The sequence below is a fragment of the Cajanus cajan genome, chromosome 4 (assembly GCF_000230855.2).
Source record: "Cajanus cajan strain Asha chromosome 4, NIPB_CcT2T_4, whole genome shotgun sequence".
Taxonomy (NCBI): Eukaryota; Viridiplantae; Streptophyta; class Magnoliopsida; order Fabales; family Fabaceae; genus Cajanus; species Cajanus cajan.
The window spans coordinates 19,612,361-19,681,007 of NC_138520.1; the positions used below are offsets into that span (position 1 = coordinate 19,612,361).

The 68,647-nt window shown below is 38.0% G+C and overlaps 1 protein-coding gene and 1 long non-coding RNA gene across 2 annotated transcripts; both read right to left on the reverse strand.

Moving 5' to 3' along the window:
• Window positions 1-13,715: 13,715 nt before the first annotated feature.
• Window positions 13,716-14,144, reverse strand: LOC145957220 (uncharacterized). Its single transcript, XM_083073440.1, has one exon. The coding sequence runs from the start codon at window positions 14,142-14,144 to the stop codon at window positions 13,716-13,718; it is 429 nt and encodes a 142-aa protein (XP_082929566.1).
• Window positions 14,145-52,406: 38,262 nt separating this feature from the next.
• On the reverse strand, window positions 52,407-60,191 carry LOC145956752 (uncharacterized). Its single transcript, XR_014432986.1, has 3 exons — window positions 59,349-60,191; window positions 53,578-58,386; window positions 52,407-52,615 (listed from the first exon to the last, which is right to left on the reverse strand). It is a non-coding gene; the product is annotated as an uncharacterized LOC145956752 (long non-coding RNA).
• Window positions 60,192-68,647: the final 8,456 nt, after the last annotated feature.

Genomic DNA, 68,647 nt, shown 5'->3' on the forward strand with positions numbered 1-68,647 from the left:
TTATGTTATCCATTGATAAGTCTCTAGAAGTCTTCCACTCTTTTGGCAGTTGTTCACATGTTTCCTTTTTTTTCTCATGTGATTCACTCTCCTTAGATTTTTCATTTGGTTCACTCTCCAATAGGGGTTGATCAAGCAATTCATTTAAATCTTCAATTTCAGTTTTCCTTGTCTCTTGCTTATTTGATTCATCAAATACTACATGAACAGATTCTTCTACAACTAGAGTTCTCTTATTATAAATTCTATAAGACTTACTATTTATAGAGTATCCTAGAAATATTGCTTCATCAGCCTTTGCATCAAACTTCCCAAGTTGATCTTTCCCATTGTTCAGCACATAGCACTTGCACCCAAACACTCTAAAATAGGAAATGTTAGGCTTCTTTCCTTTATAGATTTCATAGGGTGTTTTCTTTAAAATAGGCCGAATCAAAACTTTATTTAACACATGACAAGCTGTGTTAATAGCATCAGCCCAAAAGTATTTTGGTAAGTTTGTTTCATTCAACATTGTTCTTACAAGTTCTTCTAAGGACCTATTCTTTCTCTCAACAACCCCATTTTGTTGAGGTGTCCTAGGTGCTGAGAAATTATGGTTTATACCATGTTCCTCACAGAATTTTTGAAACATGATGTTTTGGAATTCACCTCCATGATCACTTCTTATAGAGGTGATGTTTGAACACTTCTCATTTTGAACAAGCTTAGCAAATTTTCTAAAGGCATTAAAAGCATCATTTTTATTTGCAAGAAACATAACCCATGTATATCTTGAGTAGTCATCAACAATCACTAAGCCATAGTAGTTTCTGCCTAAGCTCATTGTTCTTGATGGACCAAACAAATCCATGTGAATTAATTGCAAAGGTCTAGATGTTGAAATCTGATTTTTGCTTTTAAAGCTAGCCTTCACTTGGTTGCCATTTTGACAAGCATCACATAGTTTGTCTTTTCCAAACTTGAGTTTAGGTAGACCAACCACTAATTCTTTCCTACTCAATTTATTCAAGTGATCCATATGAATGTGTGCAGCTCTCCTATGCCAAAGCCATATGTTTTCTTCTTGAGTTATTAGACACTTAGTGTTTGACATTGTTATAGAGTGTTCTAAGTCAAGCATGTATATATTGTCAATTCTTTTACCAATGAATCTGATTTTTTTACTCTTTTTATCACATATCAAGCAACATGTATTATCAAATTCAATTTTAAAGCCTTTATCACACAATTGACTAATGCTCAGCAAATTATGTTTCAAGCCATCAACAAGCAAAGCATTTTCAATCAATGTTTGAGAGGAGGGATTACCAACATTGCCATGTCCAAGAATTTTTCCCTTATTGTTGTCACCATAGGTAACATACCCTTCATTCTTCAATTTCAGATTTGTGAATTTTGAAGGATCCCCAGTCATATTCCTTGAGCAGCTACTATCAAGGTACCAAAGTAGATTTTTGGCCCTCAAGCATTCCTACAACAAAATTCAGAGAAAAAATTTAGGTACCCATGTGAAGGGTCCTTGTTGGTTAGTTCTCAGCCTTTGACTCTTTTCAACCCAAACCATCTCTCCATTTGGAACTCCATATTTTCTAGAATAGCAGTTCCTAATTGTATGGCCTTTTTTGCAGCAATAAAAACAAGTTGTTTGTCTAGAAAAGTTGCTTTTGAATTTTCTAAAGTTTTGACTTTTCACAAAAGCTACTTTCTTTGACTTAAATGGCATGCTCATACTTTGGTTGAAACCAAGTCCACTCCTATCAAAAGTGTTTCTTTGTTTTCCCAAAAGAATGTTCAAGTTTTCATTTCCATTAGTGAACCTTGCAAGTGTAGATTTTAAATCAGCATTTTCTTTTTCAAAAATTTTGCAATGTTCACAACCATCTTTTGAGGAGTGAGCTTCATTAAAGTTAAACATAGTTTGAAGATTTTCATGCTCATGCTTCAAATCTTCAAGCTCTTGTTTAGCTTCAATTAAAGCATTTTCATACCATTTCAGCTTGTTTTTCAACTTTGAATTTAAGGCACCTAATTTGACAGCTTCTTCATGAATTTGTATAAAAGCTTCTTGAAGCTGATCATAATCCGGATTGGATTCAAGGTCAGAGTCACTTACAATTGTGTCATGGTCAGTTCCAGCCATCAAGCACAGGTTGTTCTCCTCACATTCAGATTCATCACTTGATGTGCTTGAGTCATTATCTTCCCAAGCAATGTAGGCTCTCTTCCCTTTTCCATTTTTCTTAATTTTCTTCTCCTCTTGTTGCTTCTTCAAGAGATTTGGACACTCAGCTTTCATGTGTCCCGGTTTACCACATTCAAAGCAATTAAAGGAGGATGTGCTTGCTTCCTCTTTCTTGTTTGACTTCTTATTGAATTTGTAGGGGGAATTCTTCTTTCTTCTCATGAACTTTCTGAACTTCTTTACCAGCAGATTGAAGTTCTCGGTTTCGGAATCATCGGAGCTTGTTTATTCACACACCTCTTTTCCTTTGGCAGATTTTAAGGCTTTCAATGACACTCCTTTGCCTTTCTTATCTTGCTGCTCATGTTCATCAAATATGTGTAGCTTTTGCTCATGCTCCCTTAATTTCCCAAAGAGAGTAGCTAATGTCAAGGAGTGTCGCCACCCGCCGAAACGGACCTTGGCATTCGCGAAGATGGTCGGACTCTTTTTAAAGTTTTGAAAAATGATGGATTGTTAGAACGACTTATTCTCAAACTGAGACCTCATTGAACTAACAATTTTATTAAATGATTCACCAATCCATGTTAATCCCAAGCGGGACCCTCCATGGATTAGTGGTTTTCGCAAACGAAGGGTTCTTGGAGTCGCCACCAATGTTTTACTCAAAACATTGGAAAAAGAGATAAGGCAATTGATTTCAAAAATCAACTTTGGTCATTACAACCAGAGTCGGGTAAGGGAGTCGGTTACATGCGAGGAAGGTGTTAGCACCCCACAACGCCCCTTTCGGGTTCCCTATGACGGATTATTTTATTAATAATAGTGTAAAATTACTAAATTACCCCTATTTATTATAAACGGCTATGAATAAGATATCTACATGATGAATAAATTAAACATGCGATGCAACAATCAGAAAGTAGTAAAAGGAAGGATTTTGAAGAAGAAACCTTTGAAGCGTGCTTTTATATATTCAAATGTTAGGAGGCTTTTTGGCGCTCCCTCCCACTACACGCTCGCTCACTCCTTCCCTAAAAATTAATCTTTACTATGGAAATCAAAAAGATTTCCCTTCGACTAGTTCGAATTCTCAAGCTAAATGCTCAGAACTCAAGAACTTCGTCGGATCGGCTCTCGGAGAGATTCCTAGGGCAGAACACTGCTCAAAAACCCCAGAATACTCAAGAAGAGAGTCCAAGAAGTGTGGAAAAGTGTGGAATGACGTCCAAATGACGTCCTATATATAGGGGTGAGGCGCAGTACGACCTCTGACATCAATACGGCCCGTACTGAAGTTTTGAACTACAGTACGGCCGTATTGAATTCAGTACGGCCGTATTGGTCTCAGTACGGCCGTACTGAAGTTCAAAAACTTCAGTATGGCCGTATTGGCTTCAGTACGGCCGTATTGTAGTTCAAATTGTTCAGTACGGCCGTACTGAACTTCTAGGAGGTCGTATTGGGCTTCAATCCTTCCACATCTTTATTTTAAGCTACTCTAAGACTTCTAAACCTACGAATAATCATCCTAGGGTCTTCCAGGGTCTTCCAGGAGTCCTTCCGGCTGACTTTCCTTTGGTCTTCGAGAGTCTTCGAGTCTTATTTCCGACCCGGACAATTTTAGGGGTCTACAGCTGCCCCCCCTTTACTTAGTCAAACGGTTTTTTGGTGTACCGGTTGACAAGTAAAGGAGTTGACCCAATTGTCCGGGGAGTAGGCCATCCTTCTGACTTGTAGTGTCTTCCGGTGGAAAATTGTTAAGTAGCCTCTCCAGGTTGAGTATTAGTCGTCGCCTCTCCAGGCTCATGCATACCTCCGTGTTTGTGACGACGGGGTAGCGTGAGTACTGCCTCTCCAGGCTTTGTGATGATTTTGTCTCCACAGTCCACGATGCTGCTTCGACGGTTGTTTTTGATTTTTGATGCCGCTGAGGGGTGGATAACGCAGGGATCCGTCTAGGGGATGTGCAGTTATTTCATAAGTTCTTGTGTCCCAACTTTCCATTGCGTAGTTGGTACCCACTGGGGAATTTCTGATTCCTTGGGGATGCAGACACGAAGATGCTCTTTTTGAGGTGAGCGGTGCCTTATGATTGGCTGACGTCCTTTCGACGGTGGTGGAGTACCCCGGTTATCCTTATTCGGGTGACTCTTTTGATTTTTTTGGTTTTGTTGCCTCTGCGTAGGCTGTCATCCGCTGGGGGATTCTGTCGTTTTGATCTTGATTGGCCTCTTCTGTTAGGCGGATCATCTTGACGTTCAATGATTGGCTCGATGCCGAATTCCGCTTGGGGAATGATTATTGATCTTTTTGATTTTTCCTCCTTTTGAAGGAGTGCCTCTGAGTAGGCAAATGTGGATTGAGGATTTGACGTATCCCAGAGTATTATTTAGGAAGCCTCTGCAGGCTTAGCTTCACTCATCGCTTGAGTTGGAAAGCTACCTTCCACTGAGGAAGTCTGAGTCCTTTGACTCGGATATTTCGTGTTTGGGCGACCATGCTTCCATTGGGGAATTTTACTGGTCTTGCTTTGATAGCTCTTACTGGGGATTTTGATCCACGAGAGTGAGCTGAGAAGTCTCTGGGCTCAATTATTCTGTGTGATGAGGGAGTATTGTTTCGGCAAGCCTCTCCAGGCTCAATTATTCTGTGAGAGTATTATTTCGGCAAGCCTCTCCAGGCTCGGTTATTCTTGTACGTTTTATTGATTTTTTGTTCAGCCCAAGAGTGCAAGCGGAGATGTCTCTTGGGGAGTATTATTTCGACAAGCCTCTCCAGGCTCAGTTATTCTGTATAATGCGGTTGGTTTTCTGAATCTTTGCCTTTTTCTGTCGATTTTTTGACTTTTTCTGTATTTTTGCCTTTTTTGTCGTTTTTTGGCTTTTTCTGTTGACTGCTGTCATACACAAGCAATTTTTCTATTTTTCTATTTTATGCGATTGCCTCATGATAAGGTCTTTGAATGTGCAACTAATGTGTGTGTGATGCACAAATGCAAGTTTAATTATTTTATTAATGATTTTTTTTTTTTAGAAAAAATGAATGGCTCTCGCTATCCTCCACTTCTTGGAGGAATTTCTGTCGTCGACGCGAGGGAATATTTTTGTGAACCTTTTACGCAGGAGATTACGGATTTTATAGGAACCCTTCCAATTTTCTTTATTGACCGATTATTAAAGGAATTTCGTACAATTTTTATGAAATACCAATTTTGAGGCATAATCACATGGTCAAGAGAGAAAAGAAATGAATAGATATTTTATTGATATTCACAAGTGTTTTTACAGAAAGATATACAGAAGGAAATTTCTGAAGAATGGCTGGCCATGGTAGGCTATATACATTGGGCTTAACAATTATATCTGTAATTGTTGCTCTTTACGTTCCCCTAGTTGCTTCGGGTGAGATGCCTGAGCCAGGAGTGTAGATGCTGCAAGACGCTTGCTTCTAGAAGATAATCACTTGAACCGCCTTTCGGTTTTCGATTCAAGTGATCGTTGCTTGCTTTGTTTTTGCATCTTATTCTTTTGCCCCTAATTTTTGCCTAGGACGTATCCTAGCGGGGATAAATTCGCCTTTGTTTTGCCTAGTACCCTTGTACTGGCGGGCTTTTTATGTTGCCCTAAATTTTGCCTAGGACGCCCTTTTCGGGTTTTCATCCTAGCGGGCCTATGCAAGCAACGTCTTCAAGCATAGTACTTCTTTACCACGTCAGCGTTGACTGGGTATCGAAGTTCTTCTCCATCCATGTCTGTGAGGATTAATGCTCCTCCTGATAAGGCTCGTTTTACCACGTATGGTCCTTCGTAATTTGGGGCCCACTTTCCGATTTTGTCCTTTTGGGCGGGTAGCAACTCTTTCATTACCAACTCTCCCTCATGGTAGACTCGAGGATGGACTTTCTTGTCAAAAGCCTTTTTGATCTTCCTCTGATAGGCTTGACCATGGCATATGGCGTTCAGCCGTTTCTCTTTGATAAGGTTCAACTGGTTGTATCGGCTTTGAACCCATTCTGCCTCGGAAAGTTTTGCTTCCATGATTACCCTTAGAGAAGGTATTTCGACCTCGACGGGTAGAACTGCGTACTGAAGTCCTATAACCATGAAGAGCGAAGGGTAACATCTCGTACTAGTCTTTAAATGAGACAACCATCTTTTGCACTATTTTCTTGATGTTCTTATTGGTTGCCTCGACTGCCCCATTTATCTTCGGCCGATATGGGGAAGAGTTGTGGTGTTGGATCTTGAATTCTTGGCACAGTTCTTCCACCATTTTATTATTCAGATTAGATCCATTTTCAGTGATGATTTATTTCTCCATGCTTCCACCAGATTATTCTAAAATCGTTTGGGACAAGAGAGAAAAGAAAGGAAAGATATTTTTGTTCTGAAGTTTGTGTTTTAGAGGGGATTTATTTTTCAAAAATGGTTTTTGTAAGAATGGTTGGCCAAGGTAGGCTTATGTGTTTAGGCTTGTTTGATTAAACACTTATGAAGTTAAGAAAATCTTTGTTTATTGACGTTGTGATTTGACAACTTAGATAGCTTCCCTTGAACCTTTCTTGAATTCGGCTCATGGTACCATCATGGATTTTGTTTTTTTTTCATTTTTGCAACCCTAACTTTTGCCTAGGTCACCCTTTTGTGGGATTCCTAGCGGGTCTTTTGCTCTTATTTTTGCGCAGCCCCTTTTTTGGGTTTCCTGCCGAGCTTCTTTTATTTTAAAGGATTTCTTTTTATCCATGATGGCACTTGTCGAGGCCAAGGGATGGTGCTCCAAGTTGTCACACACATTTCCACATAAAAATGATGCGGGTTTATTATTATTAAGATGATTTTAACCTCATTCATGTTTATTCAAACAGGGTTAAAAATAATGTGGTTTAGAATTTTATTATAAGCAAGAAAAGAAGTAATGAGAAAGAATAAAGAATGATTTTATTATAATCATAGCGGAAACATGTGTCCTTATTTCATCACTGATATAGGTCCCAATGTTGACCTTTTTTATCTCTTGGCCCTGCCCCCAAATTCACAGTCTCCAATTTCTCTTGACATGATTGGAGTAGACGAGCTTCTTGATCTAGCAGTCTTTGCAGATCCGGAGAGATGGCCTCCTCATCACTGTCCAGCTCAACCCATTCATCCTCCACTTCCGGATCCCGGTCAGAGCGAACAATTACAGACATAATTATTTTATTGGTTCTGTTTAGGTTTAGAATTATTAATGTTAATGAGGGAAAAAGAGAAAAGAATAAATGAAAGAATGATGCGTGAAAAATGCCTCTTTATTGATATGTATAAAAACTGTACAAAAAAAACCTTTATTTACATGAAAAGGATCTCATGATCTCGGGTACTGATCATGAGTCCCAAAAGAAAAGAAAAATGTGGAGGGGCCCTATCATGGCTTGTTCTTCTCTCTATTCCTGCTTTGGCCGAGGATTCTTACTTACGTCGGGCGCTGTCGAATCAAAGGTGATCCATCCGGCATCGATAAGGTTTTGGACCTTATATTTGAGAGCTCTACAGTTCTGCGTTGAATGCCCCGGTGCCCCCGAATGGTATAGACATTTGTCTTGCGGATTGTACCAATCGGGGTACGGTGGATCAATTTTCCTTGGTGGAATATAAACTAGAAGATGATCTTGCACTAGCTTCGGTAGGAGGTCGTTATATGTGGTCGGAAGTTTATCAATCTTCTTCACAGGGTTGTACTGCGACTTTCCCGACTTCGAAGCAGAGAAAGATGAGGAAATGGTTATGGCGCTGACTCCTCTCTCCTTCTTCTTCCCAAAGGTCTTCTTAGCTTTAAATGATTGGGAAGGTTTAGCTAGCTTCCCACTTTTCAGCCCTTGTTCCACTCTTCCTCCAACATGCCCCTCCATAGCCCTCATCCAGTCCTCGAGAGCGTGGTCTTGATCTTTTGAAATCTCGGGCTCTCTAATCGTAATCCCCGCCCCAAGGGGTACAGCTCGCGGAGGGTCTTGCTCTTCCTCATGATCCTCCTCATGATGGGACTCATGGTTACTGTGGTGAGTCCCGTTCATGTTTTGGTGACGCATGAGTTCCACCATTTGCGCCATCTGCTCCTTGAGCTGTGAGAGCTCGGCTGTAAGCTTCTTATTTTGTTCCTCCAACGCGTCCATCTTCTTGATTTTTTGCGCGCGCGTGAGGACAGAGAGATGACCAGCCACTTTCTAAAATGAATGTTTAATCTAATTTTATTTATGGAGTGAATACACACTTGACATGAGCTTGGTAACCCTCCATCTTTAAGGCGCTGCCTTTTTTAAGACGAAGTTTTACCACCCTCCTTGACTTATGACCTCTCCCCAACGGAGAAACTCAATAGTCGTGGGTCTCTTTCACTCATGTCAAGGGGTATTGGTGAACCTAAAATGAATGATTACGAGGATGCATGATGTCTTATTGGTAATGGTGCACATGCTCCTTACTTTTATTATATTTTCACACATGGTCTTTTTCCTCTCATGTCATGACATTTTTATGCATGAGGTTTATTCTTAGACCTTATCACGAGGTTTATTTTTAATGCACAAACAATATCACACAAACCTATACACAAACAATTCACTCATCCACGAACAGTCACGAGCGAATCACGAGGTAGGGGTATCCTGCAGAAAAGTGCATATTCAAGGTGGTTCTAACTGTTCTCACTGGTCTGAGGCCCCCAAGGTGCCCCCATTATAGGGACCCAATCCCTCTCGTCGTAAGTCGATGGAAAGTTCCAACGCACTGTCGGACTCGAGTTCATGGTTATCACCTTGAGTGATGCTTTTCGACAACGGTCTACGGGCACCTAGGCCCATTCGACAACCGGCCGTACTAACATCCACTCCCTATGGCTTACCACTCATGCCCCCGGGTATAGAGGGAACTGTTGTGTGCAAAGGTTCGTGTGCAGTTTGTATTTCAAACAATTGTGAGAATTTAAAAATACAACAGTTATTAAAGCCAAATAGATAAAACATATTATCATACAAGCGAGGGGTAATGAAGTAATTTTAAACTATTATTTTAGAAACAATCCATCACTAAATGGGACTGACTCTCAAGGCTTCCCCAGTGGAGTCGCCATCTGTCGCCACCCGCCGAAACGGACCTTGGCATTCGCGAAGATGGTCGGACTCTTTTTAAAGTTTTGAAAAATGATGGATTGTTAGAACGACTTATTCTCAAACTGAGACCTCATCGAACTAACAATTTTATTAAATGATTCACCAATCCATGTTAATCCCAAGCGGGACCCTCCACGGATTAGTGGTTTTCGCAAACGAAGGGTTCTTGGAGTCGCCACCAATGTTTTACTAAAAACATTGGAAAAAGAGATAAGGCAATTGATTTCAAAAATCAACTTTGGTCATTACAACCAGAGTCGGGTAAGGGAGTCGATTACGTGCGAGGAAGGTGTTAGCACCCCACAACGCCCCTTTCGGGTTCCCTATGATGGATTATTTTATTAATAATAGTGTAAAATTACTAAATTACCCCTATTTATTATAAACGGCTATGAATAAGATATCTACATGATGAATAAATTAAACATGCGATGCAACAATCAGAAAGCAGTAAAAGGAAGGATTTTGAAGAAGAAACCTTTGAAGCGTGCTTTTATATATTCAAATGTTAGGAGGCTTTTTGGCGCTCCCTCCCACTACACGCTCGCTCACTCCTTCCCTAAAAATTAATCTTTACTATGGAAATCAAAAAGATTTCCCTTCGACTAGTTCGAATTCTCAAGCTAAATGCTCAGAACTCAAGAACTTCGTCGGATCGGCTCTCGGAGAGATTCCTAGGGCAGAACACTGCTCAAAAACCCCAGAATACTCAAGAAGAGAGTCCAAGAAGTGTGGAAAAGTGTGGAATGACGTCCAAATGATGTCCTATATATAGGGGTGAGGCGCAGTACGGCCTCTGACATCAATACGGCCCGTGCTGAAGTTTTGAACTACAGTACGGCCGTATTGAATTCAGTACGGCCGTATTGGTCTCAGTACGGCCGTACTGAAGTTCAAAAACTTCAGTATGGCCGTATTGGCTTCAGTACGGCCGTATTGTAGTTCAAATTGTTCAGTACGGCCATACTGAACTTCTAGGAGGCCGTATTGGGCTTCAATCCTTCCACATCTTTATTTTAAGCTACTCTAAGACTTCTAAACCTACGAATAATCATCCTAGGGTCTTCCAGGGTCTTCCAGGAGTCCTTCCGGCTGACTTTCCTTTGGTCTTCGAGAGTCTTCGAGTCTTATTTCCGACCCGGACAATTTTAGGGGTCTACAAGGAGGTCAAATCCTTTGATTCTTCAATGGCTGTCACCTTTGCTTGCCATGATCTATCCAAGCATTGCAACACTTTTAGATTCAGCTCTTCCTTTTCAAATTTCCTGCCAAGGTCAACAAGGTGATTTATCAATTCTGTAAATCTTTTTTGAAAATCAGAAATAGATTCACCATTTTGCATTCTAAACAGCCCATATTCTCTAATGAGAGTATGCTTTCTTGATCTCTTTACATCGCTTGTTCCTTCATGAGTGACTTGCAAAGTGTCCCACATTTCTTTAGCAGATAAGCATTGTGAAATTCTGAAAAATTCATCAATAGACAATGCAGATGTTATGATGTTTTTGGCTCTTTTGTCATGTTGGGCTCTTTTCTTTTCCTCATCACTCCACTCACTCCAATGTTTTTCCTCAAGCTCACCATCATCATTCTTTTTCATAGGGATATAGGGTTCATTTTCTATAGCATCCCATACAGCAATATCAATAGCTTCAATGAAAATTCTCATCCTAATCTTCCAATAGACATAATTTTCACCATTGAAAACAGGAGGTCTATGTATAGAGACACCCTCACCATAGGGTAGGTTGTTGTTGGCCATTTTTAAATCTTGAATAACTCTCAAGAACCTTGCTCTAGATACCAATTGTTAGAAAAGAATGGCCCAATCCAAGAGGGAGGGGGGTGAATTGGATTCAATGACCCTTTAAAAATTTATCAGAGTTTTTGGATCTTAAATTCAATCAAAACTTTTCTATGACAGAATTTTCAAATGAAGCACTCTTAAAGACTTGTTACAATGATATGAATGCAATGTGCAACTTGATTACAAGACAATGAGGTTCAAATATAATATCCAATTATAGATTTAAACCATCAAAATTCACATACACATGTTAATCAAGTTTTATCTTCTTTAAAGCACAACCAAGAAATTACAAAATAAGAGATAAGGTTGAAGAAGATTGCACAAGTCTTTTATACTGGTTCAGCCACTCCACATGTGACCTACATCCAGTCCTTAATCACCACCTGATTAAGATTTGATCCACTATCTTTTAGCAAGAAGGTTTACAAGCACACACACATGCATATACTTCACTACAAAAAGATAACCACTTTCTTGACCCCAAGAAAGTAACCCTTGTAGAACCCACTACAAGAAACTTCACCACTTGAGAAACCCTTCTCAAGATTTTTCACAAAGATTCACAAAGAATAAAATGAAACGAATTCACCTGGAATTCTTGAACAAATCTTTGTCTTCCTCTTTCAATAGTATGATGATGATGATGATTTCCTCACAAGCTTTTCACAAACGTTTTTCTCTTGGATTTCACAAAGAAAACTCTCCAAGATGTCACACAGACTCTCTAAAACGTTTTTACCAGTTGATTATCAGTTCTTACTCAATGTTATGAAGTTTCAAAAGAGTTCAAACTATTTATAAAAATTCAAACCCAGATAATCGATTATTTTAAAGAATAATCGATTATTTTGTTCTTCAGATTTCTGGAAATCAATCAAGAACAATTAAATCGATTATTTAGCTGGATAATCAATTATTCCAGATAGTTGTTCCTGAAATAATCGATTATTTTGGCAAATAATCGATTATTACAGCAAGGCATTCCACTTAGCCCACTTGCTGAAATAATCGATTATATTTAACAATAATCGATTATTTTGAGTCAGTTCTTAAAACTTCATTTTAAGTCTCAAAATAATTTTCCAATGTTTAACTCATCATCATCTACTCCCTACTTGATTCTAGACAAGATTTGCTCAATGCACAAAGCACACACAGACACAAATATAACAATTCATTTATAACAATTTGCTTCCTAAGCTCTATTACATAGCTATACTTCAAGGTATTTTTCTTGACTCTTCCTTGACTTTGTTTTTGTGTTCAATGTTGTTGTTGTACACTTGTTGTCTCCAAGTTGTTGTGATCATCAAAACTCTTAACGTCTTCAGCTCCCCTAAGCTCAACAAGAAGCACCTTTGTGACGAGGTGATTCTTAGCGGCAAAGAGGAGGAGGTCGCGACTCTAAAGGTGGACCTCGGTCAGCTGGCTGATGCTAAGGTGGAGCTGGAGAGGAAGCTTGCTGAGGCTTCGTCAAGGCAGCTCGTCAGGCGAGGTTGCTTGCTCTTGGGGTCGACCTCTCTGCTATGCATGTGGAGGAGGAGGTGTGCTTCGGGAGGCTGGTGAAAGAAGACGACCTCCAGGACAACTCAAGTGATAATGCCTCCGCCTAGGCCATCTTTGTAATAGCTTAGTTTATTTTGTTCTTCTTATTTCCTTTTCCCTTTGGATTCATGCGTCGAACTTACGAACATTGTCGTGTATATATAATTTTTTGTGATTTTGTTCTTGCGCTTTTGCTGGTTCTATTTGACCTCTTATTTTTGTGCTTATGTGTTAGGCTTAGATTTCGCCTGTATTTGTGGTTCGAGAACACGCTTAGACGTGGTTTAGTTCAAATTGGTTTGCCCTAAGGTTCGAACTCGACCTCGGGTAGGATAGAGTAATTTATGTTGAGGTTCGAACTCGACCTCAACCTGAGACAGAATAATTCACACCCTAGGTTCGGATTTGACTTTAGGTGTTAGACAATTCGTACCAAGGTTCGAACTCGTCCTAAGGTGAAATTTAAACCTCAAGGTTCGGATTCGACCTTGGCGCAAGATAATTCACGCCGAGGTTCGAACTCGACCTCGGCTTAATATAAGGTAAATCGTACCAAGGTTCGAACTCGACCTTGGCTTAATATAAGGTAAATCGTACCAAGATTTGAACTTGACCTTGGCTTAATATAAGATAAATCGTACCAAGGTTCGAACTCGACCTCGGCTTAATATAAGATAAATCATACCAATGGTTCGAACTCGACCTCGGCTTAATATAAGATAAATCGTACCAAGGTTCGAACTCGACCTCGGCTTAATATAAGATAAATCGTACCAAGGTTCAAACTCGACCTCGGCTTAATATAAGATAAATCGTACCAATGGTTCGAACTCGACCTCAGCTTAATATAAAGCATTGTGTGGTAAAATGATGTATAGTTAAGAGAGTATGAACAGAAAAAGAATGAGTTATTTTATTAATGTTGTGGGTATGCCTCATTAAAAACCCTCTCAGCCAAAACCCATTTTTCTGTTTTTTGGGACAAAAGACTGAGGCAGGAAAAGAGTGCATAGCTCATTCTTACAATTTCAACTGAAGTAGAACTTGAGATGCGTGGCATTCCAAGTTCGTGGGATGGGTTTGCCACTAAGCTCTTCCAGTCGGTAAGCCCCATTTTCTAAGTTTTCAATGATTCTGAATGGGCCATCCCAGTTGGGCGCGAGCTTCCCTTCTGACGGGTCTCTTCGAGCGTCGCCTAGTAGTCGCCTCACCAAGTCGCCAACTCGGAAAGAGCAAGGTCGGACGCGTGTGTTGTACCTTCTAGAGGCTCGGAGCTTACAAGCTTCTTCATGGATCCGAGCTTCTTCTATGAGTTCGTCAATTAGGTCGAGGTCGGTCGCTGTCTCTTGAGTGTTTTGTTCATTGTCAAAAACACGACGCCGATGAGATGCCTTGCCGACTTCCACTGGGATCATTGCGTCGACTCCATAAGTTAGCCTGTAGGGTGTTTCTTGCATCGTTCATTGGGGGGTACAATGGTATGCCCAGAGGATGCTGGGGAGTTCGTCGACCCATTGGCCTTTGGCGCTTCCTAGCCACTTCTTGAGCTCTCGGAGTATCACTTTGTTCGCGGCTTCGGCTTGGCCATTGGTCTGTGGATGTTCCACTGAGGTCGGGACCTGTTTGACTCCGATTTCATGGAGGAAGTCTTCGAAACTCTGCGGAATGAACTGTCTACCATTGTCAGTGACCAAGGAATGTGGAATACCAAACCTGCATATAATGCTCTTCCAGGTGAACTTCTGTACGTTCTCGGTGGTGATCTTGGCGAGTGGGCATGCCTCGATCCACTTGGTGAAGTAATCGATTGCCATGATGAGGAATTTGAGTTGACCCTTTGCGGAGGGGGAATGGTCCGAGGATGTCCATTCTCCATTGGGCAAAGGGCCACAACGACATCATCTGGTGGAGAGCTTCGAGCGGTTGTCGATGTGCGTTACCGAACTGCTGGCACTCCTTGCACTTTTGTACGTAGGCTTGGCAGTCCGACTTCATTGTGGGCCAGTAATACCCAGCTTGGAGTACACTGGTCACCATTGAGCGTGCTCTGGAGTGCATGCCACATATCCCTCGATGTATCTCCTCAACGACGTACGTAGCTTGAGGCTTGGCTAGGCATTTGAGCAATGGGGTGGAGATGCCGCGTTTGAATAGTTCGTCTCTGACAATGAAGAATTTAGCTGACCGTACCCTCATCTTCCAAGCTTCATCTTTGTCCTCAGGTAAAGCTCCCTCCTTTAAATAATTCCAAATGCCTGTCATCCATCCTTGGTCTCCGCTATCACTTGTGTTGACGACCTTGTCGTCCAAACTGGGTGAATGCAAAGTCTCCTGGATGATGGTCCAATGTTGTTCAGGGCATTTGGTACTGGCGAGCTTCGATAGGAGGTCGGCTCTAGCGTTTTGCTCTCGTGGTACATGGTGGATTGTGAACTCTTCGAAGGAGGAGATCTGTTGGGTGGCTAAATGGAAATACCTCTACAGCAAGGTGTCCTTGGTCTAATATGCCCCGCTAAGTTGCTCCACCATGAGCTTCGAGTCACTGTTGCAACTCACTCTCCACGCTCCGAGGTCATGCGCCAGCCTTAGTCTGGCGAGAAGCGCTTCGTATTCTGCTTGGTTATTTGTCACTTTGAAGCCAAACTTCAGAGATTGCTCCAAGGTGACGTGACTTGGCCCTACCAGAATAATACCTACGCCACCACCTTTAGAATTGGAGGACCCATCAACATGTAAAGTCCATACCTGTTGTTCGTCGGCCGAGGTTGGAGTCAATTCGGCCACAAAATCTGCCAGGCATTGGGCTTTTAGAGGGCCATGGCTTTCATACTTGATGCCGAACTCGGACAGTTCTACTAACCAAGCTATCATCTGTCCAGCGAGCTTCGGCTTCCTTAGGATTTGCTTGATCGGGTAGTCGGTTTTAACGACCACCTGGTGACTCTGAAAGTATGGTCGAAGATGCCAAGTTGCGATGACAAGCGCCAGTGCGAGCTTCTCAATCATCTGATAACGTCTTTCCATGTCTTGAAGGACTCGGCTGATGAAGTAGATCAGCGTTTGCACCTTCTGGTTTTCTTGGACTATGACTGCGCTGATTACGCTTTCTGCCACGGCCAGGTAGAGAAGGAGGTCGGTGCGGTGATTCGGCCTCTAGAGGATCGGTGGACTTGTGAGGAAGACTTTGATGCTCTTGAAAGCTTCTTCGCATTGGTCCGTCCACTCGAAGTTCTTTGGCTTACACAGCAGGGTGAAGATGGGCCCTGCTTTCTCCGCCAACCTGGGAATAAAACGAGAGAGGGAAACCAACCTTCCTGCCAGGCGTTGTACTTCTTTCACAGTCTGAGGGCTTTGCATCTGGATTATGGCTTTGCATTTTCCGGGTTGACCTCAATCCCCCTGCTAGTGATCATGAAGCCAAGAAATTTACCTCCCTGGACGCTGAAGACGCACTTCTCTGGGTTGAGGCACATGTTGTGTTTTTTGAGCTGGTTGAACACCTCGGCCAGGTCGGCAGTGTGACCTTCGGCTGAAGTGGTTTTGACCATCATGTAGTCGACGTAAACCTCCATGTTCCGCCTAATCTGTTGGTGGAAAACTTTGTCCATCAGCCGCTGGTAAGTGGCTCCTGCATTTTTTAGACCGAATGGAATCACTCGGTAGCAAAAGTTGGCATGGTCGGTGATGAACAATGTGTGCACCTCGTCTGGGGGGTACATCATGATTTAGTTGTACCCAGAGTAAGCCTCTAGAAAGCTGTGGAGGGCGTGCCTGGATGCTCCATCGACTAGTCTGTCGATGCTCGGTAAGGGGTATGAGTCCTTGGGGCATGCTTTGTTCAGGTCGGTGTAGTCGACACATATGCGCCACTTCCCCGAGTTCTTCTTCACCAGTACCACGTTTGCCAGCCACGTGGTGTATCTGACCTCGCGGATGAAGCCCGCGTTCAGTAGTTTTTGTGTTTCGGTGATGATGGCCTCTCGCCTCTCACCACTGACCTTCCGCTTCCTCTAGGCCACTAGTCTCGCTTCCTTGTGAATTGCCAACCTGTGACAGATGAAGTTAGCATCTATACCTGGCATGTCGGCGCTGGACCATGCAAAGAGGTCAGCATTCTTGGAGATTTTAGCTTCAATCTGTCATCGTAACTCCTGGTTCAGCTGTCGACTGATTTTGGTGCATTGCCCAGGAATCTTTACGATCTGGAGGTCATCAAGCTCATCGATGGGACTCAGCCGTTCATCATGGGAGTCCGACCTTGGATCTAAGTCAATAATGTCCATGTGGGTGATATGAGCCACTGTGGGGGGTCACTTTTGCGACGCTCTTCGAATGGCAAGACTTTCAGACTTTCAGCGTAGCACTATCGAGCTGTCTTTTGGTTTGCACGGACGGAGATAATCTTGCCACCACTCCCTGGGAATTTCATGGTGAGGTGCGGAGTAGACACCACTGCCCCGAGTTGGTTCAATGTTGGCCTTCCAATGATGATGTTGTAAGACGTGTTGGCCTCCACGAGGAGGTATCAGACCATGATTCGCCTCGAGTCACGAGAGGTTCCGACGGTCGTCAAGAGGTCTACATACCCTCGAGTGTGAACTCATTCTCCTGCAAAACTGACTAGGGGTTCTGTGTGAGGTTGGATGAGGGAGTGAGGGATGTCTAACCTGAGAAACGTCAGCCAATATAGGACGTCGGCCGAGCTGCCTTGGTCGATCAGCATCTTGTGGACCTCCCAGTTGGCGACCTCCATAGCGATGACCATGGGGTCATCTTGATTTGGGCAGACGCTAGTGTAGTCATCATCAGTGAAGGTTATCGGCGGTGTGCTTTGGTGCGGGGCTGAGGTAGCGCAGTGGACATTGTTGATACTACGCAAGTGTCATTTTCGCGCTGAGCTGCTAGAGCCTCCCCCTGCAAAACCACCTGAAATTGTGTTGATAACTCCCCGCAAAGGGGCTGACCCTGTTTCTTGGCTTACCTCAGCCTGCACCGCACCACCAACGTTTTGCTGAGAACCAGAGGGTTGGTTCGTGCGAGCTCCCGAACCTCGACCTCTGCCTCGTCCTCGTCCATTGTAGCCCCCTCTATGACCCTGCTTTCATTGGACGTACTGTCCGAGGTGACCCGCTTGGACGAGTTCCTCTATACGGTCTTTGAGTGTGCGACACTCCTCGGTGGTGTGACCATGGTTTCTGTGGTATCTGCAGTGCTTTGACCTATCTGCATTATTGGGACTGTGCCCAGGGGGTGGCAGAGTGAGCAAGTTGTTGTTGTTCGCTTACTCCAGGATGTGTACTCGGGGCGCACTCAAGGGGGTGTAAAAGTCGTACCTTTCCCCTTTGCTCACCTTGGCAGCCTTCTTGAACTGACTGTCGTTGGTAACCTTCATCTTATCCATGTGACCTTGGTCTGAATTTGCTTGCGACATTCCGCGGGCTTGGTCACGAAAAGCAGAGTGCTCTTCCATCTGGATGAGCCTGCAGCTCGGGCACAGAGTTCGTCCATGTCAACGGGGGGTCGCCGACACAGGCTGTCGACAAACGGTCCTGGCTTGAGTGCCATGAGCATGGCATGTAGGGCGACCTCGGGATTCAAATTTTGAATCTTAATCGAGATGCTGGCAAAGTGCTCCATGAACGTCCTTAGTGGTTCGTCATCGCTCTGTCTAAGACTGGCCAGAGCAGTTGACGTAATGTGATGAGGCCAGAGCATATTGTGCCATAAACTGTCTGACCAGAGTGTCAAAGTTGTCAATCGACTCAGCCGATAATTGGGTGTACCAATTGAGGGCGACTCCCTTGAGCGAGGTCGGAAAAAACCTACACAGAACAACATCATTGTTAGTGTATAGGTTTACCTGGGTGACGTATAAGTTGATGTACTCGTATGGATCCGTTGTGTCATCGTAGCGGTCGATGTGGAGGGGCTTCCAGCCAAAGGGCAGAGGCATCTCCATGATGTCATCCAAAAAGGGGGTGGCGACGAATGCTCGCCCGATTTCTAGGGTCCTGGGCAGGAGCATTGCTGACTTCATGGGCTGACTTGTTCATCGGTACGTGAGACCGATGTGTGGCAGGTCTGGGAGTCGGTGCCCTAGGCGCTGTTGGGGGTTGAGAGATCGAGTGCCCCTCCTCTTCGTCTTGACTATTAGGTTAAGGGGGCTGATCAGAAGGGCGCCGAGGAAGCTGGGCGCGAATACGCTCGTTCTAGGCGCGCAGTGCCGCTAGGTCAGCCTCATTCGCGATACGCAGTGCCGCTAGGCCAGTTTCGTGCTTCGCACGGATGTTTTGCAGATCGGTGGTGTGTTGCTGCCGCATCTGCTCGACCTGTTCGATCAGTCTTCTCAATGCTGCTTCGTTGTCCATGCTTGTCGTGCGATCTACATCATCTGTTGCTCGTCTACTATGGCTTCGGGTGAAAACCATAAGCGTGGCCGATAAGAGCTGTCTTGATCGGCCCCACGGTGGGTGCCAAATGTTCTTACTGGAGATCGGTCGTAGGGGACGATCTATTGGGTGAGGTCGGCGAGCCTCTTTTGCTGGGTACAATTGTTGTTCCAAGACGGGGGTGGTACCTGCAAACGAGACTCCGATGCTAAAGTTAGTGTTTGTGGATGTATAAGTCTCGCATAAGTAATGCACGTACCTTTGTGTGAATTAGGGTTTCATTGGGCCTTGGGTCTGAGATCAGTTTATGACATATTTGGATGTCGGGCTGACGTGGCCTAGCGCGTGTCCGAGGTCACTCCGCACTGAGATGCCGAGCTCGAGCTCGGCATAGCGGTACGGATAGTACACATAATAATATATTAATATACAAAATTTATATTTTAGATAATATATGAAAATAACATGCACATATACAATTAATAAAAGAACTGATTTAATGACAATTATTTTTTGTGACACCCTTACTACCCCAACACATATATTGTAATAATAAAACTAATAAATAAATTTTCAATTGTCGGTAAAAGGGTTCACATAAAAACCTTCACAAATGTTCTTCAATATCCAAAATGATTGAAAATAAAACTTGGAAAGTAAAACTTAAGAGTTTACAAATTATTTTCAAAATAATAGATACAACTCCAAATCTATATAAAAAAAAACTCATGTCCTAGAAATCCTCTGCCCTAATGTCACAATATTAGAGCATACCCATAATTCAACTATTGGCATTCTAGATGCCACTCATAGCTGGATCTTCCTCACCTAAAACATCCACAAATTGTACGGTGAGAAAAGAAAACATCTATATGTAAAGCACATAAGAAAAACACAACATAATCCCATATTTACTCATTACTTAATGAAATATTCACAAGCATTTATATATATCATAATTTATCAATCATGCATCATCTTCATGTCATAACTCGCAATCACACCAATTCATCACAAATCTTCAAATTAACCTTATCATTTTCACATCCATAATTCACACAAATCTTACAATTAACACTATGCCAAGGCCACGCCACAACTGACATAAGTGATATGGGTTAATTGCCTCACTCATCCCACACCATGTCAGGGTCACGCCCTGATGGAACCAACTTCTCCATGAGAGTTAGTGGTTGATTCCTTCTCTTCTCCAAGGTTGATATGATGTGAAGGATGATCTCTTCAAGGGTATGGAAGTGGAGGATTTGGTGTTTGGGAAGGTGAAGGGTGACGCACAAAATGAATGAGAGAAATGGATGGTGTTTGGTGGTGTAGCTCCTTTAGGCTATCTCACTTCACTTAGGATGATGAAGGCCAACCAAGGAAGACCCAAGCTCACTCTAGGTAGAGAGGAGAGGATAGGGGGCCATGGAGTTCCTAGGGGACTAAGGAAGGAATGAAGAGGCACAAAGGCTCACTCAAATTCATTAATTTCCAAAATGGCTACAAGGTGGGTTACCTAGAGTACTTATAGGGAAAGAAAGGCATCTAGGGTTTCTTGGGAGCATTTGGCCGAAATTTTGGTGTCCAAATGCACCCTAAATGAACCCTAAATGCATCCCAAATGAAATGGGTCTCATCCCTCCTAAAAGACTAAAGTACCCTTCGGTCAAAAAAAAGAAAGAAATGGACTTTTGACCTTAAAAATAAGGCTTAAGTCCTAAAATAAATCCTAAGACTAATTTTGCCCCATAATACAAAGGCTAAATAAAAATACAAAATAAAATCCTAATATCTAATGTACCCCAAAATACAAGGGCAAAATGGGAAAAGGAAGCAACAAATTAAGGAGATGGCTAAAATTTCACACACATGATGATCATGGCCTTTGGTGTGGTGTGTTCTTCATCTTCCTTTACTCTCCTAGCCATGGACCTTGTGATAGGCCCTATATGATGCTTCAAGGATGGTCCTCCATCACGCCCTCCCTGTAGCATCACTTACCTAGGGTCTGTGCCATCCCTGGTCATTGATGTGAGGAACCACAATCACATCACATCACAATCCACACAAATCTTGCAATTAACCCTATGTCAAGGCTGCCATATTTGACATAAGTGATACGTGTTAATTGTCTTACTCATCCCACACCATGCCAGGGTCACGCCCTCCTTGTAGCATCACTTACCCAGGGGCCGTGCCATCCCTGGTCATTGATGTGAGGAGCCACAATCACAATCAATCCACACATCCATACAACATCTCATCTCATAGCTCAATTCCATATACACAACAGATAAGTTCAACCAAATAAGGGTTTACACACCCCTCAAGCAATTCACCATGAATACACATCTATAACAATAATATAACAATAATATTTATAAATTAATATAAAACCCAATTAATTCACCAATTTAATACAATCTCAACATAAACAGTAAAACCCCCAATTGTTCCAAAATCTAGCTCACAGGCACTTTTCTACAATTTTGTTCTCTCTCCCAGATCATCATTCTTACAAATTATTAGCATATTTCTCATCCTTAATACATATACAGTCTAATGGGATCATCGATTTCTCAAATAGAAATAATTATAAAATTACCCCTAATCCTACGGGATTTCTCCTCTACCCAATTTCCTCATGTAACTCTACACATAAATAATTTCCCTTTCTCCCGTACCTTGATATGTAGAAGCTGAACCTACACAAGATATGGTTGGTCTCTCTCGCTGGGTTCCCCTCAGTCTGAAGCAGAAAGTAGAGGGAAAGAAGAGAGAGCAGAAGAAAAGAAATCAGAAAATGAGAGGTGTGCTTTTTGGGAGTGGCAGAGAGCTCAATTTATAGGCATCAGGCTTCGCCGGAACGGCCCGTTCCAAATCCAGAACGGCCCGTTCTGAACCCTTAAATAACGACTAAAAATCACATCCAGAAAGGCCCGTTCTCAAACCAGAACGGCCCGTTCTAGGGTGCATTTAATACTCACAACGATCATATTTTGGAACGTCCCGTTCTCAACTCTAGAACAGCCCGTTATCAATTAGGTGAAAAGACCATTTCTAAAAATCGGAACGTCCCGTTCCCAACTAAAAATCGTAGGCAAATTTAATGGTTTGGAACGGCCCGTTCCAAATCCGAAATGGCCTGTTCCGAGCCACAAAAAGTAGGTCTATTTAGTAATTTGGAATGGCCCGTTCCAATTTTGGAATGCCCCGTTCCAATTTTGGAACGGCCCATTCCGAGCTACTAAACCACGTTAATTGGGCTCTTGGCCTAGTAAAAATTGGGTTGTTACAATTCTCCCCTCCTTTATGAAATTTCGTCCCCGAAATTTTTGCAATGGTAGACTCCTCGCATCTTGCTTCCTAATTCCTATGCAACCTCACTACCTTATAGATGTACAACTCTATCAATTTCACCAAGGAATGTCTATTATCACAAGGGTAAGACAAGTAAACTTGGTGAGTCTATCCACTATAATCCAAAAGGAATCAATTTCTTAAGAATGTCAGACAAACTTATAACTAAGGTCTATCTACACATCATCTCGCTTCCAAAATGGGATGTCTAAGCGCTACAAAAATTCCTAAAGACTTCTAGCATACTAAACACGAGTATTCAAATTCCTCTACTCCTCTCTTTATCTTAGGCCACCATGTTTCCGCTGCACCACTCTGATACATCCTCCTAAGGTCCCGATACATCTCAGTAGCTCCTAAATGAATGTTAAGAGTACTCTTATGTCCTTCCTCTAAGATCATCTTTCTTAATTCAAGGTTACTAAGCACCCAAGTTTGTTCTTGCACATCAAAAAAACGTCGATTTCTACTCAGAAATGGTTATCTATACTTCTACCAATCTTCTCCACTTGGTTCCCTAAGAAAGGATCTAACTCTTAGGCTTCTCTAATCTCATCCATTAATTCACTAGTCACTTTCAACATAATCAATTCAATGCTCCTAAGGATAATCTCACACACCAAGCATAAGTCTCTAAATTCTTCAATCAAATCCAACCCTTAAATCATCAAAAATGATATATCAGAGGTCATCATAATCAAGGCATCTGCCACAATATTGGTTTTACTTCTATGATCATCTCTATCCAGCACCTAAGCGTAAGTTCACTAGGTATACATATCAGATCTCTAATTTCACCACTTCATCCACACCCAAGTCAAACTCTTATCCATCACCTTATCTTATAACCTCATATTTTGTCACCAAAATGAATCAACTAATTATGCTTCTCCAATTTCCTTTAACAATCTATTTGTTACTCAAGTCATACTTAGTCTCACACTACTAAGGGTAACCTTATAAGCCAAACTTAAATCTCTAATTTGAGCCAAAACGATTCATCTCTCTAATTATAAGAGAAGATAAATGTAGAGGTTTCCTACCCAAAACATCGGTCACCATAATGGCTTTACTCAAATAACAACTAAGTTTGAAATCTTAGTCCTCAAGAAATTTAAACTATCTCTTTTATCTCATAATTAACTCTTCAGTCAAAAGATATTTAAGGCTCTTATGATCACACTAAATACCTCAAGCTTAGAATCATATAGGTAGCGTCTCCAAATCTTAGAATAAATATTACAACCGCTAACTTAAAGTTATGGGTAGGTAATTCCACTAATGAGTTTTCAATTTCCTAGAATCACAAGCTACTACCTTTCTTTCTTGCATCATCATTCCACCCAAACCTATCTTAGAAACATCAACCTATACCACAAAAGGTTTACTAAAATCAGCCAATGCTAACACTAGTGCACTAGTCGATCTTTCCTTAAGAATTTGGGAACTATTCTCACACTTACTATCTCACACAAAAACAACACTCTTCTTAGTTAATCTGCTCAAAGGTAATGCTATCTTAGGAAGTTACTCAATAAATATCCAACAACAATGAGCTAATCTAAGAAAACTCTTAACCTCACTAACTGACTAAGGTATCTCTCACTTAAGTACAACTTCTACCTTAAATAGATCTACGTTATACCCCCGCTAGAAATTACAAGACCTAGAAAACTCGCCTCATACAATCAAAAAGCATACTTAGATAAATTAGCGTAAAGTTGTCTTGGATACATCTTCATCCTCATCTCCAGTATGATCATATACACCCTAAGGTCAATCTTACTAAACACATAAACACTCGCTAATTAATCCATAAGGTCATTTATCCTCATATTAACATACATACATATCAAATCATATTAGAATACCTACTTTAAACCTTCATATATACCATCCTTAAGCATGTACGAATCAATCATCGTTTACACCATATAGCATCATACCATCTTAAACAACCTCTCAATGACAACACCTCAGAACATAATATCCAAATCAGTTTTTATCCTTGCTATGCCTAACAACTCAAAAACATCATGATAGCATATACCTCCCTTCAACAACTAGCGAAACAAATAACACACAAAGAGTTATACTCATCCAAATGATCTCAAACCTATCTCAAAATGAAGCTAAGATAATATAGGCCACAACTCTTATGAAGACATGAGATTCCAAAAAGATCATCTTCTTAGCTAAAAATTCAAAAACCACAACAGATATATTCAGCGCTTACAGCTAGATCTCTGATCACTAAAGCAATTATAACTAAAGTTCTAGACCTCTTTTTTATCTAATTCCAGTTCCATTGGGAAGATAACATCCAAGGCTTCAATTTTCCTAAAGACTACAAAATCTAGACAGCAACATTATATCAACATCTAAAACCACGAAAATACCTCAATCCTTTCCAAACCCACTCCTTTCCACCTCAAACTCATATCCAAGCATCTCACTACAATCCTAAACCAAAATAACTTACATATCCATCACAAAAGACTTAGAAAATAAAACTCACATGTTACCTATACCGTAAAAGGTAAACATGCAAGCATCAAACTCCATAAATCATTAACACTTCAATCTCTCCTTAGAATACCAAAACTCCAATTCTCAACATACAACCTCCTTGAATTCAAAGGCTAACAACTATAGATTTCAAAAACTCCACCATCGTAAACTCTTAATACACACGAAAAATGAATGTCTCGCCCACATCCAAAGTTCTAATAGTTCTAGTTGGTTAGCACAAGGCTTCATCCACTACTATTAGCACATATGCTCGCAACACCAGTGATACCACTCAATCACTACTTCTTACGTAAGCAAGAAGTATCAAAACAAATAGGCAATCATGAATAGCATTAACTAAGTTATATCATGTCTTTCAACCAAATTCTAAGAAAACAATATACAAGTAAGCACAACACTAACAACACAAGGGAAACATCATCATCATCATCATTATCCTCATCATAAAGCAAAACATATTCCATCATTCATCTACCAAACAAGCATAGTAAACTCATAACTCACGGCTGATTGGATCGACTTGCTCTAATACCACTAAATGTGACACCCATACTACCCCAACACATATATTGTAATAATAAAACTAACAAATAAATTTTCAATCGTCGGTAAAAGGGTTCACATAAAAACCTTCACAAATGTTCTTCAATATCCAAAATGATTGAAAATAAAACATGGAAAGTAAAACTTAAGAGTTTACAAATTATTTTCAAAATAATAGATACAACTCCAAATCTATATAAAAAAAAACTCATGTCCTAGAAATCCTCTGCCCCGATGTCACAATATCAGAGCATACCCATAATTCAATTGTTGGCATTCTAGATGCCACTCACAGCTGGATCTTCCTCACCTAAAACATCCACAAATTGTATGGTGAGAAAAGAAAACATTTATATGTAAAGCACATAAGAAAAACACAACATAATCCCATCTTTACTCATTACTTAATGAAATATTCACAAGCATTTATATATATCATAATTTATCAATCATGCATCATCTTCATGTCATAACTCGCAATCACACCAATTCATCACAAATCTTGCAATTAACCTTATCATTTTCACATCCATAATTCACACAAATCTTACAATTAACACTATGCCAAGGCCACGCCACAACTGACATAAGTAATACAGGTTAATTGCCTCACTCATCCCACACCATGTCAGGGTCACGCCCTCCCTGTAGCATCACTTACCCAGGGGCCGTGCCATCCCTGGTCATTGATGTGAGGAACCACAATCACACCACAATCCACACAAATCTTGCAATTAACCCTATGTCAGGGCTGCCGTATTTGACATAAGTGATATGTGTTAATTGTCTTACTCATCCCACACCATGTCAGGGTCACGCCCTCCCTGTAGCATCACTTACCCAGGGGCCGTGCCATCCCTGGTCATTGATGTGAGGAACCACAATCACAATCAATCCACACATCCATACAACATCTCATCTCATAGCTCAATTCCATATATACAACAGATAAGTCCAACCAAATAAGGTTTTACACACCCCTCAAGCAATTCACCATGAATACACATCTATAAAAATAATATAACAATAATATTTGTAAATTAATATAAAACCCAATTAATTCACCAATTTAATACAATCTCAACATAAACAGTAAAACCCCCAATTGTTCCAAAACCTAGCTCACAGACACTTTTCTACAATTTTGTTTTCTCTCCCAGATCATCATTCTTACAAATTATTAGCATATTTCTAATCCTTAATACATATACAGTCTAATGGGATCCTCCAAACAGAAATAATTATAAAATTACCCCTAATCCTACGGGATTTCTCCTTTACCCAATTTTCTCATGTAACTCTACACATAAATAATTTCCCTTTCCCCCGTACCTTGATATGTAGAAGCTGAACCTACGCAAGATCTGGTTGGACTCCCTCGCTTGGTTCCCCTCGGTCTAAAGCAGAAAGTAGAGGGAAAGAAGAGAGAGTAGAAGAAAAGAAATCAGAAAATGAGAGGTGTGCTTTTTGGAAGTGGTAGAGAGCTCAATTTATAGGCATCAGGCATGTAGACCCCTAAAATTGTCCGGGTCGGAAATAAAGCTTGAAGACTCTCGAAGACTGAAGGAAGATCAGCCAGAAGGACTCCTGGAAGGCCCTAGGAGGGTTCTCTGTAGGTCTAGAGGTCTTAGAATAGCTTAAAAATAAGGAAGTGGAGGGAATGAAGCCCAATACGGCCGTACTAAACTTAATACGGCCGTATTGAAGCTTCAATATGGCCGCAGTGAACTCAATACGGCGTATTGCAGTTTCTGAAACTTCAATACGGCCGTACTGAAATCAATACGGCCGTATTGAAGCTTCAATACAGCCGCAGTGAACTCAATACGGCCTTATTGAAATTTCTGAGCTTCAATACGGCCGTATTGAACTCAATACGGCCGTATTGAAGTTAAAAAATTTTAATACGGCCGTATTGATTCTGTAGCCCGTATTGGGCCTGTTCCCTATAAATATGACGTCAATTGGACGTCATTCCACACTTTCACACTCAGTTTTGACTCCCTCCTTGAGTATTCTGGGGTTTTTGAGCAGTGTTCTGCCCTAGAAATCTCTCTGGGAGTCGATCCGACGAAGTTCTGGAATTCCGAGCACTTAGCTTGGAGATTCGAACCTAGTCGAAGGGAAATCCTCCGGATTTCCATAGTCAAAATTTTATAGGAGGGAGCGAGCGGGCTTGTAGAGCGAGGGAACGCCAAAAAGCTTCCCAGTTTTACGAAATATATAAAAGCACGCTTCAAAGGTTTCTTCTTAAAGTCCTTCCTTTTACTGCTTTCTGTGTGCATATTTAAACTGTCATCATGTAGATAGTTAATTTATAATTGCTTAGAATAAATAGGGGTAATTTAGTAATTTTACACTGTTATTTTAGAAATAATCTGTCATAGGGAACCCGAAAGGGGCGTTGTGGGGTGCTAACACCTTCCCCACGCGTAACCGACTCCCTTACCCAACTCTGGTTGTAATGGCCAAAGTTGATTTATAAAATCAATTGCCTTATCCCTTTTTCCAATGTTTTGAGTAAAACATTGGTGGCGACTCCACGAACCCTCCTTTTGCGAAAACCACTAATCCATGGAGGGTCCCGCTTGGGATTAATATGGATTGGTGAGACATTTAATAAATAAATTGGATAAGATCGACAAGGTCTCAGTTTGAGAACAAGTCGTTCTAATAATCCAATACATTTTCAAAACTAAAATAAAAGCGAGCTCGACCGTCTTCGCGAATGCCGAAAGCCCGTTTCGGGCCGATGGCGACTTCACTGGGGAAGCCTCGAGAGTCAGTCCCATTTAGTGACAGATTATTTTTAACAAATAATAGTTAAAAATTACTTTATTACCCCTCACTTGTATGATAACATGTTTATCTATTTGGCTTTAATAACTGTTGTATTTTTAAATTTACGCAATTGTTTGAAATAAAAACTGCACACAAACCTTTGCACACAACAGTTCCCTCTATACCCGGGGGCATGAGTGATTAACCATAGGGAGTGGATGTTAGTACAGCCGGTTGTCGAATGGGTCTATAGGTGCCCGTAGACCGTTGTCGGAAAACATCACTCAAGGTGATAACCATGAACTTGAGTCCGACGGTGCGTTGGAGCTTTCCATCGACCTACGATGAGAGGAATTGGGTCCCTATAATGGGGGCACCTTGGGGGCCTTGGACTGGTGAGAACAGTTAGAACCTACCTTGAATATGCACCATTTCTGCAGGATACCCCTACCTCGTGATTCGCTCGTGACTGTTCGTGGATGAGTGAATTGTGTGTGCATTTTTTATGTGACATTGTATGAGCATATATTTGCACCTTTTAAACATACAACATTCTTGTTTACAATAAAAAATAAGAATAAATAGAAATAAAGATTTGCTAGTACATGGTGTTAACATCTGCCTCCATTGCATTCATATAGGTAGTTTCCCTTTTCACCCAAAAAATACAAAAAAGATACAAAATATATATTCAAAAAAACAAAGAAAAATGATATTTACCCAAAACCAAGCGATATCATGCATCATCTTAGGGACATCCCGAAAATATGATAATGCTTAGTTCAATAAACACTATGCATGCATATTCATCGCCATCATCTCATATCATGCATTGTATTGTAGATTATGGAGAGGTCTAGGGAGGTGCAAAGGCCATTAAAGAAAGTGGACTTCCTATTATACCGTGCTGAGAGGTTGGATCACCTCTGTACCTTGATGTCAAGAGAGGCTCGCGTCGAGTTTGAGAAATCTTATGGGCGAGTTCTCGATTTGATGAGGATTTGTGTGGATCCAGCTTTTCTGAGGGCATTGGTTCACTTCTGGAGTCCCGATCTGCACTGTTTTGAGTTCCCCCAGTTTGACCTGGTTCCTACTCTAGAGGAGTACGAGCTCATGTTACGGTGGCCTAAATCAGCTGGAGTCTACCTTTTTCAGGGGAACCATGTGGCCGTAGAGAGAGTAGCCACTCAGGTCAAACTACCACTACGATCAGCTGCCTTAGTAGGGAACGGCAGTATCAAGGGTTGGAAGCTTGCTATGATCGAAGACCACCTTTCTTCCTTGGCTGGTGAGGGAGATTGGTTAGCTTTCAACAAGACTCTTGCGTTAGCCGTGTTTGGGATGATCCTATTCCCCTTTCACGCTAACACAGTGGACCATGTTGCGATGGACGCTTTCTTTGCTTGGGACGTGCATATGAAGAGTCCCGTGCCCGCTATTCTTGCCGACACCTTGCTATCTGTTCATCTATCTCAACAAAAGCAAGGGAAGATCATCCGATGCTGCAACTCCTTGTTATATGTGTGGGGCATCACACATTTCTACGCCTCTAGTCACATGGGGACTTTGCCCGATCCGTTGAGAAGCTTCTCAAAGATCCCCGTCTGCCGCCGATATGCTTCCGAGTGGAAGGATGAGATGGAACAGTGGAGTATCGAGCACTTCACGTGGGTTTGCCCTTGGTTCCGTCCGAGCCATGTATTGACAAGATGCGGCAGTTATTCGAGCATACCGTTGATGGGCCTCAGAGGTTGCATAACCTACTCACCTAAATTGGTTATGAGGCAACTAATGAGGACCCAAATCGTTCCTACCATAGAGGAGCTGGGAGGGTTGTGTTTCTCTTTCGATCCCGAGCATCAGAGAGATATGCACGCTGTTATAAGAGCGTGGGAGAGACCAACCTATGAGGGAGATCTCGAGCTTGAAAAGCCTCGGGTGTCCGTTTCCATTGACTACGAGAAATGGAGGAATGAGAGGGGGGTGTCACAACCATCCACCTCTTGTGCAACCACGACTACAAGGAGGGTGTTGCAAGAACAGGTCGACGCCTTGACCAAGAAATTGGAAATCATGGGAGCTCAGATGAGAGTTCTTGAAGAGAAAAACGAAGAATCCAGTTTCACCATTGATGGTCTTCAAAGGCAATGCAAGAAGAAGGACCATGAGATAGAGCGGCTCAAGGATGAGTGTGCTAACCTCAACGAGGAGACTACTCGGGCATCCAAAATGCCAAAGGTTGAACCAAGTAGTCAACTCCAAGAAGTCAATGTGAAGATAGCACGCCTTGAAGCCGAGCATGCAAAGCAGGCACAGTTGATCAAGGACATGCAAGATGATTTGTTTCTGACTCGATCCGACGCACAGCAATGGCGGGAAGTCGCTCAACGACAAGCCGCAAACCTTTCCGATTTCCGCAGAAAGGAAAGGGAAGGATTGGCACAAATGGCCAAACTCCAAGAGGAGAAGGATCGAGCCGAAGACGAGCTTAATGAGCTACAGGCCATGATCAACTACTATACTCAGAAAGCGAAGGAGGCTCAGAAAATCAGTGACGATATGAGCCAAGCGGTCCATACGCAGATTAAAGCAATGGGTCGTCATGTCGAGGAAGCCGAAGATGAATGGCAAAGAAATATGAACCCACCTGTGGGTTTTTACCGGCTTTTCTCTTATTGTAAAAAATTGCTTCAAAGCATTGTATAAAAGTTGTACACTTTCTTTAATGAATAAAATCGTATTTTTGAGATTTATTGCCTTTGCATCTCATTAGTCATTCATTTTGCATTTATCTCTCCTAGTAATTAATAATAAAGATTAATAAAAAGAAAGAATTAATCGATGCGTATGTTCAGAATGGATCGCACGCCATTTGTGATAAAATGCAAACCAACAACTGCGCAAAGCGAACACACGACGACGCCGTTGTTGGTAATCAAGACAGAAAAAGGGGAAGGTCCCACGCCGTTAAGGATTGTCGCTCCAAGACCTTTCCCTTACGAATCGAATAAGGCTGTGCCATGGATATACGACATCCATACTTCTGCCGACAGTGATATCTCCAATATCGCTGGACTTGGGGGCATGACTAGGAGTGGTAGGATCTACACTCCCGAAGATCTTCATGATAAAGCTCCCAAGAATAAAGAAAAAGGAAAAGATAAAACCGAGGAAAAAGAATCCGAGGAGGAGACTGATGAGCTGTTAAAATTCATCAGACAGAGCGAGTACTCCATTGTGGATCAACTTCACAAGACACCAGCAAAGATCACTTTGTTGTCGTTGATCCTAAGCTCCGAACCGCATCGGCAAGCTCTGTTGAAGGTCTTGAACGAAGCATATGTGTCGCATACCATCTCCCAAGACAAGTTTGAGGGAATTGTTAGCCACATCACGGCTAATGATCACCTCACTTTCACCGATGAAGAGATCCCCGCCGAGGGACCTAATCACAACAAGCCCCTGCACATCTCTGTAAAGTGCAAGGAGTATCACATCGCAAAAGTCTTGGTGGATAACGGATCTTCCTTGAATGTGATGCCAAAAAGAACGCTCAAGCAATTGGCAATCAAGGGAGTCCAAATGCGCCCGAGCAACATGATCGTTCGAGCTTTCGACGGTTCTAAAAGAGAAGTGGTGGGAGAAGTCAATCTTCCAATCCAAATTGGACCCACCATCTTCAACGTCGAATTTCAAGTGATGGATATTACTCCTGCATACAGCTGTCTCCTCGGCCGACCTTGGATTCATGATGCGAAAGCTGTACCCTCTACGCTCCACCAGAAAGTCAAGTTCATAGTGGATGACAAACTGGTGACTGTACAAGCTGAAGATGACATACTCATCAGCAAGCCATCCAACATACCTTATGTGGATGCAGCAGAGGAAGCTTTGGAAACCGCCTTCCAAGCATTGGAAATTGCCAATGTTGAAACGTTTCCTCGAGAAATGAAGAAGGTAGCTCATATGCTCACAAAGAACGGATACTTGCCAGGACAAGGATTGGGCAAGTACTCCCAAGGAATCCCGGAGCTACCCATTATCAAGGACAATCCGGGGAAACGAGGGTTAGGATACAACCCTGTTAAAGATCAAAGAACGAAGAGGAATCAAGATCCTTCTCGACGTTCTTTAAGCCAGATCTTTAGGAAGGCTGGTTCACAAACGTCAAGGCCAGCTGTCGTCATCAAGTGTCCTTTTCCTTCTAATAGGGATGTGTAAATTCAGTGACTATTAGAGATCACTCCTCGGGGACAGCCCGACCCCCGAGCCTCGATAGGGCACATGTTTCCATTATGATTATAATAAAATCATTCTTCATTATTTCTTTATTGCTTCTTTTCTTGCTCGCAATAAAAATCTAAACCACGTTATTTAACCCTGTTTGAATAAACATGAATGAGGTTAAAATCATCTTGATAATAATAAACCCGCATCATTTTTATGTGGAAATGTGCATAACGACTTGGAGCACCTTTTCTTGGCCTCAACAAGTGCCATCATGGATAAAAGAAATCCTAAAGATAATAAGCTCAGCAGGAAACCCAAAAAGGGGACTGCGCAAAAATAAGAGCAAAAGACCCGCTAGGAATCCCACAAAAGGGTGACCTAGGCAAAAGTTAAGGTTACAAAATGAAGACAAAAACCCGCTAGGAATCCCACGAAAAGGGTGACCTAGGCAAAAGTTAGGGTTACAAAATGAATACAAAAGCCCGCTAAGACATCACAAAAGGGTGTTTTAGGCAAAAGTTAGGGCCGTCAAAAAAGAAAAAACAAAATAAATCCATGATGGTACCATCAATTGAATTCAACAAGGGGCTCAAGAAAAGCTATCCAAGTTGTCAAAGCACAATCATTAATAACAAAGATGTGCTTAACCTCATAAGTGTTTAATCGAACAAACCTAAACATTTAAGCCTACCATTGGCCAGCCATTCTTACAAAATCCATTTTTCAAAAAATAAAATAATCCCCTCTAAAACACAAACTTTCGAAAAAAATATATCCTTTCCTTCTTTTCTCTCTTGTCCCAAACGATTTTTGAATAATCTAGTGGAAACATGGAGATATAGTGGTCAATAGGAGGGTTGACACGTCTTCTAAAGGAAAGGAGGATCACTGGGTTGATGACGCCCATCTCAATATAACACGCATCATTCCTCGGTTACAGAAATCGGCAGCGCACAGCCCGTCTAGAGGAATGGCAAAATCCAAAAACGCATCGGTTAATTCTTTTGAAAAATGAATCAAATAGAATTAGGTGCATCATACCGCATACATGCATACAGATGATAGGTGTACTGGAAGATCACTTATTCTCTGTTTATTGAAAAAAACAAACAAAAAAAAACAAAAAATATATAAACTTCAGAAAAAACAATGCGCCCGTACCATGTTCAGTACACCCGTACTAAAATTGGGGTTATGAACAAATTTTTAACTCAAACATGGGCGTACTGAAATGGATGCGGCCGTATTGGCCATAAAGAAATTTTCAAAGACCTCGTCATGAGGCAATTGCATAAAATAGAAAAAATAGAAAAATTGCTTGTGTATGACAGCAGCAAACAAAATGCAAAGATTCAGAAAATCAACAGCGTCATACAGAATAACTGAGCTTGGAGAGGCTTGCCGAAAGAATACTCTCAGAATAACTGAGCCTGGAGAGGCTTGCCGAAAGATTACTCTCAGAATAACTGAGCCTGGAGAGGCTTGCCGAAAGAATACTCTCAGAATAACTGAGCCTGGAGAGGGTTGCCGAAATAATACTCTCTCAAAATAACTGAGCCTGGAGAGGCTCGCCGAAATAATACTCTCTCAAAATAATTGAGCCTGGAGAGGCTCGCCGAAATAATACTCTCTCATAATAACTGAGACATTTCTGTACAGAAAAAGCCAAAACCAACAAAAAAGGCAAAATCAACAAAAATACAGAAAAAGCCAAAATCAACAAAAAAGGCAAAAACACAGAAAAAGCCAAAATCGAAAAAAGGGCAAAATACAGAAAATCCAACAAATCATACAGAATAACTGAGCCTGGAGAGGCTTGCCGAAAAAATACTCGTACAGAATAATTGAGCCTGGAGAGGCTTGCCGAAAGAATACTCTCAAAATAACTGAGCCTGGAGAGGCTTGCCGAAATAATACTCTCTCAAAATAATTGAGCCTGGAGAGGCTTGCCGAAATAATACTCCCGCAAAATAATTGAGCCTGGAGAGGCTTGCCTAAATAATACTCCCGCAGAATAATTGAGCCTGGAGAGGCTTGCCGAAATAATACTCCTTCAGAATAATTGAGCCTGGAGAGGCTCGCCGAAATAATACTCTTTCATCATAACTAAAGCCTGGAGAGGCTTGCAGAAATAATACTCTCTCAGAATAAATGAGCCTGGAGAGGCTCGCAGAAATAATACTCCCCAGAGAAACCTCAACTCAAGCTCACGGAACGAATCCCCAGCGAGAGCTATCAAAGCAAGATCGACGACATTCCCAATGGAAGCACGATCACCCAAGCAGTATATCTAGTCAAAGGACTTAAAACTTCCTCAGTGGAAGATAGCTCTCTGACTCAAGCGCTGAGTGAGGCTAAGCCTGCAGAGGCTTCCTAAATAATACTCTGGGATACATAAGATCCCACATTCCCCAGTCGCCTACTCAGAGGCATCCCTGCAAAAGGAGAAAAATCAAAAAAAAAACATCAATAACCATTCCCCAAGCGGAATTTGGCACTCAGCCGAACACTGAACTTCAAATCCCCAGTCGCCTACTCAAGAGGCACCCCTTCAAAAAGAGAAAAAATCAAAAAGATCAATAACCATTCCCCAAGAGGAATTCGGCATTCAGCCAATCATCAAACATCAAGATAATTCGCCTATTCAGAGGCACTCTTTCAAAAAAGAGAAAAAATCGAAAAGATCAATAATCATTCCCCAAGCGGAATCCGGCTCTCAGCCTATCATTGAACATCAAGATGATCTGCCTAACAGAAGAGGCCAATCACAACCAATGACAAAATCCCCTAGCGGATAACAGCCTACACAGAGGCTACAAAATCAGAAAATCAAAAAGAGTCACCCGAATAAGGATAACCGGGATACTCCACCAACGTCGAAAGGACGTCAGCCAATCATAAGGCATCGCTCAACTCAGAGAGAGAGCATCTGTGTCTATACCCCAAGGAGTCAGAAATTCCCCATGGGTACCAACAATGCAATGCAAGTTGGGGCACAGGAATCTATGAATGACTGCACATCCCCTAGACGGATCCCTGCGTTATCCAGCCCTCAGTGGCACAAAAATCAAAAAAACAATCGTCGAAGCAGCATTGTGGACTGTGGAGACAAAATCAACATCCAGAATCCCCAGCAGATAACAGCCTACACAGAGGCAGCGAAAATCAGAAAATCAAAAAGAGATACCCGAATAAGGATAAACCGGGATACTCCACCAACGTCAAAGGACGTCAGCCAAACATAAGGCATCGCTCAACTCAGAGAGAAAGAGCATCTGTGTCTACACCCCAAGGAGTCAGAAATTCCCCATGGGTACCAACAATGCAATGCAAGTTGGGGCACAGGAACCTGTGAATGACTGCACATCCCCTAGACGGATCCCTGCGTTATCCAGCCCTCAGCGGCACAAAATCAGAAAAACTGTCGAAGCAGCATAGTGGACTGTGGAGACAAAAATCATCTCAAATCCCTGGAGAGGGTAAACTCGCATTGCCGAAGTGATCAGAAGACACGGACGCAGTCCCTGGAGAGGGCAAACTCAGCTGCCGATGTTAAGACGCAGTCCCTGGAGAGGGTAAACTCAGCTGCCGATGTTAAGACGCAGTCCCTGGAGAGGGTAAACTCACCTGCCGATGTTAAGACGCAGACCCTGGAGAGGGCAAACTCAACTGCCAAATGTTAAGCGGCAGAGCCTGGAGAGGCGGTACTCAATCATCAGGGTGATGTTAACACACTGGTGTCTAGCTTCCGGCTCGGGCGTCGAGTGAGGTTAGGTCTGGAGAGACGGTACTCAACCATCAGCGTCATCAGAGGTGCGTTGATGTCCAACTTCCGGCTCGGGCGGCGAGTGAGGTTGGGCCTGGAGAGGCAATACTCAATCATCAGTGATGTTAAAACACTGGTGTCTAGCTTTCGGCTCGGGCGTCGAGTGAGGCTAGGTCTGGAGAGACGGTACTCAATCACCAGCGTCGCCAGAGGCACGTCGGTGTTCAACTTCCGGCTCGGGCGTCGAGTGAAGTTGACCCTGGAGAGGGTAAAACTCAGCTACCGAGGTTGACAGAAACACCGAGGTATGCAACACCCTGGAGAGGGCAAACTCAGCTGCCTAGGTCGTCAGAAACAACCGAAGCAGGGCCTGGAGAGGCAATACTCAATCATCAGTGATGTTAAAACACTGGTGTCTAGCTTCCGGCTCAAGTGTCGAGTGAGGCTAGGCCTGGAGAGGCGGTACTCAACCATCAGCGTCGTCAGAGACACGTCGATGTTCAACTTCCGGCTCGGGCGTCGAGTGAAGTTGACCCTGGAGAGGGTAAAACTCAGCTACCGAGGTTGTCAGAAACACCGAGGTATGCAACAACCTGGAGAGGCTACTCAACAATTTTCCACCGGAAGACGCTACAAGTCAGAAGGTTGGCATATTACCCGGACAATTGGGTCAACTCCTTTACTTGTCAATCGGTACACCAAAAGGCCGTTTGACTAAGTAAAGGGGGGGCAGCTGTAGACCCCTAAAATTGTCCGGGTCGGAAATAAAGCTTGAAGACTCTCGAAGACTGAAGGAAGATCAGCCAGAAGGACTCCTGGAAGGCCCTAGGAGGGTTCTCTGTAGGTCTAGAGGTCTTAGAATAGCTTAAAAATAAGGAAGTGGAGGGAATGAAGCCCAATACGGCCGTACTAAACTTAATACGGCCGTATTGAAGCTTCAATATGGCCGCAGTGAACTCAATACGGCGTATTGAAGTTTCTGAAACTTCAATACGGCCGTACTGAAATCAATACGGCCGTATTGAAGCTTCAATACAGCCGCAGTGAACTCAATATGGCCTTATTGAAATTTCTGAGCTTCAATACGGCCGTATTGAACTCAATACGGCCGTATTGAAGTTCAAAAATTTCAATACGGCCGTATTGATTCTGTAGCCCGTATTGGGCCTGTTCCCTATAAATATGACGTCAATTGGACGTCATTCCACACTTTCACACTCAGTTTTGACTCCCTCCTTGAGTATTCTGGGGTTTTTGAGCAGTGTTCTGCCCTAGAAATCTCTCTGGGAGTCGATCCGACGAAGTTCTGGAATTCCGAGCACTTAGCTTGGAGATTCGAACCTAGTCGAAGGGAAATCCTCCGGATTTCCATAGTCAAAATTTTATAGGAGGGAGCGAGCGGGCTTGTAGAGCGAGGGAACGCCAAAAAGCTTCCCAGTTTTACGAAATATATAAAAGCACGCTTCAAAGGTTTCTTCTTAAAGTCCTTCCTTTTACTGCTTTCTGTGTGCATATTTAAACTGTCATCATGTAGATAGTTAATTTATAATTGCTTAGAATAAATAGGGGTAATTTAGTAATTTTACACTGTTATTTTAGAAATAATCTGTCATAGGGAACCCGAAAGGGGCGTTGTGGGGTGCTAACACCTTCCCCACGCGTAACCGACTCCCTTACCCAACTCTGGTTGTAATGGCCAAAGTTGATTTATAAAATCAATTGCCTTATCCCTTTTTCCAATGTTTTGAGTAAAACATTGGTGGCGACTCCACGAACCCTCCTTTTGCGAAAACCACTAATCCATGGAGGGTCCCGCTTGGGATTAATATGGATTGGTGAGACATTTAATAAATAAATTGGATAAGATCGACAAGGTCTCAGTTTGAGAACAAGTCGTTCTAATAATCCAATACATTTTCAAAACTAAAATAAAAGCGAGCTCGACCGTCTTCGCGAATGCCGAAAGCCCGTTTCGGGCCGGTGGCGACAAGGCATAAGTGATACGTATTAATTGCCTCACTCATCCCACACCATGTCAGGGGCACGCTCGTCCTTGTAGCATCACTTACTCAAGGTTCGTCTCATCCCTGGTCATATACATGTGTGAGGAACCACAATAACATCACAATCACAATCATCACAAATCTTACTATGTCAAGGTCACACTACCCTTCAGCCTAGGGTCGTGCTCACCCTTGACATCACACTATGTCAAGGTCATGCTACCCTTTTAGTAGCCTAGGGCCGTGCTCACCCCTGACATAACACTGTGCCAAGGTCACGCTACCCTTTTAACCGTCTAGGGTCATGCTCACCCCTGGTCATCAGTATGAGGATCCACAACCACATCTCATTCACATTCCACACATCTCATTTCATAACTCAAATTCATATCACATACACAATTCCATATCACATACACAACAGATAAGTCCAACAAAATAAGGGTTTACACACCCCTCAAGTAATTCACATCTAGATCATCAATTCTTAACAAGTAATATAACAATAACATTCATAAATTAATATAATAATCAATGGAATTACCAATTTAACATAATCTTAACATAAACGGTAAAACCCCCAATTATTCCAAAACCTAACTCATAGGCACTTTTCTACAATTTCTTTCTCTCTCCCAGATCATCATTTTTACAAATTAAATATATATTTATAATCCTCAACACATACAGAATCTAATGGGATCATTAATTCCTCAAACAGAAATAATCCAATTTTTCCAAAACCTAACTTACAGGCACTTTTCTATAACTTCGTTCTTTCTCCCAGATCATCATTCTTACAAATTAAATATATATTTATAATCCTCAACACATACAGAATCTAATGGGATCATTAATTCCTCAAACAGAAATAATCCAATTTTTCCAAAACCTAACTTACAGGCACTTTTCTATAATTTTGTTCTCTCTCCCAAATCATCATTCTTACAATTTAAATATATATTTCTAATCCTCAATACATGTAAAATCTAATGGGATCAACAATTCCTCAAACAGAAATAATTATAAAATTGCTCATATTCTTAAGGGACTCTTCCTCTACCCAATTCCCTCATGTAACTCTACATACAAATAATCCCATTTTCCCCGTACCTTGATATGTAAAAGCTGAACCTACACAAGATCTAGTTGGTCTCCCTCGCTGGGTTCCCCTCGGTCTGAAGCAGAAAGTAGAGGGAAAGAAGAGAAAGCAGAAGAAAAGAAATCAGAAAATGAGAGGTGTGCTTTTTGGGAGTGGCAAAGAGCTCAATTTATAAGCATCAGGCTTTGCCGGAACAGCCCGTTCCAAATCCGGAACGGCTCGTTCTGGACCCTTAAATCACGAATAAATATCACGTCCGTTCTCAAACTAGAACGACCCGTTCTAGGGTGCATTTAATACTCACAACGGTCATATTTTGGAACGGCTCGTTCTCAACTCTAGAACGGCCCATTCTCAATTAGGTGAAAAGGCCATTTCTAAAAACCGGAACGTCTCATTCCAAACTAAGAATCGTAGGTAAATTTAATGGTTTGGAACGGCCCATTCCAAATCCGGAACGGCCCGTTCCGAGCTACCAAAAGTAGGTCTATTTAGTAATTTGAAATGGTCGTTCCAATTTTGGAACGGCCCGTTCTGGACTACTAAACCACCTTAATTGGGCTCTTGGCCTAGTGAAAATTGGACTGTTACAATTCTGGGGTGCATTTAATACTCACAACGGTCATATTTTGGAACGGCCCGTTCTCAACTCTGGAACGGTCCGTTCTCAATTAGGTGAAAAGGCCATTTCTGAAAATCGGAACGTCTCGTTCCCAACTAAGAATCGTAGGAAAATTTAATGGTTTGGAACGGCCCGTTTCAAATCCGGAATGGCCCGTTCCGGGCCATCAAAAGTAGGACTATTTAGTAATTTGGAACAGCCCGTTCCAATTTTGGAACGGCCTGTTCCGGGCTACTAAACTACGTTAATTGGGCTCTTGGTCCAGTAAAAATTGGACTGTTACATTTTTTATGTAATTACATGATTTTTGTTATAACTATGAGGATTTGAAAATCATTATGGCATTAAGATTTCCAAGGTTTAGTCAAGGCTTAGCTCAAGACCCCACTACTCGTCGTATTTGGTTTGGTATCGCTACCGCACATGACTTCGAAAGTCATAATGATATTACTGAGGAACGTTTCAAGTCTTATTTTTGTCTAAAATTTTAGTTTTTACACTAATAGTGATATAAAATTTTGTGTTACACATATGGATAACTGCATTATATTACACCATATATATAGGAGATTACAGAAAACTTTGGATAACACTTAAAAAATTAAAAACTACTTATTATATTAATATATTATAGCACTTAATAAATTAAGTATTGTCTTATTTATCGGTGTCCATTGAGTATTATTTTGTAAAACTAATTGTTGTATATTATTTATCATATACCAACACTTAATTTTTTATGTGTTATCTTATTTATCTAATTTTATTAATAACATTCACAGAAAGATGTATGTTATTAAAAGCTTTTTTTTAATAGTATTGCATCATCACTATTATTATTTCCATCACTAATAAAGAAATGATAAAATAAAAAAAAAATAATAAAACTGTTTTATAATTACAGTTTAAACTACTGTATTTTTATTTTGTTGAAAAATATTGGGGAAAAAAATTTGTTCGATATTTTGGCCTTCATTTTAGGAAAATTTTCATAGAAAAGAATTTCTAAAACTTAAGAAAACATAGTTTTATCTCTATTTTTTATTTACTCAAAATGAAAATAAACTTAAGAAACATACTTTTATCATTAATTTTGTATTTTTACTGAAAAAAGAAAAAAGAATAGAAAATAGTGATACCTAACTAATAAAATCCCGACGAGTCTACGACATTGGTGTGTCTTCTTGTCCAATAATTTGAATCAGGTTAGGGGGAGAAAAGTCGTCCACTTGTGTATTTATAAAAAGACAAATGGTTCATAACGTGTATAAAAGAAACGGCACATGATGTAACATTTTTCGTTACCTTGAATAAATAATTTTTAAAATCAATGGCACAGATTCATATTACGTGAAAAGTGGTTGAATAATATATATATATATATATATATATATATATATATATATTTAAAATATAATATATAAATGTTAATTATTTTAATATTATTGTTGAAATATTAATTGATTTGTCATTGTTGAAATTAAAAATATTTTTTTATTATTCATTTATTTGATATCAGATTAATTTTTTTTATATTATATGTTGAGAAATATTTTTTTTTTATAGAATATATTATTATAATCTATAAAAAAACTCATTGATATGAGAATATGATTTTTATATATGAACACTGTCGTTGTTTATAAGAATTTGAATACTTAATGTTTATTCTATTTTATTGATCATGTGTGACACCCTCTACCCCAACATAAATACAATAGATATAAACCATCTATATATAAATTCTTTCTTAGTCTAATATAAAATAATTATCTCAAGTATCATTGGGTAAAAGATGCACATTCATAATTTTCAACTGTAAGTATCAAATTGTCAAGAAATAATAAAATAAAGATTATAGATTAATCCCAGTAAAGGTGGCAGAGCCTCCTAGTTAGGAATTAACTTATAATCTTTTAGTAAAATTATAATATGACAAAAATACACACTTTCAACATAAATAACATAAAAATTACAAAAGAAAAATAATAATAATTTAACAATAAGTCTAGCTAATCCCGATGTCACATCCTATCAGAGCGAAACCCAAACAGAAGCCTAAGCTTCACCACCAACATCCTCAGCCTCATGCTAATTATCTGCATCATAATTTAAATATACACAAAAATGACAAGGGAGTGAGAAACTTCTCACTCAGTTGCAGATATAGAAATAAAAGTTAAATAGCACACACACACGCAATATAATTCACATATATATAATCAATCTCACATATATGCTTATGTATAATGATTTTCTTGACTTGACTCACTAATGTATGCATGTGGCGCCATACGGAAGTTGCAGAATTCATCACTGGTGACCCGAAGGCACACCTATACAATTGTCGGTGACCCTAAGGTACACCTATCATTGGTGTTCATACACCTCGTTAGCATATCGTGGGTGACCCAAAGGTACACCTTGTTAGTCGTGGGTATGCGGCCTCAGCGGCACACCTGGAGTAATATGTGCATATGATGCATGTCATACATTCATAGACTCAACCTTTAGCATGTTACACATATCATATTCATATTTCATAATTAAGAATTATTTCAATAATCCAATTTAATAGTCCAATAGTCCAACAGTCCAAACAGTCCAACAGTCCAAACAGTCCAACAGTCCAACAGTCCAACAATCCAACAGTCCAACAATCCAACAGTCCAGAGGTTACTTAGGTATCATATTTTTCAATAATAATATATTAAGATCTTTTAAGTAAAGTAGGAAGCTTAAAGGTAATATAAGATAATAAGGAGGCTCAGCCTTCCATTTAAATAATAGATTACAAATTTATAAATACTTAGGAGGCTTAGCCTTCCATTCAAATAACAGATTCTAATATGTAAATAAATAAGATATAAAACAAAACACATCAATAATACATATTCAAAGAAATAAACAACAGGCAAGGGATCGGGAGCCAATCCAACAAACAAACTATTTAACAATTATTCCCACACCCCCAAGTGAGGTTTCCCACTCCCCCCTTACCTGGGTTTACAGAAATTTGGGCAGAATCTCCTCCTCTCTATCTTTCCTTAAAAGGAATCGGAATTAGGGCAGAATCTCTTCCTCTTTCTCCTTAAACAAGACACTAGAGCAGAACCTCCTTTTCTTTCTCCTTCTCTCTCTCTTACTTTCTCTCTCTATTTCTCCAGAATTTCCTTCTCTCTAGAATTCTAAATTTTCAAAACCTTAAGTCCCTATTTATAGAATTTTTGAAGTTACTATGCACTATGCACTATTCATTAAAATAATATTATAAATTACTATACACTATGCACTATTCATTAAAATAATATTATAAATTACTATGCACTATGCACTATTCATTAAAATAATATTATAAATTACTATGCACTATTCATTATTATATTCAAATTTATTATAAAATTTGAACCCGCGTCCCTCGTGCAGCCGCCCTTCACTGTGCAATTGCATAGTGAAATACTATTCATACATACGTATACGTAAATAGTAAAATACATATACATAAATAGTAAAATACGTATACATAAATAGTAAAAATACGTATACGTAAATAGTAAAATACATAAATAAAATACTTATTCACATAATAAATACATAAAAAATATTTCTTTTCATTGAATAAAATTTGGGATGTTACAATTCTCCCCTCCTTTTAGAAATTTCGTCCCCGAAATTTTTGCAATGGTAAACTCTTCGCATTCTTACTTCTAATTCTTATGCAACATCACTACCTTGTTGATGTACAACTTTTATCAATTTCCTCAAAGGATTTGCTTAGGGAAAGATCTTGACGAATTTATCCACTTAAACACAAACAAAATCAATTTCTTAAGCGTCTTAGACAAATCTTCCACTAGGGTCTATCTATTCACCATCTTACTTTCAAAATGGAGCATCTAAGTGCTACAAGATTCTTAAAAACTTCTAGTATGCTAACCATAAATATACAATTGCTTTACTCCTCTCTTCATCTTAGGTCACAAAATATCTTCTTAAGATTTTGGTACATCTTAGTAGTTTCTGAATGGATACTAAAGATACTCTTATGACCTCCTTCTAGGATTGCTTTATTAAATTCTAGCACACTAGGAATGCACAACTTATCCTTAAATCTCAAAACTCCATCCACTCCAAATTTAAACTCACTCTCCATATCTTGATTCAAGTTCTCTACTTCTCTTTCCATATTAGACCATCACGCTTTCCCTGCGCCACTCTGATACATTTTAGTAACTTCTAAATAAATGTTAAGAGTACTCTTATGTCCTTTCAAGTTTTATAACTAAACATCCAACTGTGTCCTTTCTAATCTCTTGCTTATTTGGGTCACTAATAAAGGATCTAACTCCTAGTTCCTCTAATCTCATCTATTAATCTGATAGTTACTTCCAACATAAATAATTCAATGCTACTAGGGTAATCTTACACATCAAGCATAAGTTTCTAAATTCTGCAATCAAATTCAATCCTTAAATCATCAAAATAATAATTTGGTTATCATTGTAATCCAGATATTTGCCACAACATCAACACCTAAGCATTAGATACACATATCAGATCACTAATTTTACTACTCTATCTACAACCAATTCAAACTCTTCTATGATCAATTCTAAAGATCAGGTACCTAAGCATAATGTACACTCGGTATCCATATCAGTTCTCTAGTTTCACCATTTCATCTTCACCCAAGTCATAATCATATCCATCACCTTAACCTATAGCCTTATAACTTGTTACCAAAATAAATCAACTAATTATGCTCCTATAATTTTCTTCAACAATCCATTCGTTGTTCATACTTAATCTCACAATACTAGAAGTAACCTTATAATCCAAACTTAAATTTCTAATTTGAGCCAAAAAGATTCATCTCTCTAATCATAATGAAAGATAAAGATTTCCTCAAAACATCAATCACCACAATGGCTTTAGCCAAATAATAAGATCAAAATTTTACTCCTTAAGAAATTTCAACTATTTCTTTTATCTCGTATTCAACCACTTTGGTCAAAAGATATTTAAGGTTCTTATGATCACTAAATATCTCAACCATAGAATCATATAGTTAGTGTCTCCAAATCTTAGTATAAATGACAAAGTCGCTAACAAGGTTATGGGTAAGGTAATTTCTCTCATGAATTTTCAATTTCTTAGAAACATAAGCTACTATCTTTTCTTCTTGCCACAATATTCTTCCTAAACCTATTTTCAGAGACATATTTATATATCACAATAATCTTACTAAAATCTAGTAATATTAACACTAGTCAATCTTTCCTTAAGAGTTTGAAAACTACTTCCTCAATTGTTATCCCATACTAATGTAACTCCTTTCTAGTCAATTCAGTCAAAGGTAATAGTAAGTAATTCAAAGAAGTAAGCAACAAAATGATTTGGGTAGTTAAAAATATACATAGGTTCAAGAATTCCTGATATAGATTATCCTTACGGTTGATTCCAAGGGTAGGCAAGAAACAACCTAGTGAACTGAAACATCTTAATAACCAAAGAAACGAAGGCAAAAGCAATTTTTATAGTGAGAGCAGTTTAAACCATGAACAGCTGTTAAAAAAAATTACTCACTGAATTTTCATATAAACTATCAAACAAGACTCCTGATTTTACTAATTGACTCAAGTATCTCTCACTTAAGCACAACTTAGGTAAATCTTCCTCCGCAAGAAATTTCATGGTCTAAAATACTCACCTCATACAATCCAAATTCATACTTAGACAATCTAGTTTAAATCTATACTCTAATATGATCATCTCACATCCTAAGGTCAAAAACATTTTATTATCGCAACCCTCCACTGATTGATCCATAAAGTCATCTATTCTTATTTCTACATACATGTATATCAAATCATATTAGAATACCTTTTTCATAAATATCATTCCTAAGCATGTATGAATTGATCATTGCTTACATCCTATAGCATGTACAAGAACCAACTTTTACTACTCTGCATTATATCATTTTAATAGACCTATCAAATACAAAACCTCAAAATATCATATTTAAATCTATTTTTATACCTAACAACTCAAAATATCATGATAGCATATATCTGCCTGACACACAGAGTTGTATTCATCCAAGTGATTTCAAACTTATCTCAAACGAAAGTTAAGTGAATAAGCTACAACTCTTTATGAAGACATAAGATTTCCAAGAGATCATCTCTTTAGCTAAAGATTCAAATATCACCACTAATAAATTCAGTGCTTACTAAATTTCTAATCACCAAGGCAGTCATAACTTGAAGTTCTAGATTTTTGTTTCATCTTATCCTAGTTCTATTGAAAAGATAATATCTAAAGTCATATTCTTCATAAAGACCTCAAAATATAAATTTTGTCGATATAATACTCATACTATCATAACAAACTATAATGAAAATATTTTCGACACCAAATAGCAATAATGTATCAATATATCTAATGCCACAAAATACCTCAACTTTTTCCAAATTCACTACTTAATTTCTCATTCAAGTCTCTCCTTACTTTTCTCAATCAAAACAACTCTCATGCTACCTAAACCATAAATAATTAACATACCAATAATAACACTTAAGGGAATTACCATCATTTCGATCTCTCACCAAAGAGACAACCACCTTTAGATTCAACCTGCTACAACTATAGATGTCAGAAACTTCACCAATCATAAACTCTTAGTACACTCAATATATCACCTCCCATCCAAGGTTCTAATAATTCGAGTTGGCTAACACTATCATGATTATCATTCCTCTGATTACAAACTAACTTAACAATCTCAAACTCAACAATATCAACACAGGACGAACATCATCATCATAATACACAACAAACAAGACATAGTCAGAGTACACAACAGAGTCATGATAAGCACATAACACACACGGTTGATAAAATCGACTTGCTCTGATACCACTAAATGTGACACCCTCTACCCCAACATAAATACAATAGATATAAACCATCTATATATAAATTCTTTCTTAGTCTAATATAAAATAATTATCTCAAGTATCATTGGGTAAAAGATGCACATTCATAATTTTCAACTGTAAGTATCAAATTGTCAAGAAATAATAAAATAAAGATTATAGATTAATCCCAGTAAAGGTGGCAGAGCCTCCTAGTTAGGAATTAACTTATAATCTTTTAGTAAAATTATAATATGACAAAAATACACACTTTCAACATAAATAACATAAAAATTACAAAAGAAAAATAATAATAATTTAACAATAAGTCTAGCTAATCCCGATGTCACATCCTATCAGAGCGAAACCCAAACAGAAGCCTAAGCTTCACCACCAACATCCTCAGCCTCATGCTAATTATCTGCATCATAATTTAAATATACACAAAAATGACAAGGGAGTGAGAAACTTCTCACTCAGTTGCAGATATAGAAATAAAAGTTAAATAGCACACACACACGCAATATAATTCACATATATATAATCAATCTCACATATATGCTTATGTATAATGATTTTCTTGACTTGACTCACTAATGTATGCATGTGGCGCCATACGGAAGTTGCAGAATTCATCACTGGTGACCCGAAGGCACACCTATACAATTGTCGGTGACCCTAAGGTACACCTATCATTGGTGTTCATACACCTCGTTAGCATATCGTGGGTGACCCAAAGGTACACCTTGTTAGTCGTGGGTATGCGGCCTCAGCGGCACACCTGGAGTAATATGTGCATATGATGCATGTCATACATTCATAGACTCAACCTTTAGCATGTTACACATATCATATTCATATTTCATAATTAAGAATTATTTCAATAATCCAATTTAATAGTCCAATAGTCCAACAGTCCAAACAGTCCAACAGTCCAAACAGTCCAACAGTCCAACAGTCCAACAATCCAACAGTCCAACAATCCAACAGTCCAGAGGTTACTTAGGTATCATATTTTTCAATAATAATATATTAAGATCTTTTAAGTAAAGTAGGAAGCTTAAAGGTAATATAAGATAATAAGGAGGCTCAGCCTTCCATTTAAATAATAGATTACAAATTTATAAATACTTAGGAGGCTTAGCCTTCCATTCAAATAACAGATTCTAATATGTAAATAAATAAGATATAAAACAAAACACATCAATAATACATATTCAAAGAAATAAACAACAGGCAAGGGATCGGGAGCCAATCCAACAAACAAACTATTTAACAATTATTCCCACACCCCCAAGTGAGGTTTCCCACTCCCCCCTTACCTGGGTTTACAGAAATTTGGGCAGAATCTCCTCCTCTCTATCTTTCCTTAAAAGGAATCGGAATTAGGGCAGAATCTCTTCCTCTTTCTCCTTAAACAAGACACTAGAGCAGAACCTCCTTTTCTTTCTCCTTCTCTCTCTCTTACTTTCTCTCTCTATTTCTCCAGAATTTCCTTCTCTCTAGAATTCTAAATTTTCAAAACCTTAAGTCCCTATTTATAGAATTTTTGAAGTTACTATGCACTATGCACTATTCATTAAAATAATATTATAAATTACTATACACTATGCACTATTCATTAAAATAATATTATAAATTACTATGCACTATGCACTATTCATTAAAATAATATTATAAATTACTATGCACTATTCATTATTATATTCAAATTTATTATAAAATTTGAACCCGCGTCCCTCGTGCAGCCGCCCTTCACTGTGCAATTGCATAGTGAAATACTATTCATACATACGTATACGTAAATAGTAAAATACATATACATAAATAGTAAAATACGTATACATAAATAGTAAAAATACGTATACGTAAATAGTAAAATACATAAATAAAATACTTATTCACATAATAAATACATAAAAAATATTTCTTTTCATTGAATAAAATTTGGGATGTTACATCATGTGTTACTAATAATGTGAAATTTTTGTTTAACTATGGAAAAAAATCAAATATCAATTAAAGATAGTATATTGGATTAGGATTTTAATAGATTTTGGAAGATTTTTTATCGTAAAAAGTCTTGTGATATTCAATCAATACATTTTTAATATAAAAAAATATGTAATATTCAATCAAATAAATCAAAAAAAAAAATTTAAGATTTTACCAAAATCTAGTGGTATTCAATTAAGTTTCTTTTACTTAAAAAAAAGTTTATTGGTATTTAAAAATATAGAGATTTCAATAGACTACATGTAATTTATTCATCAAATAATCTCACCAAAATCTTTGAGACTTTGCATGACTTTTTCCCCATTCTATTTCTACTCTTTCTTTCTTTTTCTCTCTTTTAAATATTTCTCTCGCATTTATGGCTTCTCTCTCATATTTTTTTCTCCCGTTGTCTCTCGCCATTTTTGTTTCTCTCTCTTCCTTTCTTCTCTAAATCGTTTTCTCCTTTTCTTTTTTATTCATCTCTCTCATTTATCTTTTCTTCTTTTTGTCTCATATATTTTTTTCTCTACCTTATTTCTCGCATTTCTCTTTCATCTTTTTTTTTTGTCATTATCCTTTTATTTATTTCTCTCATTTATCTCTTCTTCTCTTATTTTTTTTTTATCTATCAATTGATGTGTAATTTATCAATATTTATGTTTTTAATTATTAAATATTTAAAACTATTTTTGTATTACTAAATAATATTATCTATTATTAAACTTTTTAAATTATTAAAATTTAACTATTTATTTTAATAAAATTTAATATTGAAATATAAAATTTTAAAATATATATTAAGAAAATTTTGCAAATCATGGTAATGACCCTCAAAATGAAAATGAATTTTTTTAATTTATGTCATGCATCCTTAAGAAATGTGATTATGAGGATATTTAGTTTTTTTAAATTACATTTCACAATTTTTAAGTTAGGATCTCATTTCTATTTGTACGTTTTAAATAATTATTATTTTGGACAATTATTTTGTACGTATTAAATAAGTATTTTTATTAGCATTTTTAAATAAATATTTATATGTTTTAAGAGAAGGTTAATTTTATATGATATTTTGTTATTGAAATTATATTATTATATTTAGGGTCAGAAATATATTATTATTATAGAGAAAAAATATTTTATAATATACATGTATTTATTTTATTTAATTATTTTGAGGAAAATTAGAAGTGGGTTAGAAGAGAAGGAAAATGGGTTGGGTTGACCCAGTCCAATGGATTAATTTTAAGAAAGGAGTCAGGTGGTGTTAACCCTATCTGCCTCATTTGCGTTCTGAAGGGTTAAGGAAAAAAAGAGGAGAAACAAAGAGCTCTAAGGAAGAGTACTCAGGAACGATCTTAGATCACACCAAGACCATTCATCTTCTGCTCATCCAAGTACGGGGGAGATGGGTTTCTTCATATGTGAATATAGGGGTGTTCGGGTAGTGAGGGCAATCCCTAAGTCCCTCTAGGAACTCTATTTAAAATTCTGAACGATTATCTGTGCAATCGATGTTCTAAATTCTTAATTCATTTGGAAGAACTTATTTCTTGAATTGTCTTTGAATTCCATTGGGGCTTTCTTGTTAATTCTTTATCCTTAAATTTGATGACTTGAATTTTATGTGTTAAGAAGAGTTTAGATTTTTTTTGTAAAACCAATGGAAACCAATTTTTGAGGCTTGAGATGTGTATGGATTGATTTGGAATGTATGAAGAATATAAATGGAGTTAAACTGAACCAACGGGGTGTAGAAGTAGTGAAAATTGGTAAAAACCTTGTTGGAACTCGTAAAACGCAGGTTTAATTTCACAGAGGGGAGTCTGGGCAGAGATTTGGGCGCTCAGCGCCAGTTTTGGGCGTCGGGCGTCGGGACCCTGACATACGTTTGTAATTTTGCGATATCTCTCTGTGTAGTTATCCAAATCGAGTGCCGTTTGTTTTGTTAGAAACTAGACATCTGCGGCTACCATTTAGACACAAGAATCGTGTAAAAATATTAATATTTGATCAAGTTATGTGAGTTGAAATTTGAGCCTTCCAATCTGTGTGCGAACCACAACATCAATTTTTGTGAGCCCTGAATGGTAACCTAAACGACTTTATTAGGATTTGGGTTCTTCATGAAAGTTGTATATATTGATGTTAGGATTCTAATGGAGTTGGGATCACTTAGAAAGGATATGAATATCTTGAGTTATGGTTAAATTATTAACTGAATGTCATAGATATTGTGATGTGTGTGAAGAATTATGTGAAATTTGTGGTCTATGATGTTGATAACTTAATGATAGGTACCTAGCATGTGAGGATGATATTGCATGGATTGTTATTGACATGTGATGATGTTATATAATGGAGATGCATTAATTATGAGTTACATGGGATGCATGAGTTGCATGAGACTTATGAGTTGCATGTGGTGCTTGAGAAGCCAGACGTGGCTATATTGCATTGGACCCTGGGCCCAGAGAGGGGTTGAGACAGGGGGGACCATGACGGGAGGCATTCCATGCGTGGGCCGTTGGGTGTTTAACTGCGCAGCTCACTGGCCACAGAGGGTTTAACGGTGGGTGGATTGCCTTTGCACGGGCCGCTGGGTGTTTAACCGTGCAACATACCGGCCCTGGGAAGGTGTGAGAACGGTATGCCCGCATTGGCAACAACTAAGGGAATTGACGAGGTACGCCCATTGTGCGGAGTGCCAAGTTGAGACTCTTAGGAGAGGAGATGTGTATGAGCATATAGTGAGCATGTGTATGAAAGCTTGTATGATTGAAAAAAAATGATGTTTGGTAATTATATGAGATGTATTTGTTGTTTATAGTTAATGATGATATTTTGGTGCACGGTGTGGGGTGGGAATTGGGTAGCTCTATGTTCATATATGATGTTATCTATCTCTCACCGTCCTGTTTTTATGTGGTTTTCTTTTAGGTGAAGATGAAGGCACTCATAGTGTTGAGTTCTAAAGGGAAAGGGTTCTGCTCTGATAGGATGTGACATTGGGGCATGAATTTAGGATGCTTTAGTTATGAATTGTTATTTGTCGTTTGAGGAGACTTATTTTTAGGAGTTTTATATTCACCTTATATTTGTAAATTCTGGATCCCTTTCATTTTTCTTTAGAGACCTTGATAATTTTCTTTTAAGAGTAAAACTTTATTATTATTATTATTATTATTATTATTTCTATTTATTTCAAGACTTGTGAACCTATGAGTTTTTATTAAAATATGTGGACCCTTCTTGATGTTATATTTATTGAATTATTCTTATTGTTGTTACTTATCTATTATGGGGTAGAAGGGTGTCACATTTAGTGGTATCAGAGCAGGTCGATCCAATCGGCCGTGAGTTATGAGTCTACTATGCTTGTTTGGTAGATGAATGATGGAATATGTGACACCCTCTACCCCGCATATCATAAATCAATAAATTTAAATAATATAACTTTAATAATCAAACATGTTTAAAGAGTATCACATTTTTAACATTCATAATCAGCGGAAATTACAAAGAAATAAATCTCAAAGTTTTCAAAGTAATTTAAAATAACATTAACAACCTAATCTAATCTTATCTATACCCCGATGTCACATGTCCTATCAGAGCATAGCCCATAAAGAAGCCTAAGCTTCACCACCAACATCCTCAGCCTCATGCTGATAATCACCTGTATAACGGTTAAAGAAAAACAACACAAAGAAAAAGGGAGTGAGAAAACATCTCACTCGGCTCACAGTGTAGGAATATATATACTAGATAGCCAAACACAAACAAAACATATATAACATAGATTAACAATATCACATCTTACTCATTCAAGGCATATCCATTTGTCATATAATATCAAAAGACACATGTATGGACACGGACTACATTTTATCATGCATGTGGCGCCAGTCACTTATCACGTAGTATATTGCCGCTAGCAATACACAAAGAGTAGTCTAGGAGTACATGCCGGGACACAACCTCTGCGCACTCTCACTAGAAGGACATACTACCAGAGTCTCGTCGGGATAGCTAAGCCGCGCAAGATACACCCCATGCACACAATGGGCGAGACTGGGACTTCCAAACCGAGCCATCCCCAAGGACTGATCCCCACAGCTTTTACACTAGGGGGCCTTCTCTGGCGGCGTATTCCATATCGTACCCTTATCACTTTATGCAAATGATGCATGTCAAACAAGACTCTATGTATTCTCATATCACTTTATCACTTTCCATGGTCATTTCTCTTTATCACATTTCATATCTCATTGTCACATTATCACATTATCTATCTCATGGTCAATCATATCTCATGGTCATTTCACATCATATTTCATCATCACATCATATCATTAGAAACATCATTTCATATCTCATGTCTCAATCATATTTCATATTATCTCATGGTCATTTCACATCATCATATTTCATCATCACATCATATCATATTATCATCATATCATATCATCACATTCACATTCATAATCTCAACAGAATTTCTATTCATACACACATATTAACCAAGCAATTAGAACATACAAACAATATAACATACAACAAACACAGGATTGGGGGCCAATCCCACTACCCAGCATACAATCCCACACCCAGAGCGAGATTTCTCACTCCCCCCCTTACCTGGATAACAGGCACTGAAACTAAAGAAGAGCTTCCTCCTCTAGGCTCCTTCTACTAGGGTAGAACCACCTCGTATGGATTCCTCTAGGTCTTCAAAGAGAAGAAGAGGAGAAGAAGAGAGTATAAGAGAAGAGAGAATGAGAATTGAGGGATGGTTTGCAATGGAGAAGTGAAGGCCTATTTATAGCCTCCATAACACATTAAAATAATGGAAAATAATGGAAAAATCTTAGACAAAACGAAATGGGATGAGTTGGTGTTGTTAGTGGGATGAGTTGGATGCCATATTCTTTTCCGCACCGATTTTTGACCACCGAATTTGACCTTCTAGACGGCCGAATTTGTGAATGGTTACTTCATGAAAGTTGTAGGGTTTTCTTGTATCTTTCCATAGCCACCAAGTTTGCATTATTTGAACAATCACAGCCCAATTTATTCCCTAAACACCGAGGCTTGCCAATCAGCCCAGCGAGAAACAATTGTATCAATCAAATTCCAATTTTTGACCTTCTATACGACCGAATTTGCAAATGGCTATTTCTTACAAAGTTGTACGTTTTTCTCTTATCTTTCCATTGACACCAATTTTGCATCATTTGGACCACCACAGCCCAAGTTATACCCCAAAAACCGATACTTGTCAGTCAGCCCAGCGAGAAATGGTTCTTAAAAAATTCACAACTATCTAATTAGGTCCAACAACACACATATCTTTCTAAGCATAAATGGAGTGTAAATTATCTACAATTGAAGTAAAATATAACCACCAATTTATGACCAAATACCACATAATAATAATAATAATAGTAATAATAACCATTTTGAAAACTAGGGTGTTACAATTCTCCCCTCCTTTAAGAAATTTCGTCCTCGAAATTTACCTGAAAACAGGAATGGATAATCTTCTCTCCCCTTGCTTTCTAGTTTCCATATAGCGCCTTCTTCAAAGTTTCCTCCCCAAATAGCCTTGACTAAAAGAATTTCCTTACCTCTTAGTTTCTTTACCCTCTTATCCTCAATCCTCAAAGGTATAGTCTCATAGGTGAGGTTATCCTTTAACTGAATGTTGTCGGATTCCACAATATGAGATGAATGTATTTTCTAGGTTGAGAAACATGAAAGACATCATAAAGATTTGATAGGGATGGAGGTAACGCAATTTGGAAAGCTACATCACCAATTCTCTTAAGGATCTGGTAGGGACCAATGAATCGTAGAGTAAGCTTGCGAGATTTAAGTGCTCTACCAATTCCAGTCCAAGGAGTTACTTTAAGGAATACATGATCTCCTTCTTTAAACTCAAGGTCTTTCCTTCTTTTATCATGGTAGCTCTTCTGCCTACTCTGTGATGCTCTCATTTTCTTTTGGATTGTCCTAACCTTTTCAGTAGTTTGTTGAACTATTTCAATTCCTAATATGGCACTCTCTCCAGATTCTGCCCAACACAAAGGTGTTCTACATCTCCTACCATACAAAGCCTCATAGGGTGCCATCCCAAAATCTAGAGGTGAACCTAGGATCTCTATCCGAAACTATACTAGTAGGAACCCCATGCAACCTTACAATCTCACCTACGTACAACTTGGTTAACCTTTCCAAAGGGTATCTAATGTTAATGGGAATAAAATGGGCAGACTTAGTTAATCTATCCACAATGACCCATATAATCATCCAAGTTCTTCCATGTCCTAGGTAATCCTACTACAAAATCCATCGAGATGCTATCTCATTTCCACACAGGCACATCTAAAGGTTGCAGTAAACCTGAAGGTTTCTGATGTTCTCCCTTAGCCTTCTAACATACTAAGCAAGCATACACAAATTCTTCTATCTTAGGCCACTGGAATATTTTCCTAAGGTCTTGGTACATCTTAGTGGCTCTTAAATGGATGCTAAGAGTACTCTTGTGTCCTCCCTTTAAGATCATCTTTCTAATTTCAAGATTACTAAGCACCCAAATTTATTCTTGCACCTCAAAACAACATCAATTCCAATTTTTTTTTTTTTTTTATTATAAATTTTAATCATATTCCTACTAATCTTTTCCACTTGGTTCACTAGAAAAGATTCTAATCTCATCCATTAATTCACTAGTTATTTTCAACCATAGTCAATTCAATGTTCCTAAAGGTAGTCTCACACATCAATCATAAGTCCCTAAATTCTCCAATCAAATCCAATCCTTAAATATATTAGTGATCATCGTAATCAAGGCATCTGTCATAATATTGATATTACTTCTATGATCATCTGTAAAGATCAAGCACCTAAGCATGTTATACATATCAAATCACTAATTTTACTGCTCCATCTTCAACCAATTCAAACCCCTATCCATCACCTTATTCTATAGTCTCATATCTTGTTACCAATATGAATCAACTAATTGTATTTCTCCAATTTATCTCAATGGTCCACTTGTTACTCGAGTCACACCTAGTTTTTCACCACTAGGAGTAATCTCACAAGTCAGACTTAAATCCCTAAAAAGATCCTTCTTTCTAATCATAAGGAAAAATATAAAGGTTTCCTACTCAAAACATTGGTTACCACAATGGCTTTGGCCAAATAACCAGTAAGATCAAAATCTTATTCCTTAAAAATTTCTAACTATCTCTTTTGGTCAATAGATATTTAAAACTCTTATGATCGCTAAATACCTCAAGCTTAGAATCATATAGGTAATGTCTTCAAATCAAGGTCATGGGTAAGGTAATTCCTTCTCATAAATTCTCAATTTTCTAGAATCATAAGCTACTTATCTGTTCCTTCTTGCATCCACACTCTATCCAATCTTATCTTAGAAACATAACTATGTTCCACAAAAGACTTACTAAAATCTAGTAGTATTAACACTAGTCAATCTTGCCTTAAGAGTTGGAACTACTCTCATACTTACTATCCCACATAAAGACAATACTCCTCTTAGTGAATGTAGTTAAGGGCAAAGCTATCTTAGAAATTCCTTCAATAAATCTCCAATAATAATAAGCTAACATCATAAAACTCTTATCTTCACTAATTGGCTTAGATATCTCCCCACTTAAATACAACTTCTACCTGAGACATATCCATGTTTACCTTAACTGGAATTTACAAGAACTAGAAAACTTATCTCATACAATAAAAATAATAAATAAATCAATCAATCAATCAATAAATAAGATAAAATAAAATAGTAATACTTAACATACAACCGTCTTGAATATATCTCCACCTTCAACTACAATATGATCATATCACACCCTAAGATCAATCTCACTAACCACACGACATTCACCAATTGATCCCTAAGGTAATCTATCCACATATCAACATACATGCTTACTAAATCATATTAGAATACCATCTTTAAACCTTCAAATATACCATCGATAAGCATGTACATGAACAAACTTTATCACATAGCATTATACAACCTTTAAACAACCTCTCAATCCTTATGCAAACACCCCAAAACAAAATCAATTCTTATCCTTGCATTGCCTAACGATTCAAAAATATCATGAAACCATACATATCCCTTCAACAATGTTTAAAGAAAATGATACCTAGAGAGTTATACTTATTCAAATGATCTCAAACCTATCTCAAAATAAAGATAAGAGAATAAGCTACAACTCCTACGAAGACATAGAATTCTAAAAAGATCATCTTCTTAGCTACAAATTTCAAAAACCGCAGCAGATATATTCAGCGCTTATAACTAGACCTTTGATCACCAAAGTAGCTATAACTAGAGTTCTATACCTCCGTTTTACCTGATTCCAGTTCCATTAGAAAGATAACGTCCAAAGCTACTACTTTTGTGAAGACCATAAAATCTGATTCTGTCAATATGATACTCATACAGGCACAACAAAATTTTAACGAAAATAATCCCCATATTATACAGCAATAGTGTACTAACATTTCACAAAATACCTCAACCATTCCAAACTCACTCCTTTCCACCTTAAACTCATATTCAAGCTTTCCATTACAATCCTAGACCAAAACAGCTCACATATTTAGTGCAAAGGACTTAGAGAATAATATTCACATATTGCCTAAACCATAAAAGTTAACATGAAGCACCAATACTCAAGGAACGTTTCAACCTCTCATCAAAATATCAAAACTCCAATTCTCAGATACAACCTCCTTGGATTCAATCGCTACTACTATAGATTCCTAAATTTCATTAATCGTAAACTTTTGACAAATTAATGTCTCTCCTAATTCTAAGGTCTCAATAGGCTTTATCCGTACTATTGGTACATAAGCTCACCATACGAGTGATACTACTCAACCACTACTTCTTACGTAAGCAAGAAGTATCAAACAAATAAGCAATTATGAAAAGAGCAATCAAAAATAGCATCATCAAATTATATCATGTCTATCAAACAAATCCTGAGAACACAATGCACACAACATAATCAATCATCATATTAGCACATCAATCAACTCATCACATTATTAATCTACCAAACAAGCATAGTAGACTCATAACTCACGGTCGATTAGATCGACTTGCTCTGATACCACTAAATGTGACACCCTCTACCCCGCATATCATAAATCAATAAATTTAAATAATATAACTTTAATAATCAAACATGTTTAAAGAGTATCACATTTTTAACAAACATAATCAGCGGAAATTACAAAGAAATAAATCTCAAAGTTTTCAAAGTAATTTAAAATAACATTAACAACCTAATCTAATCTTATCTATACCCCGATGTCACATGTCCTATCAGAGCATAGCCCATAAAGAAGCCTAAGCTTCACCACCAACATCCTCAGCCTCATGCTGATAATCACCTGTATAACGGTTAAAGAAAAACAACACAAAGAAAAAGGGAGTGAGAAAACATCTCACTCGGCTCACAGTGTAGGAATATATATACTAGATAGCCAAACACAAACAAAACATATATAACATAGATTAACAATATCACATCTTACTCATTCAAGGCATATCCATTTGTCATATAATATCAAAAGACACATGTATGGACACGGACTACATTTTATCATGCATGTGGCGCCAGTCACTTATCACGTAGTATATTGCCGCTAGCAATACACAAAGAGTAGTCTAGGAGTACATGCCGGGACACAACCTCTGCGCACTCTCACTAGAAGGACATACTACCAGAGTCTCGTCGGGATAGCTAAGCCGCGCAAGATACATCCCATGCACACAATGGGCGAGACTGGGACTTCCAAACCGAGCCATCCCCAAGGACTGATCCCCACAGCTTTTACACTAGGGGGCCTTCTCTGGCGGCGTATTCCATATCGTACCCTTATCACTTTATGCAAATGATGCATGTCAAACAAGACTCTATGTATTCTCATATCACTTTATCACTTTCCATGGTCATTTCTCTTTATCACATTTCATATCTCATTGTCACATTATCACATTATCTATCTCATGGTCAATCATATCTCATGGTCATTTCACATCATATTTCATCATCACATCATATCATTAGAAACATCATTTCATATCTCATGTCTCAATCATATTTCATATTATCTCATGGTCATTTCACATCATCATATTTCATCATCACATCATATCATATTATCATCATATCATATCATCACATTCACATTCATAATCTCAACAGAATTTCTATTCATACACACATATTAACCAAGCAATTAGAACATACAAACAATATAACATACAACAAACACAGGATTGGGGGCCAATCCCACTACCCAGCATACAATCCCACACCCAGAGCGAGATTTCTCACTCCCCCCCTTACCTGGATAACAGGCACTGAAACTAAAGAAGAGCTTCCTCCTCTAGGCTCCTTCTACTAGGGTAGAACCACCTCGTATGGATTCCTCTAGGTCTTCAAAGAGAAGAAGAGGAGAAGAAGAGAGTATAAGAGAAGAGAGAATGAGAATTGAGGGATGGTTTGCAATGGAGAAGTGAAGGCCTATTTATAGCCTCCATAACACATTAAAATAATGGAAAATAATGGAAAAATCTTAGACAAAACGAAATGGGATGAGTTGGTGTTGTTAGTGGGATGAGTTGGATGCCATATTCTTTTCCGCACCGATTTTTGACCACCGAATTTGACCTTCTAGACGGCCGAATTTGTGAATGGTTACTTCATGAAAGTTGTAGGGTTTTCTTGTATCTTTCCATAGCCACCAAGTTTGCATTATTTGAACAATCACAGCCCAATTTATTCCCTAAACACCGAGGCTTGCCAATCAGCCCAGCGAGAAACAATTGTATCAATCAAATTCCGATTTTTGACCTTCTATACGACCGAATTTGCAAATGGCTATTTCTTACAAAGTTGTACGTTTTTCTCTTATCTTTCCATTGACACCAATTTTGCATCATTTGGACCACCACAGCCCAAGTTATACCCCAAAAACCGATACTTGTCAGTCAGCCCAGCGAGAAATGGTTCTTAAAAAATTCACAACTATCTAATTAGGTCCAACAACACACATATCTTTCTAAGCATAAATGGAGTGTAAATTATCTACAATTGAAGTAAAATATAACCACCAATTTATGACCAAATACCACATAATAATAATAATAATAGTAATAATAACCATTTTGAAAACTAGGGTGTTACAGAATATGTTTTGCTTTATGATGAGGATAATGATGATGATGATGATGTTTCCCTTGTGTTGTTAGTGTTGTGCTTACACTTATATTGTTTTCTCAGAATTTGGCTGAAAGACATGATATAGCTTAGTTGAGGCTATTCATGATTGCTTATTTGTTTTGATACTTCTTGCTTACGTAAGAAGTAGTGGTTGAGTGGTATCGCTCGTATTGCAAGCATATGTGCCAGTAGTAGTGGACGAAGCCTTGCTAATCAACTAGAAATTATTGGGACCTTAGATTTGGGTGAGACATTGATTTGTCGAGAGTTTACGGTTAATGGAGTTTCTAGAATCTATAGTTGTAGCGATTGAATCCAAAGAGGTTTTATATGAGAATTGGAGTTTTGGTATCCTTGATGAGAGATTGAAATGTTGGTAATTCCCTTGAGTGTTGGTGTTGGCATTGGCATGTTTACCGTTTATGGTTTAGGTAGCATGTGAGTTTTATTTTCTAAGTCTGTTGTGCTAAATATGTGAGTTGTTTGGTTTAGGATTGTAGTGGGAAGCTTGAATATGAAGTTGAGGTGTGAGTTTGGAAGGGTTGATGTATTTTTGTGGCCTTAGATATATTGATATACTATTGCTGTTTGGTGTAGAGGATATTTTCGCTGCAGTTTTGTTGTACCATTATGACTACCATATTGACAGATTTAGATTTTATGATCTTCATAAACGTTGTAGCCTTAGACGTTATCTTTCCAATGGAATTGGAATCAGGTAAAACGGAGGTCTAGAACTCCAGTTATAGCTACTTTGGTGATCAAAGGTCTAGCTGTAAGCGCCGAATATATCTGCTGCGGTTTTTGAAATTTTTAGCTAAGAAGAGGATCTTTTAGAATTTTATGTCTTCATAAGAGTTTTAACTTATTCTCTTAGCTTTCTTTTGAGATAGGTTTGAGATCATTTGGATGAGTATAACTCTCTAGGTATCATTTTCTTTGATCATTGTTGAAGGGATATGTATGGTGTCATGATATTTTTGAATCGTTAGACAATGCAAGGATAAAAAAATTGATTTTTGTCATGATTCTAAGATGTTAGGTGGATTGAGAGGTTGTTTAAGATTGTATGATGTTATGTGGTAATGTTGATTCATGCTTTATGGTGTAAACGATGATTGATTCGTATATGCTTAGGGATAGTATATATGAAGATTTTAAAGTAGGTATTCTAATATGATTTGATATGCATGTATGTATATATGAGGATAGATGACTTTATGGATCAATTAGTGGATGTTTGTGTATTAATGAGATTGATCTTAGGATGTGATATCACCATATTAAGAGTTAAGTGTGAAGATATATCCAAGATAAATTTAGGATAGATTATCTAAGTATGATTTTTGACTGTATGAGATGAGTGTTCTAGGCCATGTAATTTTCTTGCGGAGGTATAACGTAAATCTATCTAAGATAGAAGTTGTGCTTAAGTGAGAGATACATGAGTCTATTAGCGAGGTTATGAGTTTCTTGGATTAGCTCATTGTTATTGGATATTTATTGAGTAACTTTCTAAGATAGCATTACCTTTGAACATATTGAGTAAGAAGAGTGTTATTTTTGTGTGAGATAGTAAGTGTGATAGTAGTTTCCAAATTCTTAAGGAAAGATCGACTAGTGCGCTAGTGTAAGCATTGGCCGATCTTAGTAAGCCTTTTGTGATATATAGTTATGCTTCTAAAGATATGTTTGGGAGGAGTATTGTGACAAGAAGGAAAGGTAGTAGGTTATGATTTTAGGCAATTGAAAATTCATGAGAGGAATTTTCTTATCTATGACCTTGAGTTAGTAGCTTTAATATTTATACTAAGATTTGGAGACATTATGTATATGATTCTAAGCTTGAAGTATTTTTTGATCGTTAGAGCCTTAATTATCTGTTGACTGAGTAGTTAATTATGTGACTAAAGAGATAGTTTAATTTCTAGAGGACTAATATTTCAAACTTAGTTGTTAATTGAGTAAAGCTATTGTGGTGACCGATGTTTTGTGTAGGAAACCTTTATATTTATCTTCCCTTATGATTAGAGAGATGAATCCTTTTGGCTCAAATTAGAGATTTAAGTTTGGCTTATAAGGTTACTCTTAGTAGTGTGAGACTAAGTATGACTTGAGTAACGAATGGATTGTTGAAGGAAATTGGAGAAGCACAATTTTGGTGACAAGATATGAGGCTATAGGATAAGGTGATGGATAAGAGTTTGACTTGGGTGTAGATGGAGTGGTGAAATTAGAGATCTGATATGTATACCTAGTGAACTTATGCTTAGGTGCTTAATCTTTAGAGATGATCATAGAAGTAAAACCAATGTTGTAGCAGATGCCTTGATTATGATAACCTCTGGTATATCGTTTATGATGATTTAAGGGTTGGATTTGATTGAAGAATTTAGAGACTTATGCTTTGTGTGTGAGATTATCCTTAGGAGCATTGAATTGATTATGTTGAAAGTGACTAGTGAATTAATGGATGAGATTAGAGAAGCCTAGGAGTTAGAGCCTTTCTTAGAGAACCAAGTGGAAAAGATTGGTAGGAGTGTAGATAATTTTTTTGAGTAGAATCGATGTTATTTTGAGGTGCAAGAACAAATTTGGGTGCTTAGTAACCTTCAATTAAGAAAGATGATTTTAGAGGAAGGACATTCATTTAGGAGCTACTGAGATGTATCGGGACCTTAGGAAGATGTATCAGAGTGGTGCAGCGGAAGCATGGTGGCCTAAGGTGAAGAGAGAAGTAGAGAAATTGTATACTCGTGTTTAGTATGCAAGAAGTCTTTTGGAATTTTGTAGCACTTAGACGTCCCATTTTGGAACTGTAATGGTGAGTGGATAGACCTTAATTGTAGGTTTGTCTGAGATACTTAAGAGATCGATTCTATTTGTGTTTTAGTGGATAGACTCGCCAAGTTTACTTGTTTTGCCTTTAAATATCCTTTGGTGAAATTGATAGAGTTGTACATCAATAAGGTAGTGAGGCTGCATAAGGATTAGAAAGTAAGAAGAGAGAAGTCTACCATTACAAAAATTTCGGGGACGAAATTTCTTAAAGGAGGGGAGTATTGTAACACCCCAATTTTCAAAAAGGTTATTATTATTATTATTAGATGGTATTTGGTCATAATTATTTTAATAATTATAGAGGAATATTATTTTGTACGTTTTAAATAATTATTATTTTTGACAATTATTTTGTACGTATTAAATAAGTATTTTTATTAGCATTTTTAAATAAATATTTATATGTTTTAAGAGAATGTTGATTTTATATGATATTTTGTTATTGAAATTATATTATTATATTTAGGGTCAGAAATATATTATTATTATAGAGAAAAAATATTTTATAATATACATGTATTTATTTTATTTAATTATTTTGAGGAAAATTAGAAGTGGGTTAGAAGAGAAGGAAAATGGGTTGGGTTGACCCAGTCCAATGGATTATTTTTAAGAAAGGAGTCAGGTGGTGTTAACCCTATCTGCCTCATTTGCGTTCTGAAGGGTTAGGGAAAAAAAGAGGAGAAACAAAGAGCTCTAAGGAAGAGTACTCAGGAACGATCTTAGATCACACTAAGACCATTCATCTTCTGCTCATCCAAGTACGGGGGAGATGGGTTTCTTCATATGTGAATATAGGGGTGTTCGATTAGTGAGGGCAATCCCTAAGTCCCTCTAGGAACTCTATTTAAAATTCTGAACGATTATCTGTGCAATCGATGTTCTAAATTCTTAATTCATTTGGAAGAACTTATTTCTTGAATTGTCTTTGAATTCCATTGGGGCTTTCTTGTTAATTCTTTATCCTTAAATTTGATGACTTGAATTTTATGTGTTAAGAAGAGTTTAGATTTTTTTTGTAAAACCAATGGAAACCAATTTTTGAGGCTTGAGATGTGTATGGATTGATTTGGAATGTATGAATAATATAAATGGAGTTAAACTGAACCAACGGGGTGTAGAAGTAGTGCAAATTGGTAAAAACCTTGTTGGAACTCGTAAAACGCAGGTTTAATTTCACAGAGGGGAGTCTGGGCAGAGATTTGGGCGCTCAGCGCCAGTTTTGGGCGTCGGGCGTCGGGACCCCGACATACGTTTGTTATTTTGCGATATCTTTCTGTGTAGTTATCCAAATCGAGTGCCGTTTGTTTTGTTAGAAACTAGACATCTGGGGCTACCATTTAAACACAAGAATCGTGTAAAAATATTAATATTTGATCAAGTTATGTGAGTTTCATTTTGAGCCTTCCAATCTGTGTGCGAACCACAACATCAATTTTTGTGAGCCCTGAATGGTAACCTAAACGACTTTATTAGGATTTGTGTTCTTCATGAAAGTTGTAGAAATTGATGTTAGGATTCTAATGGAGTTGGGATCACTTAGAAAGGATATGTATATCTCGAGTTATGGTTAAATTATTAACTGAATGTCATAGATATTGTGATGTGTGTGAAGAATTATGTGAAATTTGTGGTCTATGATGTTGATAACTTAATGATAGGTACCTAGCATGTGAGGATGATATTGCATGGATTGTTATTGACATGTGATGATGTTATATAATGGAGATGCATTAATTATGAGTTACGTGGGATGCATGAGTTGCATGAGACTTATGAGTTGCATGTGGTGCTTGAGAAGCCAGACGTGGCTATATTGCATTGGACCCTGGGCCCAGAGAGGGGTTGAGACAGGGGGGACCATGACGGGAGGCATTCCATGCGTGGGCCGTTGGGTGTTTAACTGCGCAGCTCACTGGCCACAGAGGGTTTAACGGTGGGTGGATTGCCTTTGCACGGGCCGCTGGGTGTTTAACCGTGCAACATACCGGCCCTGGGAGGGTGTGAGAACGGTATGCCCGCATTGGCAACAACTAAGGGAATTGACGAGGTACGCCCATTGTGCGGAGTGCCAAGTTGAGACTCTTAGGAGAGGAGATGTGTATGAGCATATAGTGAGCATGTGTATGAAAGCTTGTATGATTGAAAAAAAATGATGTTTGGTAATTATATGAGATGTATTTGTTGTTTATAGTTAATGATGATATTTTGGTGCACGGTGTGGGGTGGGAATTGGGTAGCTCTATGTTCATATATGATGTTATCTATCTCTCACCGTCCTGTTTTTATGTGGTTTTCTTTTAGGTGAAGATGAAGGCACTCATAGTGTTGAGTTCTAAAGGGAAAGGGTTCTGCTCTGATAGGATGTGACATTGGGGCATGAATTTAGGATGCTTTAGTTATGAATTGTTATTTGTCGTTTGAGGAGACTTATTTTTAGGAGTTTTATATTCACCTTATATTTGTAAATTCTGGATCCCTTTCATTTTTCTTTAGAGACCTTGATAATTTTCTTTTAAGAGTAAAACTTTATTATTCTTATTATTATTATTTCTATTTATTTCAAGACTTGTGAACCTATGAGTTTTTATTAAAATATGTGGACCCTTCTTGATGTTATATTTATTGAATTATTCTTATTGTTGTTACTTATCTATTATGGGGTAGAAGGGTGTCACACCCAATCCTATGTAAGTTGTGTGCCTATGTATGAGGGGTTTCCCCTAATGCTTCTATTCTACTCCTTATTCTTCTCACTCATAATTAATGGCCTTAATTGCTTGAATGGATGATCATTACATGTTTTGAGATTGTAATTATATGATTTGAGATCCTTGTGAGTTCCTTAATTAGGAATAAGGAAATGCTTTGGTGATTGTATGAAGAGATTAATTGGGTATGTAGTTATATGTGTGTATTGTGTTGTTTAAAATGCTTATTACATAATTTGGGAGTGTTTTCAACAATTGAAATGTGAATATCGAATTGAGGTGTGTGTGTGAGAATTTGTGGTTCTGTAGATGTGCAATTTTTGATATGTCACCAAGCGCCACATGAGGTGCGTCGGTGTAATCAAAGCCGAGAGCACGTCAAGGCCGAGAGCAAAATTTGCTCTTCGGGTCTTTCATGCTAGGCATGGGATGACCCTCGCCAAATGTGGAAGCTCCATGGGTTCTCTATGACACTTTTTCTAGGCGTGGGCTAACTCTTGTCAGATGTGGACACTTTAGAGAGCTCTTGATATTGTTCTCATTGGGTGTGGACATGGTCACGCTGGGCACAATTCAGATAAAGACCAACGTGGTCCTCTAGAGGTATCGCGTCGGGCACATGGCGTGTATCACTAGATGTCATCTTGCTTGCAAATTCTCTACTATTCTTCTATTAAATCCCATTCCTATAATTATGTGATGTGACATTGATGTAGATAGGTTATGATGTCTATATATGAATGTAAGAATATGAATGATGAATAATGTGATATGAGAAATAAGTGATATGTGAAACTATAAGGTCATATGAATGAAATTTATTGAGTCAGATTAGCATGCATCATATGCACAAAAAAGCTTTTGAAAGGGTATGATATGAAATACACTGTCAGAAAAGGTCCCTTGTGTAAAAGCCTGGGAACCAACTTTGGGGATAACTCAGTTTGGAAGTTCCAATCTTGCCCTCATAAGCATGGGATGTATCTTATACAGCTTAGCTATTTCGACCAAACCTTGGTAGCTTGTCCTTCTAGTGAGAGTGCGCAAAGGGTGTGACCCGATATATACTCCTAGATTACTCTAGTGTCTTGCTAACGACAATACACAAGTGTGATATTTTTACTGGCACCACATGCATGATAACATGTAGTTTGTGTCCATTGCATCTGTATTGTAATTTTATTTGTTATTGCTTATTATGCTATGAATGATTTAAATATAATGAGGTGTAATTGTGTATGTTATATCTTATTATATATGTTGTATGTGTTTGGCAAGTTGTTTTGCATTCCTTCACCATGATCCAGTGCGAGATTTTTCTCATTCCCTTTTCTTTTGTGTTGTTTTCTTGTGGCTATTGTACGTGATCATCAACATGATGCACTACAAGAAAAATTGTTATTATCTACAAAATATTATCTACGAAATTTTTTCCATAGATAATGTTTAGTTATCTACGAAATATTATCTACGAAATTTTTTCCGTAGATAATTTTTAGTTATCTATGGAATATTACCTACGAAATTTTTCCGTAAATAATATTTAGATAACTTCACCCATAGATAAATTTCATAGGTAAAACATTTTATTTGAAACATCACTTAACATATTTTATTATCTTTTCATTTTAATTTATTGTAAAATAATTAGAATATTTAATTTAGCATCATTAAAAAATAATCACTATAAGATTTAATTTTTTTAATTTAATTATTTATTCTAATACTTTTAGTCACCATATTGACCAAAAAATATATTTTTGATTAAAATATATTTTAAAATTTTAGTTAATTTATTATAATATTTTAAATTAAAAATTGTCATTAGATAAGTTATTTACGAAAATTTTCGTAGATAAGTTATCTACGGAAATTTCCGTAAATAACTTCACCCGTAGATAAATTTCCTATGTAATATATTTTATTTGAAATATCAATAAAATATTTTATTATCTTTTTATTTTCATTTATTGTAAAATAATTAGAATATTTAATTTAGCATCATTAAAAAAATAATCATTATAAGATTTAACTTTTTTACTTTAATTATTTATTATAATACTTTTAGTCACCGTATTGACCAAAAAATATATTTTTGATTAAAATATATTTTAAAATAATTTTTGATTAAAATATATTTTAAAATTTTAGTTAATTCATTATAATATTTTAAAATAAATATTATTAAAATTTGGTATTAGATAAGTTATCTACGGAAATTTCCGTAGATAAGTTATTTACAAAAATTTCTATAGATAAGTTACCTACAATTTTTCCGTAGAAAACTTCACCCGTAAATAAATTTCGTAGGTAATACATTTTATTTGAAATATAAATTAACATATTTTATTATATTTCATTTTAATTTATTGTAAAAGAATTAGAATATTTAATTTAGCATCATTAAAAAAATAATCATTATAAGATTTAATTTTTTAATTTAATAATTTATCATTATACTTTTAATCACCGTATTGACCAAAAAATATATTTTTGATTAAAATATATTTTAAATTTATTTATGATTAAAATATATTTTAAAATTTTAGTTAATTCATTATAATATTTAAAATAAATATTATTAAAAAATTTATTTTAAATTTTTTTATTTTTATAAATTAATTGATGATAAAAAATAACATACTAATATCTGGTTTTAAATTCGATATGAAAATATTATGATATAATTAGATAAAATTTTAAATTAGTGTTTTATTAATGGTTGATAATTAGAAAATAAAACAAGAATAAATACATTTTTTGAATTTTATATCTTAGATTTAAGATGAATAAATATATTAAGTTAATTAATAATTTATTAAAAATTTTAAAATTTAATTTATAAATATAATATTTTAAAAGAGAAGGGTT

Excerpts from the sequence above, each read along its gene's own strand:
- LOC145957220 (XM_083073440.1), bottom strand. The coding sequence starts at position 14,144 with ATGCAAGAAACACCCTACAGGCTAACTTATGGAGTCGACGCAATGATC.